Source organism: Ranitomeya variabilis, chromosome 4 (genome assembly GCF_051348905.1).
Source record: "Ranitomeya variabilis isolate aRanVar5 chromosome 4, aRanVar5.hap1, whole genome shotgun sequence".
Classification (NCBI taxonomy): Eukaryota; Metazoa; Chordata; class Amphibia; order Anura; family Dendrobatidae; genus Ranitomeya; species Ranitomeya variabilis.
In genome coordinates, this window is record NC_135235.1 from 653,269,955 (window position 1) to 653,323,034 (window position 53,080).

The window sequence follows — 53,080 nt, forward strand, 5'->3', positions numbered from 1 at the left end:
TATGCTGAGCAGGCACGGTCCCGTTACGTTCTTTCCAATGCCAAGCCTCTGTCAGGATCCCACCCCTGACAGAGACCCTACTGTCTCTTCCTCCACAACACCCTCTGCCACAAGGTGTTGCTTCGTTCAATCCAGTCAGCTTTCTCCTCCAACTTCCTGCCTGACCCCCAGTTTACCCACTATGGTGGGGAGTGGCCTAATGAATAGCACCCTTAGCTCCCCCCGGAGGCCCTGCTGTGAAACATATTGGTGTCTGTGATACCTGGTCAGATGAACTCCTTCAGTGCCATCGAACGCACCATGGCTCCCCATAGTGGCGGATCCACAGTACTGCAACGACCAGAACTCTGGGGCGCTGCATATACTTGAACAGAGCTTCCCTTTATGGGAGGTGAGGACACTTGAACGTTACAAACATGGTTAACATTATAAATTACAGGCTATAAATAACTCCTGTTACCCAACCGGGTATTCTACTAAGTACAAAATTGTTGAACAATAATTTAACATTGCCTTTAAGGATTCACACTCTAAATCCACTAAAGACCTTCCTATAATCACATTATAAGGTATTTTAACTTTCCCATTCGCCTTCTTTAAATCTGCAGGACCGCCTGTCCTATCGGCACCAGACCTACTGCCTCTCCTTTCTGTTACAGGACCGCCCCGTTCAGCCAGGGCCTACTGCCTTTTCAACTACTATACACAGTATAGAACATAACATTACTTTCAGTTTAAGAGCACTAAGTCATCTCTACATGACTCCTATGAGGACTCAGGGTTTACCTTCTATCCTAACTATCCATCAACATTATCTAAACATTTTCTATCGAACATTAAGCCTTCTCATTATCTTTCTTCCTTTCTTGCATGCTGGACACCACATCTATCTCTACGGGCCCACTGCATCCTTCTTCTATCTTTCACCTTTTAATTCTCAGAGCACATCATCAGTATTTCTTCACATTTAACTAATTAAACACATATAACTTTCTCATACAAACATTATCATCACTTTTCTCTTATCAACATTATTGCTATCCATTAATCTTAAAGCAATACGATTTTTCAAATATACACGTGGATGTCCCCTTTAAGAAGGGACCAAGTCTTCAGGAGGTAGCATTTGTTCTCTAGCTACCAGTCCATACTCAGCAAAGGCTCCGGTGCGGTATCTTCGCAAAGAGTCTCTTTCTAAGTAAAACCAGGACGGGTTTTAGCAGCAAAACAGCAAGGAAATAAACAGTTAACTATTTACAATTTCAGGTTTCCGAGGTTTAGTTGGACGGCTTCCAGGGCTGCACCTGGCACTTAACCCTTCTTGGCTTGGGCAAAGTGAGGTCCAGGGTTACACCCAGTGCTGGACAAACGCCGTTAATCCGTCCTTCATGTATGGTTAAATCATGCGCAGCGATGGAGGTCTGCGCAGCTTGAGTATGGGCATTTGCTGCAGCAGAGGTAGCGGCCGCTGCAAGATCAGTCACTGGAACGGAGTCAGCAGCTGTGGCACTAGCAGTCACTGGAGGGGTGTCGGTCGTCAGGGCAGGGTCGTCTTTCATACCTGTTTCAGATGTGGTCCCTCCGGTGCCGGTCTGCTCTGCCTCCGCTGGGGTCTGGAACGCTGGTTGCAGGGCCTTGTGCTGCGACATTGTCATCTCTGCTTGCAGCATACCCCTTTCCGGCAGGGCCTCGCTTTCCAGCTTCGGAGCGCTGGGACTTCTTCCCTGCTCCGGACCAGATGAGGCTGCCGACAGATGTCCGGTGAGGCTCCTGATGATGGCCTTCTTCCACCCGGCCTCAGTGCTCAGCTGCGTCCGCCGGGGTCGGTCGCTGAGCTCGTCCACTCCGGCCTGCAGGAATTCAGCATCAGCGGTGGAGGCCTGGTTGCGGTGCCCCTCCGGGTGGCTGGGGGAGTCCTCTGCTCCGACCCCACGCTCCGGCTCCGGGCGGCTCGCCATGGCGTCCTCCATGTCGCTCGCTCCTTCTTCCTGGTCCTTTTCCCGCTCTCTTCTTCGTGGGCGGTTTCGTTTTCGTTGTCTCTGCCCACCATTAAGGATCAGGAGGCGGATCTCGGCTGCTGACGGACACGTCCTCAAGGGGCCGAGATATTTAGACTGGGCGGCCATTGTCTTTCGCGCTCTTCAGCTTGTTCACGCCCACTTCCACGCCCTTCTTCTTCTCCTGCGCTCTCCTTAGCGCTGTAATGGTGGCGGTTTTGGCGGGAACTTCTGGCGGCAGTGGCAACACACAGTCCTTGTAATAAAGCACAGTCCAAGCACGATAAATCACAGTTCCAAGGCACACATGACCTGATTCTTCAGGCTTAAGTAGATCCTGTTCGTGACGCCAAGTTGTAGCGCCCCCACTGCCGCAGGGCCGAGGGGTACCCGGTACCGGGCCTCTGAGTCTCTGCTTCTGGGGTTGTCACGGCGGCTAGGCCCCGGCCCGTGACCCTGCCGTGGGGCGCACAGTGAATGATAGGTGTGGATGTTGGTGGTGCAGTTGTGGGGTGCAGGTCGCGGTAAATAACGAGGACACCAGGTTGCAGTCTCTTTACCTCTTTACTGGAGATCTCTGAGTCCTCAGTCCAGAATACGGTTCACCAGGCTGCACAAGTCCGGCCGGTCCAATGGCACCTCCAGAGTTCACTTCACAGGTGGAAATCGGTGCCTTCCTTCTTAGCGCTATGTGTTGTAGTCCTTCCCTGCTATGCTTACGGAAAGTACCCCACAACCGTTGTGTCTGTTTCTCGTGTTCCCTCACAACTCGATTAACTGATCTTCTGCTAATCTTCCGTCCCTTCCTGATGTTACAGTTAGAACGGCACCCGTTTGTCGGGTAGGCCTGGAGTTCTTCCGGGACCCTAGAGACGCCCCTCTCCCGCAATTGCCTCCCAAGACTTCATAGGTGATTTAGGTGAGACAGCCCGCCTGAGACTGACTGTCCTGCCGCTGTTTAGAGTATTGCTTGAAGCTGTCTAATGAAATACTCCCTCGGCGTTCCGGCCGCCGGTAGTGCGCCTCAGTAGGATGTTGCTCCGGTCTTACAGCACGACCCCTACTGGTATTCTCCTATTGCTTGATCTCGTTTCTCACTCAGCACAATCTATCTCGCTTCTAGTCCTTTCTTGGGTCCCGCCGCTTCCCGGAGCTGGCGCGGACCCGTTACGTTCTTTTCAATGCCAAGCCTCTGTCAGGATCCCACCCCTGACAGAGACCCTACTGTCTCTTCCTCCACAACACCCTCTGCCACTAGGTGTTGCTTCGTCCAATCCAGTCAGCTTTCTCCTCTAACTTCCTGCCTGACCCCCAGTTTACCCACTATGGTGGGGAGTGGCCTAATGAATAGAACCCTTAGCTCCCCCCGGAGGCCCGGCTGTGAAATCTATTGGTGTCTGTGATACCTGATCAGATGAACTCCTTCAGTGCCATCGGACGCACCATGGCTCCCCATAGTGGCGGAGCCACAGTACTGCAACGACCAGGACTCTGGGGCGCTGCACCTATTGTTTGCTATTTTAGGCCTTTGATAGCCTGTCTGCGGTCCCTACTTTAAATACTCCTCCACTGACAACAATGCTGCCTGTGTATCCATGTAACCTATTTTAAACTGCCTTGAGCCTATGTTTTGTTATTTTAGGCCTTTGATAGCCTGTCTGCGGTCCCTACTTTAAATACTCCTCCACTGACAACCAAGCTGCCTGTGTATCCATGTAACCGATGTAAAACTGCCATGAGCCTATTGTTTGCTATTTTAGGCCTTTGATAGCCTGTCTGCGGTCCCTACTTTAAATACTCCTCCACTGACAACAATGCTGCCTGTGTATCCATGTAACCTATTTTAAACTGCCATGAGCCTATGTTTTGTTATTTTAGGCCTTTGATAGCCTGTCTGCGGTCCCTACTTTAAATACTCCTCCACTGACAACAATGCTGCCTGTGTATCCATGTAACCTATTTTAAACTGCCTTGAGCCTATGTTTTGTTATTTTAGGCCTTTGATAGCCTGTCTGCGGTCCCTACTTTAAATACTCCTCCACTGACAACAATGCTGCCTGTGTATCCATGTAACCTATTTTAAACTGCCTTGAGCCTATGTTTTGTTATTTTAGGCCTTTGATAGCCTGTCTGCGGTCCCTACTTTAAATACTCCTCCACTGACCACCAAGCTGCCTGTGTATCCATGTAACCGATGTAAAACTGCCATGAGCCTATGTAGCGCCCCCACTGCCGCAGGGCCGAGGGGTACCCGGTACCGGGCCTCTGAGTCTCTGCTTCTGGGGTTGTCACGGCGGCTAGGCCCCGGCCCGTGACCCTGCCATGGGGCGCACAGTGAATGATAGGTGTGGATGTTGGTGGTGCAGTTGTGGGGTGCAGGTCGCGGTAAATAACGAGGACACCAGGTTGCAGTCTCTTTACCTCTTTACTGGAGATCTCTGAGTCCTCAGTCCAGAATACGGTTCACCAGGCTGCGCAAGTCCGGCCGGTCCAATGGCACCTCCAGAGTTCACTTCACAGGTGGAAATCGGTGCCTTCCTTCTTAGCGCTATGTGTTGTAGTCCTTCCCTGCTATGCTTACGGAAAGTACCCCACAACCGTTGTGTCTGTTTCTCGTGTTCCCTCACAACTCGATTAACTGATCTATTGCTAATCTTCCGTCCCTTCCTGATGTTACAGTTAGAACGGCACCCGTTTGTCGGGTAGGCCTGGAGTTCTTCCGGGACCCTAGAGACGCCCCTCTCCCGCAATTGCCTCCCAAGACTTCATAGGTGATTTAGGTGAGACAGCCCGCCTGAGACTGACTGTCCTGCCGCTGTTTAGAGTATTGCTTGAAGCTGTCTAATGAAATACTCCCTCGGCGTTCCGGCCGCCGGTAGTGCGCCTCAGTAGGATGTTGCTCCGGTCTTACAGCACGACCCCTACTGGTATTCTCCTATTGCTTGATCTCGTTTCTCACTCAGCACAATCTATCTCGCTTCTAGTCCTTTCTTGGGTCCCGCCGCTTCCCGGAGCTGGCGCGGACCCGTTACGTTCTTTTCAATGCCAAGCCTCTGTCAGGATCCCACCCCTGACAGAGACCCTACTGTCTCTTCCTCCACAACACCCTCTGCCACTAGGTGTTGCTTCGTCCAATCCAGTCAGCTTTCTCCTCTAACTTCCTGCCTGACCCCCAGTTTACCCACTATGGTGGGGAGTGGCCTAATGAATAGAACCCTTAGCTCCCCCCGGAGGCCCGGCTGTGAAATCTATTGGTGTCTGTGATACCTGATCAGATGAACTCCTTCAGTGCCATTGGACGCACCATGGCTCCCCATAGTGGCGGAGCCACAGTACTGCAACGACCAGGACTCTGGGGCGCTGCACTCCCCCCTGGTTAAACACAGCACTCTGGGACTGGGAAGAAAACAACAATACAGGTTAGCAAAAAGACATACAATTTTTGTTGAGTGCAAATAATAATAAGTATACTTGAACAGAGCTTCCCTTTATGGGAGGTGAGGACACTTGAACGTTACAAACATGGTTAACATTATAAATTACAGGCTATAAATAACTCCTGTTACCCAACCGGGTATTCTACTAAGTACAAAATTGTTGAACAATAATTTAACATTGCCTTTAAGGATTCACACTCTAAATCCACTAAAGACCTTCCTATAATCACATTATAAGGTATTTTAACTTTCCCATTCGCCTTCTTTAAATCTGCAGGACCGCCTGTCCTATCGGCACCAGACCTACTGCCTCTCCTTTCTGTTACAGGACCGCCCCGTTCAGCCAGGGCCTACTGCCTTTTCAACTACTATACACAGTATAGAACATAACATTACTTTCAGTTTAAGAGCACTAAGTCATCTCTACATGACTCCTATGAGGACTCAGGGTTTACCTTCTATCATAACTATCCATCAACATTATCTAAACATTTTCTATCGAACATTAAGCCTTCTCATTATCTTTCTTCCTTTCTTGCATGCTGGACACCACATCTATCTCTACGGGCCCACTGCATCCTTCTTCTATCTTTCACCTTTTAATTCTCAGAGCACATCATCAGTATTTCTTCACATTTAACTAATTAAACACATATAACTTTCTCGTACAAACATTATCATCACTTTTCTCTTATCAACATTATTGCTATCCATTAATCTTAAAGCAATACGATTTTTCAAATATACACGTGGATGTCCCCTTTAAGAAGGGACCAAGTCTTCAGGAGGTAGCATTTGTTCTCTAGCTACCAGTCCATACTCAGCAAAGGCTCCGGTGCGGTATCTTCGCAAAGAGTCTCTTTCTAAGTAAAACCAGTAGGAAGCGCCTTTAATAAGGTGCAAACTATTTACAAGAAGTTTGTATCATGCACTGTTCATGATTCAGCAGTTTTTATAACATTGTGAACCAAAAAGCAAAAATGAAAGTGAAAGCAAAAATAAAAAGCAATAGGGATCCCGGGTAAACAAAGGGATCCCTTTAAGAGTTAACCCAGGACGGGTTTTAGCAGCAAAACAGCAAGGAAATAAACAGTTAACTATTTACAATTTCAGGTTTCCGAGGTTTAGTTGGACGGCTTCCAGGGCTGCACCTGGCACTTAACCCTTCTTGGCTTGGGCAAAGTGAGGTCCAGGGTTACACCCAGTGCTGGACAAACGCCGTTAATCCGTCCTTCATGTATGGTTAAATCATGCGCAGCGATGGAGGTCTGCGCAGCTTGAGTATGGGCATTTGCTGCAGCAGAGGTAGCGGCCGCTGCAAGATCAGTCACTGGAACGGAGTCAGCAGCTGTGGCACTAGCAGTCACTGGAGGGGTGTCGGTCGTCAGGGCAGGGTCATCTTTCATACCTGTTTCAGATGCGGTCCCTCCGGTGCCGGTCTGCTCTGCCTCCGCTGGGGTCTGGAACGCTGGTTGCAGGGCCTTGTGCTGCGACATTGTCATCTCTGCTTGCAGCATACCCCTTTCCGGCAGGGCCTCGCTTTCCAGCTTCGGAGCGCTGGGACTTCTTCCCTGCTCCGGACCAGATGAGGCTGCCGACAGATGTCCGGTGAGGCTCCTGATGATGGCCTTCTTCCACCCGGCCTCAGTGCTCAGCTGCGTCCGCCGGGGTCGGTCGCTGAGCTCGTCCACTCCGGCCTGCAGGAATTCAGCATCAGCGGTGGAGGCCTGGTTGCGGTGCCCCTCCGGGTGGCTGGGGGAGTCCTCTGCTCCGACCCCACGCTCCGGCTCCGGGCGGCTCGCCATGGCGTCCTCCATGTCGCTCGCTCCTTCTTCCTGGTCCTTTTCCCGCTCTTCTTCGTGGGCGGTTTCGTTTTCGTTGTCTCTGCCCACCATTAAGGATCAGGAGGCGGATCTCGGCTGCTGACGGACACGTCCTCAAGGGGCCGAGATATTTAGACTGGGCGGCCATTGTCTTTCGCGCTCTTCAGCTTGTTCACGCCCACTTCCACGCCCTTCTTCTTCTCCTGCGCTCTCCTTAGCGCTGTAATGGCGGCGGTTTTGGCGGGAACTTCTGGCGGCAGTGGCAACACACAGTCCTTGTAATAAAGCACAGTCCAAGCACGATAAATCACAGTTCCAAGGCACACATGATCTGATTCTTCAGGCTTAAGTAGATCCTGTTCGTGACGCCAAGTTGTAGCGCCCCCACTGCCGCAGGGCCGAGGGGTACCCGGTACCGGGCCTCTGAGTCTCTGCTTCTGGGGTTGTCACGGCGGCTAGGCCCCGGCCCGTGACCCTGCCGTGGGGCGCACAGTGAATGATAGGTGTGGATGTTGGTGGTGCAGTTGTGGGGTGCAGGTCGCGGTAAATAACGAGGACACCAGGTTGCAGTCTCTTTACCTCTTTACTGGAGATCTCTGAGTCCTCAGTCCAGAATACGGTTCACCAGGCTGCGCAAGTCCGGCCGGTCCAATGGCACCTCCAGAGTTCACTTCACAGGTGGAAATCGGTGCCTTCCTTCTTAGCGCTATGTGTTGTAGTCCTTCCCTGCTATGCTTACGGAAAGTACCCCACAACCGTTGTGTCTGTTTCTCGTGTTCCCTCACAACTCGAATAACTGATCTTCTGCTAATCTTCCGTCCCTTCCTGATGTTACAGTTAGAACGGCACCCGTTTGTCGGGTAGGCCTGGAGTTCTTCCGGGACCCTAGAGACGCCCCTCTCCCGCAATTGCCTCCCAAGACTTCATAGGTGATTTAGGTGAGACAGCCCGCCTGAGACTGACTGTCCTGCCGCTGTTTAGAGTATTGCTTGAAGCTGTCTAATGAAATACTCCCTCGGCGTTCCGGCCGCCGGTAGTGCGCCTCAGTAGGATGTTGCTCCGGTCTTACAGCACGACCCCTACTGGTATTCTCCTATTGCTTGATCTCGTTTCTCACTCAGCACAATCTATCTCGCTTCTAGTCCTTTCTTGGGTCCCGCCGCTTCCCGGAGCTGGCGCGGACCCGTTACGTTCTTTTCAATGCCAAGCCTCTGTCAGGATCCCACCCCTGACAGAGACCCTACTGTCTCTTCCTCCACAACACCCTCTGCCACTAGGTGTTGCTTCGTCCAATCCAGTCAGCTTTCTCCTCTAACTTCCTGCCTGACCCCCAGTTTACCCACTATGGTGGGGAGTGGCCTAATGAATAGAACCCTTAGCTCCCCCCGGAGGCCCGGCTGTGAAATCTATTGGTGTCTGTGATACCTGATCAGATGAACTCCTTCAGTGCCATCGGACGCACCATGGCTCCCCATAGTGGCGGAGCCACAGTACTGCAACGACCAGGACTCTGGGGCGCTGCACCTATTGTTTGCTATTTTAGGCCTTTGATAGCCTGTCTGCGGTCCCTACTTTAAATACTCCTCCACTGACAACAATGCTGCCTGTGTATCCATGTAACCTATTTTAAACTGCCTTGAGCCTATGTTTTGTTATTTTAGGCCTTTGATAGCCTGTCTGCGGTCCCTACTTTAAATACTCCTCCACTGACAACCAAGCTGCCTGTGTATCCATGTAACCGATGTAAAACTGCCATGAGCCTATTGTTTGCTATTTTAGGCCTTTGATAGCCTGTCTGCGGTCCCTACTTTAAATACTCCTCCACTGACAACAATGCTGCCTGTGTATCCATGTAACCTATTTTAAACTGCCATGAGCCTATGTTTTGTTATTTTAGGCCTTTGATAGCCTGTCTGCGGTCCCTACTTTAAATACTCCTCCACTGACAACAATGCTGCCTGTGTATCCATGTAACCTATTTTAAACTGCCTTGAGCCTATGTTTTGTTATTTTAGGCCTTTGATAGCCTGTCTGCGGTCCCTACTTTAAATACTCCTCCACTGACAACAATGCTGCCTGTGTATCCATGTAACCTATTTTAAACTGCCTTGAGCCTATGTTTTGTTATTTTAGGCCTTTGATAGCCTGTCTGCGGTCCCTACTTTAAATACTCCTCCACTGACCACCAAGCTGCCTGTGTATCCATGTAACCGATGTAAAACTGCCATGAGCCTATGTAGCGCCCCCACTGCCGCAGGGCCGAGGGGTACCCGGTACCGGGCCTCTGAGTCTCTGCTTCTGGGGTTGTCACGGCGGCTAGGCCCCGGCCCGTGACCCTGCCATGGGGCGCACAGTGAATGATAGGTGTGGATGTTGGTGGTGCAGTTGTGGGGTGCAGGTCGCGGTAAATAACGAGGACACCAGGTTGCAGTCTCTTTACCTCTTTACTGGAGATCTCTGAGTCCTCAGTCCAGAATACGGTTCACCAGGCTGCGCAAGTCCGGCCGGTCCAATGGCACCTCCAGAGTTCACTTCACAGGTGGAAATCGGTGCCTTCCTTCTTAGCGCTATGTGTTGTAGTCCTTCCCTGCTATGCTTACGGAAAGTACCCCACAACCGTTGTGTCTGTTTCTCGTGTTCCCTCACAACTCGATTAACTGATCTATTGCTAATCTTCCGTCCCTTCCTGATGTTACAGTTAGAACGGCACCCGTTTGTCGGGTAGGCCTGGAGTTCTTCCGGGACCCTAGAGACGCCCCTCTCCCGCAATTGCCTCCCAAGACTTCATAGGTGATTTAGGTGAGACAGCCCGCCTGAGACTGACTGTCCTGCCGCTGTTTAGAGTATTGCTTGAAGCTGTCTAATGAAATACTCCCTCGGCGTTCCGGCCGCCGGTAGTGCGCCTCAGTAGGATGTTGCTCCGGTCTTACAGCACGACCCCTACTGGTATTCTCCTATTGCTTGATCTCGTTTCTCACTCAGCACAATCTATCTCGCTTCTAGTCCTTTCTTGGGTCCCGCCGCTTCCCGGAGCTGGCGCGGACCCGTTACGTTCTTTTCAATGCCAAGCCTCTGTCAGGATCCCACCCCTGACAGAGACCCTACTGTCTCTTCCTCCACAACACCCTCTGCCACTAGGTGTTGCTTCGTCCAATCCAGTCAGCTTTCTCCTCTAACTTCCTGCCTGACCCCCAGTTTACCCACTATGGTGGGGAGTGGCCTAATGAATAGAACCCTTAGCTCCCCCCGGAGGCCCGGCTGTGAAATCTATTGGTGTCTGTGATACCTGATCAGATGAACTCCTTCAGTGCCATTGGACGCACCATGGCTCCCCATAGTGGCGGAGCCACAGTACTGCAACGACCAGGACTCTGGGGCGCTGCACTCCCCCCTGGTTAAACACAGCACTCTGGGACTGGGAAGAAAACAACAATACAGGTTAGCAAAAAGACATACAATTTTTGTTGAGTGCAAATAATAATAAGTATACTTGAACAGAGCTTCCCTTTATGGGAGGTGAGGACACTTGAACGTTACAAACATGGTTAACATTATAAATTACAGGCTATAAATAACTCCTGTTACCCAACCGGGTATTCTACTAAGTACAAAATTGTTGAACAATAATTTAACATTGCCTTTAAGGATTCACACTCTAAATCCACTAAAGACCTTCCTATAATCACATTATAAGGTATTTTAACTTTCCCATTCGCCTTCTTTAAATCTGCAGGACCGCCTGTCCTATCGGCACCAGACCTACTGCCTCTCCTTTCTGTTACAGGACCGCCCCGTTCAGCCAGGGCCTACTGCCTTTTCAACTACTATACACAGTATAGAACATAACATTACTTTCAGTTTAAGAGCACTAAGTCATCTCTACATGACTCCTATGAGGACTCAGGGTTTACCTTCTATCATAACTATCCATCAACATTATCTAAACATTTTCTATCGAACATTAAGCCTTCTCATTATCTTTCTTCCTTTCTTGCATGCTGGACACCACATCTATCTCTACGGGCCCACTGCATCCTTCTTCTATCTTTCACCTTTTAATTCTCAGAGCACATCATCAGTATTTCTTCACATTTAACTAATTAAACACATATAACTTTCTCGTACAAACATTATCATCACTTTTCTCTTATCAACATTATTGCTATCCATTAATCTTAAAGCAATACGATTTTTCAAATATACACGTGGATGTCCCCTTTAAGAAGGGACCAAGTCTTCAGGAGGTAGCATTTGTTCTCTAGCTACCAGTCCATACTCAGCAAAGGCTCCGGTGCGGTATCTTCGCAAAGAGTCTCTTTCTAAGTAAAACCAGTAGGAAGCGCCTTTAATAAGGTGCAAACTATTTACAAGAAGTTTGTATCATGCACTGTTCATGATTCAGCAGTTTTTATAACATTGTGAACCAAAAAGCAAAAATGAAAGTGAAAGCAAAAATAAAAAGCAATAGGGATCCCGGGTAAACAAAGGGATCCCTTTAAGAGTTAACCCAGGACGGGTTTTAGCAGCAAAACAGCAAGGAAATAAACAGTTAACTATTTACAATTTCAGGTTTCCGAGGTTTAGTTGGACGGCTTCCAGGGCTGCACCTGGCACTTAACCCTTCTTGGCTTGGGCAAAGTGAGGTCCAGGGTTACACCCAGTGCTGGACAAACGCCGTTAATCCGTCCTTCATGTATGGTTAAATCATGCGCAGCGATGGAGGTCTGCGCAGCTTGAGTATGGGCATTTGCTGCAGCAGAGGTAGCGGCCGCTGCAAGATCAGTCACTGGAACGGAGTCAGCAGCTGTGGCACTAGCAGTCACTGGAGGGGTGTCGGTCGTCAGGGCAGGGTCATCTTTCATACCTGTTTCAGATGCGGTCCCTCCGGTGCCGGTCTGCTCTGCCTCCGCTGGGGTCTGGAACGCTGGTTGCAGGGCCTTGTGCTGCGACATTGTCATCTCTGCTTGCAGCATACCCCTTTCCGGCAGGGCCTCGCTTTCCAGCTTCGGAGCGCTGGGACTTCTTCCCTGCTCCGGACCAGATGAGGCTGCCGACAGATGTCCGGTGAGGCTCCTGATGATGGCCTTCTTCCACCCGGCCTCAGTGCTCAGCTGCGTCCGCCGGGGTCGGTCGCTGAGCTCGTCCACTCCGGCCTGCAGGAATTCAGCATCAGCGGTGGAGGCCTGGTTGCGGTGCCCCTCCGGGTGGCTGGGGGAGTCCTCTGCTCCGACCCCACGCTCCGGCTCCGGGCGGCTCGCCATGGCGTCCTCCATGTCGCTCGCTCCTTCTTCCTGGTCCTTTTCCCGCTCTTCTTCGTGGGCGGTTTCGTTTTCGTTGTCTCTGCCCACCATTAAGGATCAGGAGGCGGATCTCGGCTGCTGACGGACACGTCCTCAAGGGGCCGAGATATTTAGACTGGGCGGCCATTGTCTTTCGCGCTCTTCAGCTTGTTCACGCCCACTTCCACGCCCTTCTTCTTCTCCTGCGCTCTCCTTAGCGCTGTAATGGCGGCGGTTTTGGCGGGAACTTCTGGCGGCAGTGGCAACACACAGTCCTTGTAATAAAGCACAGTCCAAGCACGATAAATCACAGTTCCAAGGCACACATGATCTGATTCTTCAGGCTTAAGTAGATCCTGTTCGTGACGCCAAGTTGTAGCGCCCCCACTGCCGCAGGGCCGAGGGGTACCCGGTACCGGGCCTCTGAGTCTCTGCTTCTGGGGTTGTCACGGCGGCTAGGCCCCGGCCCGTGACCCTGCCGTGGGGCGCACAGTGAATGATAGGTGTGGATGTTGGTGGTGCAGTTGTGGGGTGCAGGTCGCGGTAAATAACGAGGACACCAGGTTGCAGTCTCTTTACCTCTTTACTGGAGATCTCTGAGTCCTCAGTCCAGAATACGGTTCACCAGGCTGCGCAAGTCCGGCCGGTCCAATGGCACCTCCAGAGTTCACTTCACAGGTGGAAATCGGTGCCTTCCTTCTTAGCGCTATGTGTTGTAGTCCTTCCCTGCTATGCTTACGGAAAGTACCCCACAACCGTTGTGTCTGTTTCTCGTGTTCCCTCACAACTCGAATAACTGATCTTCTGCTAATCTTCCGTCCCTTCCTGATGTTACAGTTAGAACGGCACCCGTTTGTCGGGTAGGCCTGGAGTTCTTCCGGGACCCTAGAGACGCCCCTCTCCCGCAATTGCCTCCCAAGACTTCATAGGTGATTTAGGTGAGACAGCCCGCCTGAGACTGACTGTCCTGCCGCTGTTTAGAGTATTGCTTGAAGCTGTCTAATGAAATACTCCCTCGGCGTTCCGGCCGCCGGTAGTGCGCCTCAGTAGGATGTTGCTCCGGTCTTACAGCACGACCCCTACTGGTATTCTCCTATTGCTTGATCTCGTTTCTCACTCAGCACAATCTATCTCGCTTCTAGTCCTTTCTTGGGTCCCGCCGCTTCCCGGAGCTGGCGCGGACCCGTTACGTTCTTTTCAATGCCAAGCCTCTGTCAGGATCCCACCCCTGACAGAGACCCTACTGTCTCTTCCTCCACAACACCCTCTGCCACTAGGTGTTGCTTCGTCCAATCCAGTCAGCTTTCTCCTCTAACTTCCTGCCTGACCCCCAGTTTACCCACTATGGTGGGGAGTGGCCTAATGAATAGAACCCTTAGCTCCCCCCGGAGGCCCGGCTGTGAAATCTATTGGTGTCTGTGATACCTGATCAGATGAACTCCTTCAGTGCCATCGGACGCACCATGGCTCCCCATAGTGGCGGAGCCACAGTACTGCAACGACCAGGACTCTGGGGCGCTGCACCTATTGTTTGCTATTTTAGGCCTTTGATAGCCTGTCTGCGGTCCCTACTTTAAATACTCCTCCACTGACAACAATGCTGCCTGTGTATCCATGTAACCTATTTTAAACTGCCTTGAGCCTATGTTTTGTTATTTTAGGCCTTTGATAGCCTGTCTGCGGTCCCTACTTTAAATACTCCTCCACTGACAACCAAGCTGCCTGTGTATCCATGTAACCGATGTAAAACTGCCATGAGCCTATTGTTTGCTATTTTAGGCCTTTGATAGCCTGTCTGCGGTCCCTACTTTAAATACTCCTCCACTGACAACAATGCTGCCTGTGTATCCATGTAACCTATTTTAAACTGCCTTGAGCCTATGTTTTGTTATTTTAGGCCTTTGATAGCCTGTCTGCGGTCCTTACTTTAAATACTCCTCCACTGACCACCAAGCTGCCTGTGTATCCATGTAACCGATGTAAAACTGCCATGAGCCTATTGTTTGCTATTTTAGGCCTTTGATAGCCTGTCTGCGGTCCCTACTTTAAATACTCCTCCACTGACAACAATGCTGCCTGTGTATCCATGTAACCTATTTTAAACTGCCATGAGCCTATGTTTTGTTATTTTAGGCCTTTGATAGCCTGTCTGCGGTCCCGACTTTAAATACTCCTCCACTGACAACAATGCTGCCTGTGTATCCATGTAACCTATTTTAAACTGCCTTGAGCCTATGTTTTGTTATTTTAGGCCTTTGATAGCCTGTCTGCGGTCCCTACTTTAAATACTCCTCCACTGACAACAATGCTGCCTGTGTATCCATGTAACCTATTTTAAACTGCCTTGAGCCTATGTTTTGTTATTTTAGGCCTTTGATAGCCTGTCTGCGGTCCCTACTTTAAATACTCCTCCACTGACCACCAAGCTGCCTGTGTATCCATGTAACCGATGTAAAACTGCCATGAGCCTATTGTTTGCTATTTTAGGCCTTTGATAGCCTGTCTGCGGTCCCTACTTTAAATACTCCTCCACTGACAACAATGCTGCCTGTGTATCCATGTAACCTATTTTAAACTGCCTTGAGCCTATGTTTTGTTATTTTAGGCCTTTGATAGCCTGTCTGCGGTCCCTACTTTAAATACTCCTCCACTGACCACCAAGCTGCCTGTGTATCCATTTAACCGATGTAAAACTGCCATGAGCCTATTGTTTGCTATTTTAGGCCTTTGATAGCCTGTCTGCTGTCCCTACTTTAAATACTCCTCCACTGACAACAATGCTGCCTGTGTATCCATGTAACCTATTTTAAACTGCCTTGAGCCTATTGTTTGTTATTTTAGGCCTTTGATAGCCTGTCTGCGGTCCCTACTTTAAATACTCCTCCACTGACCACCAAGCTGCCTGTGTATCCATGTAACCGATGTAAAACTGCCATGAGCCTATTGTTTGCTATTTTAGGCCTTTGATAGCCTGTCTGCTGTCCCTACTTTAAATACTCCTCCACTGACAACAATGCTGCCTGTGTATCCATGTTACCGATGTAAAACTGCCTTGAGCCTATTTTTAGGTATTTTAGGCCTAGGAAGCCTGTCTGCAGTCCCTAATTCAAGTTGTCCTCAAATGAATAAAGCTAAGCTTCTACCTTCTGCCTCTCATTAACTGCTGTTTTTAAAAAAAAAAATGGTGTTTAGGGCCTACTAACGGTTTCTGCCCCTCCCTGGTGTTGTCCTCAACTGAATACAGCTGAGCTTCAACCTTCTGGCTCTCATTAAGTGTTTTTTAAAAAACAAAATGGTGGTTAGGGCCTACTAACGGTTTCTGCCGCTCCCTGGTGTTGTCCTCAACTGTATAAAGCTGAGCTTCAGTCTTTAGGCTTTTGGCCTATAGTAGCAGATATTAAACTGCATTTGGCCTACTAGTGTGGTTGGGCCCTTAAAACAGTGTCTGCTGCTCCTGGGTTTGCTACTCCACTGAACAAAGCAATGCCGCCTGTTTAGTCCTGTTACCAATTTTGAACTGCATTTAGCCCACTTTATTCTTTGGGCCCATATCTGTTTCCCCCTCATCCTGCCCATTGCCCAGCCAGTGATAGATGAGTCTGCTGGTACATTGACCCATAATGCAACATTCCCCGTGCACGCTACACTGCAAGATTGTGACCCTGCTGAAAGTCAGGTCCCCCTTCCCGCATAAAATACCACCTTACACGGGGACAAAGAGGAAGGTGCAGATGAAGGTGCAGGTTCCTTCATCAGGTGGGGGGAGGAATACTCGTTGGCGACGTCACTGCCACAGGGCCCCTCATAGTACGCAAAAGTGTTGCTACCGGTGGGAGGCGCCCCCGCCGTGCAAACACACCGCTGTACTTTGATCGGTGACTACCCAGATAACAGTGCAGCTACGACACTTAAGTAAGCCCACCACGAAGTCCATCCCGACCATCTCCCAGGGCCTGTCTGCCACTGGCAGGGGGTAAAGTAGCCCAGCAGGCCGTTGCCGAGTAGACCGATTCTTGGCGCAGGAGACACATGCCCGAATATTATCACCGACGTCACGAGCCATATGCGGCCACCAGTATGTTCTCGCCAGAAGCTCAAATGTCCTCTTGATCCCGAAATGTGTACCCTCCTTGGACAAAGGAGCCCAACAGAGAAACTCCGGTCGCAAATTTGATGGTACAAAAGGCTTGCCCGGGGGAACAGACTCTAGTGAATCCGGAGCCACGGTTCTCAGGCTCTCAGAAGGGACAATAAGCCAAGGCTCCTCCTCCTCTGATGACACTACGGAGCGGGAGAGAGCGTCGGCATGAATGTTCTTCAACCTGGAGAAAAAAGTTAGGGTGAAATGGAACCGGGAGAAGAACAGGGACCATCTGGCCTGGCGAGAATTTTGCCGCTGGGCTGTCTGTTAGTACACAAAATTTTTTTGGTCTGTAAAAACTTTAGGAGGTGTCTCCACTCTGAGAAAGCCAACTTCATGGCTAGCAACTCCCTGTCCACGATGGAATAATTCCTCTCCGCTGGTGAGAAGGTCTTGGAGAAGAAGCAAGGATGCTTCCGACCTTGAGCATCCTTTTGGAAGAGGACTGCTCCAGCACCAACGGATGAGGCATCCACCTCTATTATAAATGCCTTATCTACATCGGGGCGATGTAGGATGGGAGCGCTAGCGAAGTGTGACTTAATAGTGAGTAGGGGCTTGGAGACCTCCTCCGACCACAACTTGGGATTTGCTCCTTTCTTGGTGAGGGCAACCAAGGGAGCTACCAAAGATGAGAAGTGTGGGATGAACTGGCGATAGTAATTAATGAACCCCATAAAGCGCTGCACTGCTTTAAGAGAATGGGGTTCTTGCCAGTCCATTACAGCCTGTAGCTTGGCAGGATCCATAGCCAATCCCTGGTCAGAGATGATATAGCCAAGGAAAGGCAAAGACTCCTGCTCAAACACACACTTCAGTTTGCCCGTAAGAGGTCAAAAACTTTGCAAACATCTCTCTGATTGGAGTCAATATCTGGAGAGTAGATGAGAATATCATCCAGATAGACTACGACCGAGGTGGTGAGCATCACCCGGAAGATGTCGTTCACAAAGTCTTGGAAAACGGCTGGGGCATTACAGAGTCTATCAAAGAGCTCAGATATCAAGGGCAAAGGATACTTATTCTTAAGTGATGGCGTTAAGACCCCAGTAGTCTATGCATGGACGTAGTTCTCCCCATATTGACAGCAGCATCAGAGGGGCTAAACGCCCACAATCAATGCTAGCAGGGCGTCACCTCTCATATTGAGTTGACACCCACATTTGATCGTGACGGTGCTTTGTGTGAGCTCATATGATCCCACAGCACTGTACATATATGGCGCATGTTGGGAAGGGGTTAAGAAAGAAGTGTGTAAAGACAGAAGACACAACCTTCAAAGAAATCATGCATTTTGGAAATTAAGAAAAGTAAACACTGAATCAGAAGGCAAACATTTTAATAAAATTCACAATACTAATAACAATACCACACACAATACAATACAACCACTCACCGATTCATCAAACCTACATACTAAAGATGACCTGCTAATAGTTGTTATCACATTTTACTGTCTTTATAAGTATAACAGCAGCTCTAGAATGTTGTCTTTATGTTGTTTTTTATCTATTTTGAAACACTACTGCTTTTGACAGAACAAACTTGACATTTCAGTCTGTCTTAAAATATTGTGCACAGGGCAACAAGCTCAGAGTACAAAACCAGCACTAAAACTACATATAAATTATGCAAAAGGAATCAATGAAGAAAGTAATGCAATAAAAGGAACAAATAATGTCATGTCAAATGCATACAGGTTGCTGGGGAGAGGATGTATGCCTACAAAAAAGTGCTGAATGATTGCCCACTGTCCTTAAAAGGTGATGATACCTATGGTGATAATTACAATCAGTTCCTTCTATAAAATCTTGCAATGGCTTTAAAATATAACACATTAAGTAGCAATGAAGAAAGTGTTTAAGTAGGAAAGATGGATATGCTTCTTAGACCAGCTAATTTTCCTTACTGCTCAGTTCACAGATCTGGGGGTATGACCTAGAATAATGGCCCAACAGACGGAACTTGATAACATTTCACCTGAGAAGAGCTGACAAGTGTCCATTCAGTTTTTAGTATATATAACAGTAAAGGCATAACAATCATTTCCAAACCATGAAATCTTTGAGATCTCTTAGAGCCACAATTACAAAAAATATATAATGTGACTCATTAGAAACACATATATAAGACACTTTATAAGCGTGTCCCGAGGAACACTCCGGTATAAAACATCAGAAAATATAAAAAGAAGTATTTTGCTTATAAAAAAGAAAATACTGGAGAGATATCAAATGCAGACATTTTAACATTAAAAACAAAAACACATACAACAAAAAACTGGTACAGTACAAAAATTGGCCACCAGCTACAAAAACTTTCTCCTGCAAGTAGTTAACTGAAAGGTTTTTTTCCGTTGAAAACACAGATATGGCATCCACCGAGTGTTGTCCTGTCGCGTCTTCTTTATATTATTGCCAAGAAGCTGCAACTGAATAAAGCTGTGCTTCAACCTTATGGCTTTCGGCCTATAGTATCAGATATTAACCCTCCATCAGGCGCAATATAGATTCTCGTCAGTTCAGGCGCAATGTGCCTGACAAGCACAGGTCAGAAAACCACCTATAGTAGCTACATATTTCAATTTCAGGACTATAGAAGTAGTCAGTGACCTTCATAGGAATGTATTAAAAGAGATTACACCAAATCAGATGCAAAAAAACCCATTTATTAACCATAAACTTATTAAAACTAAAAGTACCACTTTTCGGTAGTAACGCCAAATAGGCTCCAGTTATCTTTACTTAACTATTGCTTAAATATTAAATTATGGCAAAAAACTTAAAGGATATTGCACTTAGATGTTACTTAATTATTTTCTACTCATCTTCAGTGGTTTCAATTGCAGCAGAAGCAGCACAGGTACACTTAGAAAAGCAAGGCTGGCAGACGAAAGTTGCATGGGAAAGGCAGATTGATTCTTTACATATTTTGCAGTCATATTTAGAAAGCCTTCTGAAACCAGATACAAATGAGCAGGTAGTACAACTGCGTCTTTTAGAAGGTGGTAGAGTCGGTGTTTGTCCTGGAACGTCCGTGGGACGATATCTCTTCAACCGGTGTTGCAGGGCAAGGGGCATTCCAACCGTCTTTGTACTTCTTAGGCTTTGCTCTCCACTCACCAGTTCATTAGCCAATTGTTTTAGTTACATTCTTCTGCGCATTTGTTTAAGTTCATTACCGAGGTAAATTACTTGTGAGTTGATGCCACCCACATTCAGCATTGTAAAGAAGATTACCATCAGCCAGCGTTTGGTATTTCGACTTACATTGAAATTGCCACTCATTTGGTCAGCAGTGTCAACGCCGCTTTTGGTCAAATTATAAAAAGTTATGATTTCTGGTTTCCTTAGCTCCCCAGACTCTGGATCAATGGTGTAATCATTATGTAATGAAGAGACCAAAATCACATTTTTCCTCTCGCGTGGGATGTAAGAAACTAAAATCTTTCCATTACTGAACCCAAACATAGTGCTATACTGTTGTTTGCCTTTTGTATATAGAAAATCTGGCGGCAACTGCCTTTTGTTTTTTCTAACAGTTCCCACATATGACAGCTTTTTCGTTTTTAAAAAATCAATCAGATCAAAGTCAGTAAACCAGTTGTCAGCAGTGATATTTCGACCAGATCCAAACATTGGCTCAGCAATTCTCTTTACCACATCACTAGGCTTGTTGCTCACATTGAAAGGACCTGGTGGCTGTCTTCCACAATAAACTTCCATGTTCATAGTGTACATCATCCTTGCATCAACCATGGCAAAAATTTTAATTCCATATTTGTTTGGCTTCGATGGTATATATTGCCGAAAACCACATCTTCCACGTAAACCTGGAAGCATCTCATCAATAGTGAGGTTTTGCCCTGGGCAATAGCTTTTTTGAAAATTCATAATAAATTGTTGAAATATGTCCCGAATTGGTGCAAGCCGGTCATAACCTTTTTGTTCTGTCCGGGTACTTCGATCATCGAAACGGAGGCAACGGATCAGGACTTTGAATCGTTTCAGATTCATCACAATGCTGAATTTATCGATGCCATCACCGTCTGTCCCCCACAGCTCCTCCACACTTTGCCTATTTGCTCTGAAAGCACCAGCTAGGTATAACAAGCCAATAAATGCCTTGAGTTCAATCACATCAGTGTTTTTGATGTCCCTCTCTCTGGAGAATTGCTCTTTGATTGTGTCAATATACTGGTTAGTGAACCGAACAATAGTTTCCAACATGCTATCTGTAATTAGATTACTCCAACATTCCACTGCAGTTTTAGCTTTTCTAGCACTTCCAATAACTCCAGGAAGGTGTGTAATAATATTGTGGGATTCTCTGCGCTGTTTGTTCTTTTGTGCCTTTTTGTTCCACTTTGTATTTTTATCTTTGCCCAAATAATAAGCTAGATCTGTGTCTGTTTCCTCTGTATCAGTGTCATCACCATCCTGCTCTGTTCCAGAATCAGTGTTACATTCTGCTACCTCATCTTCAGATGAAATGTCACTAGATTCCTCTAAATCCTCAGTTACTGCTGGTTCTTCCTCATCATCTTCTAACAAAAAAATCTTCATTTCTTCTAAATGAAGGGGTTTAGATGAATCATACTGTTTTCTGGCCATTGCAGCAGAAAATCTGAAGCAAGAGAGAAAGAGTATGTGTTAGGGCGCAATGTGCCTTAGAAGCCACCCTCCTTTTGTCTAAGAAAACAGTACTTATGTACACTAACTTAGCATTAATCCTTCATAAAACAAGCTAAATACACAATCGTGAAGAATAAAAAAAGAAAATACTAACCTTTCAATTTGTGTTGAAATCAGGCGCAATGTGCCTGAGAAGCCAAAGTGTTGATATCTGCTCACTAGAAGGTCTGCTGAGTCACTGTGATATCAAGTTTCACAGAGCCTGTAGAGTCAGGAGATAACTAGAATGGGTGGGGTTTTCTGATAAGTGGGCAAGGAGAGAGAAGTGAAACTAATTACTGTGTGCCTGTCAGATGTATTGCGCGTGACGGAGGGTTAAACTGCATTTGGCCTTCAACTTTGGTTACGGCCTACTAACGGTGTCTGCCCCTCCCTGGTGTTGTCCTCAACTGAATAAAGCTGTGCTTCAACCTTCTGTTCCAAATTACGATTTTTAAAAATGAAATTGGCTGTTCCGGCCTACTAAAGGTGTCTGCCCCTGCCTGGTGTTGTCCTCAACTGAATAAAGCTGAGCTTCTACCTTCTGCCTCTTATTAACTGCTGTTTTTTTTAAAAATTGGCTGTTCCGGCCTACTAACGGTGTCTGCCCCTGCCTGGTGTTGTCCTCAACTGAATAAAGCTGAGCTTCTACCTTCTGCCTCTTATTAACTGCTGTTTTTTTTAAAAATTGGCTGTTCCGGCCTACTAAAGGTGTCTGCCCCTGCCTGGTGTTGTCCTCAACTGAATAAAGCTGAGCTTCTACCTTCTGCCTCTTATTAACTGCTGTTTTTTTAAAAAAATTGGCTGTTCCGGCCTACTAACGGTGTCTGCCCCTGCCTGGTGTTGTCCTCAACTGAATAAAGCTGAGCTTCTACCTTCTGCCTCTTATTAACTGCTGTTTTTTAAAAAAATTAGCTGTTCCGGCCTACTAAAAGTGTCTGCCCCTGCCTGGTGTTGTCCTCAACTGAATAAAGCTGAGCTTCTACCTTCTGCCTCTTATTAACTGCTGTTTTTTTAAAAAATTGGCTGTTCCGGCCTACTAAAGGTGTCTGCCCCTGCCTGGTGTTGTCCTCAACTGAATAAAGCTGAGCTTCCACCTTCTGCCTCTTATTAACTGCTGTTTTTTTTAAAAATTGGCTGTTCCGGCCTACTAAAAGTGTCTGCCCCTGCCTGGTGTTGTCCTCAACTGAATAAAGCTGAGCTTCTACCTTCTGCCTCTTATTAACTGCTGTTTTTTTAAAAAATTGGCTGTTCCGGCCTACTAAAGGTGTCTTCCCCTGCCTGGTGTTGTCCTCAACTGAATAAAGCTGAGCTTCTACCTTCTGCCTCTTATTAACTGCTGTTTTTTTAAAAAATTGGCTGTTCCGGCCTACTAAAGGTGTCTGCTCCTGCCTGGTGTTGTCCTCAACTGAATAAAGCTGAGCTTCTACCTTCTGCCTCTTATTAACTGCTGTTTTTTAAAAAAATTGGCTGTTCCGGCCTACTAAAGGTGTCTGCCCCTGCCTGGTGTTGTCCTCAACTGAATAAAGCTGAGCTTCTACTTTCTGCCTCTTATTAACTGCTGTTTTTTTAAAAAATTGGCTGTTCCGGCCTACTAAAGGTGTCTGCCCCTGCCTGGTGTTGTCCTCAACTGAATAAAGCTGAGCTTCTACCTTCTGCCTCTTATTAACTGCTGTTTTTTTTAAAAATTGGCTGTTCCGGCCAACTAAAGGTGTCTGCCCCTGCCTGGTGTTGTCCTCAACTGAATAAAGCTGAGCTTCCACCTTCTGCCTCTTATTAACTGCTGTTTTTTTAAAAAACTGGCTGTTCCGGCCTACTAAAGGTGTCTGCCCCTGCCTGGTGTTGTCCTCAACTGAATAAAGCTGAGCTTCCACCTTCTGCCTCTTATTAACTGCTGTTTTTTTTTTAAATTGGCTGTTCCGGCCTACTAAAAGTGTCTGCCCCTGCCTGGTGTTGTCCTCAACTGAATAAAGCTGAGCTTCCACCTTCTGCCTCTTATTAACTGCTGTTTTTTTAAAAAATTGGCTGTTCCGGCCTACTAAAAGTGTCTGCCCCTGCCTGGTGTTTTCCTCAACTGAATAAAGCTGAGCTTCTACCTTCTGCCTCTTATTAACTGCTGTTTTTTAAAAAATTGGCTGTTCCGGCCTACTAACGGTGTCTGCCCCTCCCTGGTGTTGTCCTCAACTGAACAAAGCTGAGCTTCCACATTCTGGCTTTCGGCCTATACTATCAGATATTAAACTGCATTTGGCCTACTAGTGTGGTTAGGCCCTTGAAACAGTGTCTGCTGCTCTTGGGTTTGCTACTCCACTGAACAAAGCAATGCTGCCTGTTTAGTCCTGTTACCAATTTTGAACTGCATTTAGCCTACTTTATTCTTTGGCCCTATATCTGTTTCCTCCTCATCCTGCCCATTGCCCAGCCACTGCTAGATGAGTCTGCTGGTACATTGACCTAGACCACTACATTCCCCTTGTACTCTACACAGCCAGAATCTGACCCTGCTGAAAGTAAGGTTCCCCTTCCCGCATGTTATACCACCTTACACAGGGACAAAGAGGAAGGTGCAGATGAAAGTGCAGGTTCCTTCATCAGGTGGGGGGGCATACTCGTTGGCGACGTCAATGGCACAGGGCCCCTCAGAGTACGCAAAAGTGTCGCTGCTGGTGGGAGGCGCCCCCGCCATGCAAACACACCGCCGTACTTTGAGGGGCCCTGTGCCAGTGCCAATGCGAACGAGTGGGCCCCCCCTGCTTGCTCAGGATCACAGCACTTGCAACGTTGAAATACTTACCTCTCCCTGCTCCACCACCGTGACGTAGTCCGCATTTCCTGGGCCCACGAAAAACTTGAGCCAGCCCTACTCCCCCCACAACTTTAGCCAAATGACCCCCAATTTCCTATGCCCAACTATTATTATAAAGTTAATTAAGATTGACAAGCTTCAGAAACAAGAATGGATGTTTTTGGCATTAAAATGGGCACTGTAGGTGTTTTCCTGGCCTCCACTCACTGCCGACTATGCTTCCCCATTGACTTGCATTGGGTTTCGTGTTTCGGTCGATCCCCGACTTTTAGCGATAATCGGCCGACTGCACTCGACTCGACTCTGGACAAAGTCGGGTTTCACAAAACCCGACTCGATCTTATAAAAATGAAAGTCGCTCAACCCTAGTTGGGACCAATCGAGCACCATCTTTACATTTGCGGGGTCCATCCAAAACTTCCCCTCACCCAGCACCATGACAACCAGCACAGCAGAGTCCTGCATACACTGAGGCCCCTGATCATGTGACCCCTGACTCCTCCCCTCCTGTGACCTCATCACAGGTCCTGTGCGCATAGAACAGCCATATATGTGGTGAGCGGCTCTGCAGGTGGAGGTAGGTGCTGGAAATTCCCCATTACTGGGCAGGGGCAGGGGGCAGTAACCCCTTCAGAGCTGTGGTCCTCTTTTAGATACGTCTCTCAGCTTTGATAGACCGGACACGCATTTCGCACAGTACGACACCTCTTACATGATCCCACACTTTATGATGCCCCAGTGTTTCCCTCCTCCACAAGATAGCGCCCTGGCATATATATAATATATCCTTCCCCGCCGGGGTCCTGCGCTCAGTGCAGCAGGTCTGGCGCTGCGGTCCAGGCTCCGGTCTGTTCTGTGTGTGGATCAGTGCAGACGTGGTTTCACGACGACTGCTCGAGCCTCAGATGAAGCAGATCCAGATGTAATAAGTAGGGTTGAGTGAATTTTATTGGGTCCCGGCAAGTTATATTGCTTACCAAATAAGCTGCAGCGGGAACCCGGATACCTGGAGTGCTCCGATAATCAGCTGTTCGGCACCGCATCTGCATGTGTGACAGTCATAACACACAGGCTCTCCATGCATCTGTTGTGACAGTGACACAGCAGCGACGCATGCAGTTGCGAAGCCAAACAGCTGATTATCGGGAGCGCTCCAGGTATCCAGGTTCCCTCTGCAGCTTATTCGGTAAGTGCTATAGCTTGCTGAATAAGGAGGGAGCCAATCAAATTCGCTTATCTCTAGTAATAAGGACTGTCGACCTACCCAGGATAGCCTCCTAAATCTGGGAATGTAGGGCTGGGCCCGAGGTATGGTAGGGCTGCACATTGTACTGTTTCTTGAGGTACTAGTGTATTTTGGCTTATTTTTTTGCTTTATATGTCACATTGAATCCATTCTGGGGTGTTTTTGCAAGGCTTCTGGCTTTCATGGCAACCCATTTGAACATATTGGAGGATCCCAGTGGATCAACAGCATCAACCCCTCACTCTATCTGGTCAACAAAGAGATTAAACAGCCAAGATCGGAGTTATCTTTGATTATGGCTGTTAAAGATATCTAAGCAGTCGATCCAAATGTCACGGTGCTCCTCTTTACATTCTGTTGCTCACAGTGATGGCATAGGCTTAGAAGCTGGGCTTGTGTGATCTTTGTGATTAACAGTATGTAAGGAAGTGAAACCTACCTCACTAAGGTACAAGAAATGGTGGTCTCTTCATTGGATTTATCAGAACCAAAGCTCTGCTTCCATTACACCTATGTAGCCAAGTTTACCTTAAAGAAGACCTGTCACCTGCTCAAAAATAAGTGAAGTTTTCCCACCTATAAAGAATGGAGAGGTCCTTAATTTTTATCATAGGTACACTTCAACTGTGAGAGACAGAATCTAAAAATAAAAGCCAGAAAATTATATTGTATTATTTTTACATACCGTAATTAATTTGCACTTTATTGCATGAAATAAGTATTTGATCACCTACCAACCAGCAAGAATTCTAGCTCTCACTGATCTGTTAGTTTTTCTTTAAAAAGCCCTCCTACTCTGCACTCATTACTTGTATTAATTGCACCTGTTTGAACTCGTCACTTGTATAAAAGACACCTGTCCACACACTCAATCAATCACACTCCAACCTCTCCACCATGGCCAAGACCAAAATGCTGTCTAAGGACACAAAGGGACAAAATTGTAGACCTGCACAAGGCTATGATGGGCTACAGGACAATAGGCAAGCAGCTTGTAAAATCCCTAATTTCCCGTTTTTTGCTACGTCATTCTTTTACAGTGACATTCATATTTGTTTCTTTCAGAGCATAGTATTTGAAATCTTTGTAGATCAACTGGGCATTTCTTGAGTCTTCTTTGCGGGGGGGGGGGGGGGGTGTCACGATCATTTCTGGATTTGTGGCAGATCTGGTTTCTTTAACTTAAAACTTTTTTCCTTTCAGGCCATCGGGAGTTAATGTCACTTTTTCCCCGCTGGCCTGCAGCTGTAATTGCATTGCTGCTGGGTCAGCTGATGTGGGCGGTGACCACTCCCACCTTCCTTTAAAAGGTTACCTGATGCATCAGCTGACTGTCGGTGTTAGAGCAATCTGCAGTGACCAAGATGGAATAAGGAGCTCTCTGGGAGCAGTGGTGCTTCAGCTAAATACGTTTGTCTGATGTCTTTGTCCTGCTGTGCAGTGCTTTGCAGCAGAATGCTGAGTGTTATATTTTTGAAACCTTGTCCCTTCGGTGTCTGTCCCTAAACTGTCTGTCTTACCTGCAGTAGGTGCAGATAGTGACCGTCACTAGCTAGGGACCGTAAGTAGGTGCGGCTAGTGACCTTCACTAGCTAGGGCAGTTATAGGTGACATTTAGTGATGAAGTATCCTGACGTCAGCAGGGGGAAGGACCCGCATAGGGTGTTAGGTGAGATCAGGGACAGGCTCAGGTCAGAGCTAAGGAGGTGACCATCCCTGATTCCCTAGTGTCAGGGCCTTTCTCGCCCCATTCCATCGGCGTTGTGCTGTTGTGCCATTTGGTGACCGGTGAACCATTGGGTCATGTCACACTGGGTCAGTCACTCCGTAACACTGAACCTATCAAAAACCAAACTCCTTGTGTTTCCTCCCTCTACTAACCTACCTATGCACTACATTGCTATTTCCGTGTGTGGTTCTACCATTACTCCCCAGCAACATGCCCGCTGTCTTGGGGTCATACATGATTCAGATCTTTCATTCACCTCCCACATCCAATCACTGGCTCGCTCTTGTTATCTTCACCTCAAAAACATTTCTAGAATTCGACCTTTTCTTACTTTCGACTCTGCAAAATCTCTTACGGTTTTTGCCCTTATTCACATGATGGTTTTTAAGCTATTTTCGATCAAAGAGAGTGTTACTAAGAACTTTGTGTTATTTGAATGCACTTTTGCTTTTTACTTGTTTAGTTACAGCAGGGGTTTTTGCTCATTTTTTTCTTGTAGGTTTTGTATGCTTATTACTGTTTGTGGCCTAAAATATACAGGTTTTATTAGTAGATATAAAGAAAAAAAATGCAGAATGTTGTAAAATAATAATAATACTAGTAATACTCAGATAATTGCCTCCCAGTCCAAGTCTCTATGAGTTTCTCATTTGTATCTGTATTTCATGTTTTGTCTGGATGAACATGGAATCTCTACAGCCAATTAATGGCCTGTGGCCGAAAGGAGAGAATATGACATCTACATTTTCTGTCTCCTCATATGTTTCCCATTACTATCTCTAGTTATATTATTACATGTGATCTTTATGATGTTACATCATCATCTTCTTCCCATTCGGGTCCCTACATTATCGGATCCTCTCAGTGAATTTTCCTGATCGACCCATCAAGGATGGAGAGAGACCGGGACAAGATGTCGGAGAGGATATTACACTTCACCCTAGAGATCCTTTTCCGGCTTACTGGAGAGGTGAGAGATTCTGATGACGTCATATTACATCATTCTTATCTATGGAAATGATGTCAGGACCAGCTACCTGATGGGCACTCACCGGCAACAGCGCAGGAGGCTAGCCTGGACGTCTTGTGCCAGGGACAGCCTGTGACACCGAGGAGCTGTCAATGAGAGCAGTAGCAGCGGTGCTGCAGGGGCTAGCCGTTCTCCAGAGCAGACAGACAGGACCTGCAGTCACATGACCGGGTGTCAGAGGGGGAAGACGGAGCTTAGCGTCACTGTTTGAGCCTGCAGCGTGGGGCTGCAGCGGCTCTGGGAGAAAGTGTAAGAAGGGGAGGAACCCCCAAGGGTGTTAAAAGGGATGAAAGGAAAAAATGTAGTCACACAAGTCAAGGTCATACACAGAGAAGTCGGCGCAGTACTCAGGGGCAATCAGAACAATAGTCAGGACGTAGCAAGAGATCAGAAAACCAGAACGGGCAATAGACAGTACAGAAATGTCAGGCAGGAATCACAACAGGGACGGAACCAGATCAGAAACTAAACAGACAAACAATAGTACATGCACAAAGCAGAGACATACCAGGGTCATACACACTCAGCCAAGGGTCAGAGTATAAACGACAAGGATTGACCTCACAGTGAGACTATAAAAAGCCTCCCAGGACCCAGAAAGAGGCCATCCGAGTTAACCCTGCAACTATCTGTCCCGAGGGCCCAGTAAACCATGACAAATAACAGATGGACAGAACTGGACAGGTGAAGACTCTGGAAATGTCTGTAGTGAGATTTATGAATGTGTCTCTCCATAACCAGGATTACACAGTAGTGAAGAAGACCTCTAGTGATCGCTGTCAGGACCCCGTGTCTGAGGGATGGAGAAGACCCCTGAGCCCAGTCACTAGACCTCCACCTCACACTCTGATACATGATGACATTGATGACCAGAAGATCCTAGAACTCACCTACAAGATGATTGAGCTGCTGACTGGACAGGTGACTGCTGGGAATATTGGTACATTATACAGTAACGCTGATACAGTAACGCTGTAACGGGATCAGGGTGGTAATGATATCATTGTACGTGTCAGGTTCCTTTACGGTGTCAGGATGTCACCATCTTTTTCACCTTGGAGGAGTGGGAGTATTTAGAAGGACACAAAGATCTGTACAAGGACGTCCTGATGGAGATTCCCCATCCCCTCACGTCACAAGGTAATAGACAGGACTACATACACACAGCTTATAATTATCTGTATGTAAAGAATGAATTCAGTTCCTGTATGTTTCCTCCAGTTGTATCCAGTAAGAGGACAACACCAGAGAGATGTCCCTGTCCTCTTCTTCCTGAGAACTTTAAACAAGAGAATTCCGATGTTCCTGAGGATCATCAGGTAGATGGAGAGAAGATGCCATGATGTGTAGATGGCTGTGAAGGTCTTGTGTTCAGTCTTGTTTTATCCACCAGTATTACACACTAAATAGAAAATTTATTAGATACACCAGCACTTTTATGATTGGAGCTTTACTGTATGGAATTAGACACGTGATGCCGGAGTGCAGCATAAAATCAATTGAAGTACCTCTCTATCAAACCATAAAATTTTACTTTAATTGTGTCTAGTTTAAAATACTAAGGGTAAAAAAGTTGTCCCTAATTTGCCTCAAATTAAATCATTCCTAACTGATTTGAATGTATATATTCATTGGACGATACTCCTCTGTGTCCACATATAAAGGGCAGAATAGGACAATCCGTATTGAAGCACTCATCCCTCCCAACATGTTTCACCACTGGTGCGGCGTCATCAGGGGATGGGACACTGGTATGAATGATCCCGCATGAGATCCAACGTAGCTTCCCCATATCCAGCATGAGATCCCACATAGCCTGCCCATGTCAAGCAAGAGACCCCACATAACCTGCCCATGTCAAGCAAGAGACCCCTCATAGCCTCCCCATGTTCAGCCAAACATCCCATATGCATGAAAAAAAGCACCACATACTCGCCTCGTTCCCATTCTAACCAGCGCTCTATTAGTGCGTGTGCTATCTCTTATGCACTAACTCTCCACAGTGCACTGCTGGCACAATAAAATGATGTAATTGTGTCATCTGCCTCACACGCTGATTGGTGGAAGAAGGGGTCGGTGGCTCCTCCTCCACCAATGCACTCACCGCTGCCAGCATCCCAAGGGTGCAGAAGGCGTTGACAGTGGGTGGCGGTGGACAGGCTGGGGAGGGAAAGGTGCGGTCCATAGGCCACGGTTTTTAGGCCCTCGGCTGTCTCGGTCCACAAGCAGCTCTTTGCCCGCGGTCCGCACCTTGCCCAGGTCTGCTACAGAGGGATATTTGGGCACTAGAATTTACCCAAGCTTTGTGGCTGACCAAGTTTATCCCGTGATGGCGGCAGTTTACCCTATGGCTGAAGGACAATGCACCATGAAATAAATGTTGTGCAGCCATGGATAGGTTTCAGGAACATGATAGCAGCATGATCTCCGGTATCTCTGGGAGGAAGTACGTCAGTACATCCATCTAATTTGCGGCAACTGCATGAAGCTGTCCTCTCAGCACAGGAGAATATTCCTGATCTCAACACTTGATGGAATCTACGCAATGATAAATAGATTGAAGGCTAGAGGCAAAGTGAGGGCCAATGTGCTACTAGATGGGTGTCTCAATAATGTGACCATTCAGTGTACATTATACTTGGTGGAATTGACGGATAAAGCTGATCAGAGACATTAGATGTCTCAATCGTCTCACAATTTTCCGGTTATGGAGACTGCTGGTCAGAATAAGAGACCAACAGGTTGGATTTATACCGGAGACTTACAGCTGTGTCAGTAGCGTAGCTACCGGGAGGGTGCGGGTGCCCCGGGCCCTGCGCTCTGAGGGGACCCACCCGGAGGTACGCTATGTAACTATATCAGTGTGCACAGCCCGCCAATACAGTTACATTCTGCAGCAGAGCAGGGAGACACGATCTCCCTGTTCTGCCGCCCGGCCGCTATAGGGCCCATGAGCAGGCGGGGGGGCGGTGCCAGCAGTGGGCCCCCCGCCTGTCATTGCAGGGTCAACTGTATCAGCACCTAGCCGATACAGCTGACCGCATTGATGGGATGAGTGTTACGCTCCCTCTCCCATCATCCCCCTCTCAGCGACTGATGCAGACACTGACAGCGGGCACGCTGACGTCACTACCCGGCGCCTGCTGTCAGGAGATGAGCGGGTTGGAGCTCGGAGCAGCGGAGAAAGCAGGAGGAAGAGAGGTGAGTATTTTTTTATTATTTTTTTAATTGGGCTGCATTATAATAGAGAGGTCGCCTATGGGTGCTGCATTATAACAGAGAGGCTGCCTATGGGGGTGCATTACAATAGAGAGGCTGCCTATGGGGGGCTGCATTATAATAGGCTGCACATGTGAAAAATAGGGAATCCAGCTCCAAGAGATAAAATCACTTAGCTTTAATAGTATTCATTTAAAATAAAAATAGGCTATAAGACATAAAAAAAAAACAGATATACCTGAAGGCGAGTGCCTGTATAAACTGTACGCATTTCGAACACACAAGTGCTCTTAGTCTCACCCTATGGGGGGCTGCATTATAATAGAGAGGCTGCCTATGGGGGGCTGTATTATAATAGAGAGGCTGCCTATGAGGGGCTGCATTATAATAGGCTGCCTATGATAGGGTCAGCATTATTATAGGCTGCCTATGATAGGGGGGGCTGCCTGCATTATAATAGAGAGGATGCCTATGAGAGGGGGGCTGCATTATAATGCAGAGGCTGCCTATGACAGGGGGTTGCATTATAATACAGAGGCTGCCTATGAGAGGAGGGCTGCATTATAATACAGAGGCTGCCTATGAGAGGGGGGCTGCATTATAATATGTAGACTGCCTATTAGAAGGTGGCTACATTATATATCTGCCTATGGGTGGTGTATTATACTATAGACTGTTCCTATGGGGAGTGCATTATACTATAGACTGACTATGGGGAGTGCATTATCCTATATGGAGGCCTATGGGGAGTGCATTATACTATAAATTCTGCCTATGGGGAGTGCATTATACTATAAATTCTGCCTAGCCTATGGAGCTGAATTATACTGTTTTGATGACTATCTGGTGTATTATGCTATATGGAGGCTATCTAGGGGGCCATCATACAGTGTGGGGATTATAGTGATGGGGCCATCATACAGTGTTGGAGCCATTAAATAGTTTGGGGGATATTAAGGGGTCAGTATATATATACAGTTAGGGGGCATTATACTGTGTATAAGAGAGCATCATACTGTGTATAGGGGAGCTGTACAGGGGGAGACTCGGGACATTATTAAATGTAAAGTGGGCACTTATTGTTATAGGGGAACTCGGGTTACTGTGACTATCAAAGAGGCACACAGGGAATTATTACTTTCTAGGGGCAAAATATGGGCACTGTTTTCTAGGGCACTTGCACCCTGCATTACTATATTACAGAGGGTTGCTTTAGAATTTAGAAGGCACATAGTAACACACAGCAGGTGCAGTAATAGGGACACATATCGCAGCAGCGGCTCAGTATTGGAATATCGGCAGGATGAGGAGTTTGTGCAGGTTGGGAATAGATGGTGATGGCTGGAATGTGAGAAGTGAAACGTGTCTTTGTTGTATTCTCTGCAGCCGAGTACTGACTGGAAGAAGTGGTCATGTCGGTCTGGGCCAGATGGAAAAGACGGGAAAAATGGACGATTCCATCAGAAAGAACGTCAGCAGTAAGTCATTATCTGTAACTGTGCTGTGATCTCTTATATGTTCTGTAGGATTGGTATTAACCACTGACCATATGGCGGTAATATCTATGTTGGTCTTTATATAGAGATTATCTTCAGTAACAGCGTGGTCATCTGCTGAGGTTCTCCTCCACTATTAGGGAGCGTCACCCAGTTGTAATCAAGGTTACATGGCTAGGGGCCCACTCAGAAGCTTCACTCGCCCCGACCAAAGCCCTAGCTACGCCTCTGAGCTGTGTGATAAGCACTGCTGTCATGTTAAATTGGTCATTGTGAAAATGTATGATGTTTTCTGATCTTCTAAATCATTTCACAAAACTTCTCCATCTGTCTGTGACTTGTACAATATTTCTTTCAGGGTGAAGATCTGACCCATATTAATACTACAGAGACATATGTGAGGGGTGAGGAGCGGTGTAAAGAGGAGAGTCCTACAAATGACTACCCAGGTGAGTAGGAACCACTAAATGCACAGAGAAGTCACAGATTCTTTTCAGTCGCTGGTTGGGAAAAATCATGTGTGGAATCTTTTAAAGCTTGTTACACTTTTTTTCTTTTTTAACTGGGAGTTTGTTGGCACAATAATCTGTAAAGGAATACGGATAAGAAACACGTTTTTTTGGAAACTCTGGTACTGTTTTAATGGGCAAACACGTAGAATGGTGGAAAAAAAAAATTAGCTGTCATATTTCCGTACATTCTGTTCTGGCCTAAAAATGTGTCTGCTTCAGCCAATCCCTGACTGTAGTGGAGACTTGTTAGTTTCTATTCAGATCAGTGGTCAGTTGTGGCTGTCACATATCCATCAAGCCAGAAGGAAGGAATATAAGATAATTCCACCATTGTATTTTTGGTTTAGTCTATAGTAGAGATGGGCGAACCCGAACAGTAAAGTTCGGGGTCCGTATCCAAGACCTACTGTTCGGGCACAGACACCAAACATGACTTCACCAGTAAGTCAGTTTTACTGTTCAGGTTCGGCCTCCTGAACACCGGGTGACACCGGTGGCTCTGATCAACGGTAAGATTAATATCACCTGCCAGATTGCTGCGGTTCTCGTGCTGTCAGATGACAGCGTGAGCCCGCAACTGTGACCGGAGGTAAAAAAGTCAACAATGCTATTGGTTTTACCATATCAAGTACTAGAAAATGGGGAAAAAATTCAAAATGCAGGGAAATTGCCAAAAAAGTGGAATTCCACAACTGTTTTTTTTTTCTTTACCATGTTCACTAAATGCTAAAACTGACCTGCCATTATAATTCTCCAAGTCATTACGAGTCCGCAGATACTAAACATGTATAGGTTATTTTTTATATAAGTGGTGGAAAAAAAAAAGTTAGCAAAAAATAATTTGCGATATTAGGAGACCCATAGCGTCTCCATTTTCCTGGATCTGGGACTGGGTGAGGACCTATTTTTGCGCGGCAACCTGATGTTTTTATTGATACCATTTTGGGGTAGATAGGATTGTTTGATCGCCCATTATTGCTTATTATTACAATGTTGTGATGAACAAAAAAATGTAATTCTGGGGCTTTGATTTTTTTCTCTTTACGCCGTTTACCAATCGGATTAATTGTTGTTATATATTGGTAGATCAGGAGTTTCTGAACTCAGCGATACCAAATATGTGTATTTTTTATTTTTTTTATTGTTTTATTTTGAATGGGGAATGATTTGAACGTTTATATTTTTTACATTTTTTTTTAAACTTTTTTTTTTTTTTACTTTACACATGCTTCAATAGTCTCCATGGGAGATTAGAACCTGTGACCATCCGATTGCCTGTGCTACATACAGCAGAGCTGCAGCCCTGTTGTGGGTAGCTAAAATAATCACCTGCTATGAACGCCGGCCGTATTGATATGTTTTGAGTAGAGCTTTTGTCTCCAGAGCGAAATTGAGAAACTCATTAGGATTCAGGGTTAATGTCTGAAAAGAATTGTAATTTGTCCTGCAATAATCCATAGAGCGCAAATCAAAACCTTTATGCTAATTGTACACCTATGTTATTATTGTTATTATATTATTGGTCACATGCAAAGCGCACTGGCACTCAAATTTCCTTAAAATTCATAGTAGCAAAGTGCATAGGAGCACAGTTTACTTTTTATCAATTAACAAAATCTAAAGTGAATGAACAAAAAATGGAATCTAAATCATCTCAATATTTGGTGTGACTGCATTTTGCCTTCAAAACGGCATCAAACACTGCATGCAAAATTATTAGGCAATTTGTATTTTTGATGATTAGTTTTATTATTGAACAACTACAGTGCTGCCAGTCAATTTAAAAGGTTAATAAACCTGAATATTCAAGAAAACAAAAGTGAGGTTTTGTCTTTCTTTGCATATCGATGTGTGCAGAATTATTGGACAGCTAAATGAAAAATTTAAGTTTTCCACCTCAATTGTTTATTTTCATCCATTAAAGTGAGAATAATAACCTAACAGCTTAAAATGTAAAAAATAAATTTCTGACATTTCAAAAAAAATATCAGTGACCAACATAGCCACGCTTCTTTTTAATAACAGAAGCCTTCCATCCATGCAGTCTATCTGTTTCTTCACAATCAACTTTTTGTGCAGCACTAAGCACAGCCTCCCAGACACTGATCAGAGAGGTGACTGTTTCCCTTCAGCATAAATTTATTATTGAAGAAGGGTCCACACGTTATCAATAGGATTTATAGGAAGGGGCCAAGTCCTTATTCTTTCATTTTTAAGACCTGTATGCTTGAAGAAAGTATCCTAAAAACTGGCAGTGGGTTTGAGTTTTGATTTTGAATCCATCTTCAATCAGTTCAATTATATTAAATAATACTAGCCCACAGCAGTAACCCACCTCAACCTTGCTGGCGTATGCAGGGCTGCCACTAGAAATTTCGGGGCCCCATACTGGCAAAATTTTCGGGGCCCCCTTGAGACTCCACCCAGGCTCCACACCAGCCACGCCTCCACGCTCCACCCCTCAAACTGTCCACAGTCCCACCGTTCTCTCTTGGAAAATCTCCACTTCTCACCTATCACACACTGACTGTTCCCATCACCAGATCACACATATAGCCGTCAGCTTTTGTTTTGGCCAAAAGATTTTTTAAGCCACCAAAATGACAAGGTAGACACTTTTGGCCAGGCCCTACTCTACTGTAACCTATTAAATATTTGTTAAAATATGCAATACAATATAGGTATATTTTTATTTTTCAATTTTTTAAATGACCTATAATACCACATACAAGGAACAAATACCACAGCACCATGACCAGATGACATATTACCACGCCAGTGATTGAATAATATCAAATACAAGAAACAAATACCACAACATCATGACCAGACCACATATTACCACCACATAGTGACTGAATACTACAATACTGATCAATAATAAAAAAAAACAAACCACAATACTATCACCATCAGTGCCATTATACACAGGAGATCTGTACTTAGTATGCAGTGTCTGTGTACAGGTAATACAGTGATCACCAGTGACGTTATACACAGGAGCTCTGTATATAGTGTATAGGTAATCCAGTGATCACTGGTGACATTATACACAGGACCGGTGTATATAGTATACAGTGTATAGTGTCAGTGTATAGGTAACACACTGATTCACCAGTGATGTCTCTAGGTGAAGTCCTTCATCTTTCATCCAGCACAGACCCCCATCACTTCATCCAGACAGGGCTCGTCTCTGCAGGAAATAACACCGTTATCTCGAGTTCCACTTGCAGAACACATTACTTAATTTTCCCAACTTCTACATTACACCACATGAAGAAAAAAAGGTGATATAGTGTCACTCTACACAGTAACAGGACCGCCCCCCCATTTAAAACAGTATACTCAAAAAATAAAATAAATACATCACTGCAGTAATAATATCCCTTAATTAGCCCCTATGATAATAATATTCGCCATCCTAGCCCCGTTTATCTCATTCCTGGCTCCAGCCATATGTTCTCCCATCCTGCCCTAATGAGTATCCATTCTGCCCCATATGATCTCCCCATCCTGCCCCATCTGTCTCCATCGTATCCATCCTGCCCCATGATCCTGCACGATCTCTCCAACCCTGCCCCATCTGTCTCCAATCCTGCCTCCAGTGTCTCCAATCATGCCCGTATCACCATTCTGCCCCGTCTCCAATCATGCCCCCATGTTTCCAATCCTGTCCCATCTGTCTCCAGTCATGCCCCAGTGTCTCCAATCATGCCCCGTTTCTCCATTGTGCCCCTGTGTCCAGCCCTTGTGCCCCTGTGTCCAGCCCTTGTGCCCGTGTCCAGCTTTGTGCCCCTGTGTCCAGCTTTGTGCCCCTGTGTCCAGCTTTGTGCCCGTGTCCTGCCTGTGAAGGCAGCAAAAAAAAAACACCAGGCCCCGGGCCCTGTTTGAATCCGTGCAGGTGCCGGTGCGTGCAGCCAGCAAACAAAGCCCCCCACCCCCGGGCCCTGTTTGAATCCGGACGCCGGGACGGTACTCACCCTGCTGGCCCGCCGCCTCCACCTGCTCGTCCGGTCTGCAGCGCACGTTCTGCCAGTGTCCCCCGTCGCCTCGTCCGGTCCCTCATCGTCCGGTGGTCCCCCGCTGCCGACTTCCTCTGCTGCTCCGCCGTCCGCAGCCACCCACGTGGCACACCGCACGCTGCTCTGCTCCGGAATGAGGAAGTGGAGCAGGGCAGCGTGTGACGTCACTAGCCCATGATGCACTGGGCTGCCTTAAAGCTACAGCGCTCATTTAGGCTGCTGCGCTGCATAACAGGGTAACATTACACGGTGACGCCACAGTGTTGTTGATGGCGTAAATTAATCGGCGGATTCGGCGCAGTGGCGCACGCGCAGCCTGAATAAAATGTCAGCGGGGCCCGAGCGGAGCGCGGACCGGGCTGCCAGCGTGCTCGGGCCCCCCTTTTTGCTCCTCATCACCGGGCCCCATACTGCAGTAATGCCTGTCATGCCCTGATGGCGGCCCTGGGCGTATGCGTCGAAGTGGAGGTCTATGTTTATTGCTGATCCAGCCGCGGCCCATCCATCAAGACTGTTAAGAGTTAGTCTCATGTCATCAGTCCATAAAACCTTTGAAAAATTTGTCTTTAGATATTTCTTAACCTTGTCTTGACTTGACTTTCAACTTATCTGTCTTGTTCATTGATGGTCCAGTTTGTCTTCTTTACCTTGGCCATGTATCCAAGCACTGAACACCTTGTACGTCTGTGTCTTGTTTAGTGGTGGTTGGGTTTCAGCCTACTCACATCGGCCATGTCTCTGAGCACTGAAAACCTTGTACTTCTAAGCCTCCAAAGAGGTTGCAGTTCCAGAATATGACAGCCCTGGACGATAATGGCTTCCTAGTCGCCTCACGCTTGATTCTTTTCAAATCTTTGGCAGTTAATGTGTGTCCTGTTTTCCCAACATGTTTTTTGCAATCCTGGTGACTATTTGGACAAACTTTTTGATGGTTGTTGGATCACGCCCCAATATCTTTCCAATTTCAAGAGTGCTGCATCCCTTTACAACTTTTAACAATTTCTTTACTTTTCAGAGTCATATAAATCTCTTTTTTGGCCTTTTAGTCTGAGGGAAATTAGCGTACTAATAATTCTGCACACCTTGGTAAAGGGTATTAATATGTTTAGGCCACACTTCCTCATTACACAAATACACATCACCTGATATGTTTCATCCAATAAGCATTCACATTTAAAAAGCTTTAAGTTGGAAAATCTGCATAAAAATAATATGGTCAAAATATTACTTGCCTAATAATTGTGCACACTGTGTTTGCACAAAGTCAGGGATTTTGTAGGATTATAGTAAGGTGTAGGAATAACCAATTATATCAAACAGGTTATAATAATCAATACTTTTATATGAAGTCATAAATGGAAACAGCTGTGCAGGAGACTTAAAACTGGGCGAGGAACAGATAAACTATGCAACAATGGTGAGGATGTGGAAAACAGTTACATGTCACAAGTCAAACACTGAAGCAAGACTGAATACAACAACAAGAGGTGGTTATAGGTCTCTCCCAAGCAAAGAGTTCCAACAAAGTGAGGTTCCAAGATATTTTGTTCATGCTCAGTAGAAAAACTAAGAAGTGGGCAATGGTGAGAACCAAAGAAGAGGGGTCATCTTAGGAAACTTAGTATAACAGATGTAAGTCACATCATGCTTACTTTCCTTTGAAATTGAAAGATGTCCAGTAGTTCTGTCAATTCGGAACTGGCCGCAACTAGAGAGATTTGACTACCCCCAGCTACTGTTCAAAGAGGTCTGGCCACAAGTGGCCTACATGGCAGAATTGCCTAAAATTATACATTTTACATTGAAACAAGGCCAAGTAACTCAATTATGCAGAAAAACATAAGACCTGGTGTGCAGAAAAATAGCAGCAAGTGCTGTGGACCGATACGTCAGAATGTGAAATATTTGGCTGTAGCAAAAGACAAGTTGCTCAAGGGCTGGAGAGTGGTACAATAATGAGGAACTGCAGGCAACAATGAAGGATGTTTGTGGTTCCTTGCAAATGTCAGGCTGCATTCCTTAAAATGGAATCGAGGATTTGGCAAGGTATTATCAATGCTGCGAAATACAGCCAGATATTTTTCCATAATTTAAAATCATTATGGAGGTGTGTCATTGGATCCAAATTTATTCTCCAGCCGAACAGTGACTCCAAACATACAGGCAATTTCAATAAGATCTAACTTCAAAGTAACAAAGAACAAGAACAAGGGCCTCAATTCATTACTGCTGTTTCTCCAGTTTTCTGGAGTAATTTGCTCTTCTTTGTAGCTTTAGCATTTGTACCTTATTATCCATAGATTTGCACCATTTTTGTAAGTTCTCTTTCTTTTTAAGTCTTTTTTTTTTATTTTTCCTCAACAATTTTGCTTATACAGATGTTTTAGACAGGTCCATGAAATGTGACTTTTACCAAATATTTCACTTTTTTGTTGCTCTCATTACAGTCCCTGCAAGGAGTAAGGTTTTTTGGTGCATTTTTTAATTTGACTAATTTTTCGACAAACTTGTGACTTTTTAAAAGGTTTGCAACTTTTGGTCATGAAAAGTCCTAAAAAAATGTTTAAAAAAACCCAGCATGTTTTTTTAATTTGCTCTAAAATTCATGAAACAAATGTGCTATTTTGAAGAATTTACTGCAACAAAGTGTCAAAAAATACCAAGCGACAAAAAAGACAAGTGACTTCAATAAATCGCAAATGCTGAATCGGGGGCATAGAGTCCTGGAAGAGATTTTCGAGTCTGTCTAGAATTACATAGAGAAAGAGAAGGAATTTTTCTAGCCTACTTCCAAAGAAGTTCTATGGTTAGTTCTCCAAGATGTTTATAATAACATCTCTGTCGAGTTTGTTCAAAAACTGTGTTCAAGTGACTAGAAGACCTGATGAACGCAAAGAGCGGTTACACCAAATATTGATTTCTATTTTGTTTTTATTCATTCACTTTGCATTTTGTTAATTGATAAAAAAAATTAATTATGAGCTCTTCCGTTTTTGAAAGTTTTTTTTACTTTGAAGCAATTTTTCCACAGCTGCCTAAAACTTTTGTACAGTATTGTACATTTTCTGTAGCTTAAGCTAAGTGATCTACCATAGAACCAGGGACTAGCAACCATGGCTTGCAAAGGACACTGTAGCAAATTCTTTTTCCTTTCTATATGTTCATGATGGAAGACAATGCATCCATGAACTTTTATTACGTATGAAAGAGCATGCGTGGTCTACATTTTTGCATTCACTTCTACTAAATAAAAATATAAAACTATGTAAGATAATGTGCCCCTACACTTGCTTTAAAGCCATAACCATATTGTGTTTTGTCTTTGCCTTGCTCAATGCTAGAGTTCAATTGGCTGTGAAGGAAGGTATGAGCTGGGCACCACCTAATAGCACAGACTTTATGGCCCTTTAGGATTCTTCACTGAACATTTTACTAAAAAACATTAACATTCAAAGAGCACAACCTCTTGATCTAACATCTAACATCATCATCAATTAGTTGTTTTGAAGTCTACAGTACTGCTGCCATCACTGTCTTTGCCGATGATTGAATTTTACAGCAATTTGGATAGAAACTTTATAAATGTATAACAATATAATAGTAATATTTTAAAAGAAAGATATTGAAAATAAAATGTTTCATTCTTGGCAGATGACTATACCAGGAATTCAGAAAGGCATCAGATATTTTCAGATATTCAAGCAGATGATCACGCTATCACACCAGATTCATATGAAGGACATGCCTTTATATCTGATATACTTCCAACCTTTAACAGCAAACCTCCATCATCAAATCCTTTTGAACAAGTCCTCCCTCCTAATTTCTCACACACAATTATGCAAAAGAAAAATAACAGAAGAAGTGTTGAACATCTAAAAGCTCACACAGTGAAGAAGCGATATTCATGTTCTGAATGTGGCAAATGTTTTACAAGGAAGTACTATCTTAATGCTCATCAGAGAATTCACTCAAAGAAGAATCTATTTTCTTGTTCAGAATGTGGAAAATGTTTTAGCTGTAAATCAGGATTACTTAGACATCACAAAATTCACACAGGGGAAAAGCCATTTTTATGTTCAGATTGTGGGAAATGTTTTACAGAGAAATCTCATCTTGTTAAACATGAGAAAACTCACACAGAGGAGAAGATATTTTCATGTTCAGAATGTGGGGAATGTTATCAGAGATCTGATTTTGCTAAACATCGGAGAATTCACATGGGTGAGAAGCCATTTTCATGTTCAGAATGTGGGAAATGTTTTTCAAAGAATTCACATTTTGTTAACCATCAGAGAATTCACACAGGGGAGAAGCCATTTTCATGTTCAGAATGTGGAAAATATTTTACAGAGAAATCAAATCTTGTTGCACATAAGAGAATTCACACAGGGGAGAAGCGATTTTCATGCTCACAATGTGGAAAATGTTGTTCTCAGAAATCTGATCTTGCTAAACACCAGAGAACTCACACAGGGGAGAAGCCATTTTCATGTTTAGAATGTGGCAAATGTTTTACAGAGAAATCACATCTTGCTAAACATAAAAGAATTCACACTGGGGAGAAGCCATTTTCATGTTCAGAATGTGGTAAATGTTTTATAGAGAAATCAAATCTTCTTGCACATCATAGAATTCACACGGGGGAGAAGCCATATTCATGTTCAGAATGTGGGAAAAGTTATTCTACGAAATCTAATCTTGCTCAGCATCAGAAAAATCACACAAGGTAGAAGCAATTTTCATGTTCAGAATGTATGTGGAAAATGTTTTATCCAGGGATTAAAACTTAATAACTCACATATGAGAGAAGCAATATTAAGGTTCACTATGTAGGAAATGTCCACAAATTCACTAAAGGGAAAAGGCATTTAATGCTTATAATGTAGAAAATATATTTACAAGTAAAAGCTTTGGTTAGACATCATGGATAGAGACTAGGAGAAAAAATGTTTTCATGTACTGAGTGTCGAAAATGTTTGTCCATAATCCATCTCTGGTTAGTAATCAAAAAGCTTGCAAAGAAAAAATATTTTTGGGTTCACAATGTAAAACATTTTTACCTACAAGTGTCATCATCTTAAACATCAGAGAAAGCACGCAGGGAATTAGATATTTTTAAACTCCCAAATGATAAAAAAAAAATTAACAGTTACAGCCAGAGTAAAGTCACAACTTATACAAGAAAGATGGAGAGCAGAGCATTTAGCGCACTAAATTTAAGAAATGTATGTAATTACCAATAAACATTTGTCACTGAACACCAATTAATACCTAATATAGCCACACAAGAGGAACGTGCGCCGGACCCCTCTGGCTTTCAAAACTGCAGCTGTTTGTAGCTACATGAAATTTACCGTATATACTCGAGTATAAGCCGACCCCCCTAATTTTGCCACAAAAAGCTGGGAAAACTTAATGACTCGAGTATAAGCCTAGGGTGGAAAATGCAGCAGCTACTGGTAAATTTAAAAAATAAAACCAGATACCAATAAATGTAAAATTAATTGAGACATCAGTATTTTAAGTGTTTTTGAATATCCATATTGAATCTGGAGCCCCATATAATGCTCCATACAGTTCATGATGGCCCCATAAGATGCTCCATATTAAAATATGCCCCATATAATGCTGCACAAATGTTGACTATGACCCCATAAGATACTCTATAGACACATTTGCCCAGTATAATGCTCCACAAATGTGGATTTTGGCCCCATAAGATGCTCCATACAGATATTTGCCCCATATAATGCTGCACATGGCCCCATACAGATATTTGCCCCATATCATGCTGCACATGGCCCGATACAGATATTTGCCCCATATAATGCTTCACATAGCCCCAAAAGACACTCCATACAGATATTTGCCCCATATAATGATGCACATGGCCCCATACAGATATTTGCCCCATATAATGATGCACATAGCCCCATAAGATGCTCCATACAGATATTTGCCCCATATAATGCTGCACATGGCCCCATACAGATATTTGCCCCATATAATGCTGCACATGGCCCCATACAGATATTTGCCCCATATAATGATGCAGATGGCCCCATAAGATGCTCCATACAGATAATTTCCCTATATAATGCTGCACATGGCCCCATAAGATGCTCCATAGTTATTTGCCCCATATAATGCTGCACATGGCCCCATACAGATATTTGCCCCATATAATGCTGCACATGGCCCCATAAGATGCTCCATACAGATAATTTACCCATATAATGCTGCACATGGCCTCATAAGATGCTCCATACAGACATTTGCCCCATATGCTGTTGCTGCGATTAAAAAAATAAAAAATTACATACTCACCTCTCGGGCCCACGGCACTTGCTATATTCACCTGCTCCTCATTCCACGGCTGTGTCTTCCCTGTCCTCTGCACTGACATTCAGGCAGAGAGTGGTGCGCACTAATCGTGTCATCGTGCCCTCTGACCTGAGCGTCACTGCAGAGGATGCGGAAGACGCAGCGGCGCCGACGGTGGAACGGGGAGCAGGTGAATATCGCGCACTGAGTTATACTCACCTGCTCCTGGTGTGGTCCCTGCACATCTATTCCCCGGCGCTGGCAGCTTCTTCCTGTAGTGAGCGGTCACATGGTACTGCTCATTACAGTAAGGAATATGCTGCTCCACCTCTATGGGAGTGGAGTCGGGTCCATATTCATTACTGTAATGAGCGGTACCATGTGACCGCTCACTACAGGAAGAAGCTGCCGGCGCCGGGGAACCAGGGACGTGCAGGGACCGCGCCAGGAGCAGGTGAGTATTATTACACAGCTCCTGTCCCCCTCCCCTGCCGACCCCTGGGTATGACTCGAGTATAAGCCGAGAGAAGAGAAATGGAAATTCCCAGCAGGTCCATCCAGTTTGAGTAAAATAGCCAAAATTTATTAGAACATATTAAAAAACAATTTAAAAAAAAAGAGAGAAGACCCTCTTTGTCTGACGCGTTTCTGGCGCACCACAGCGCCCTTAGTCATAGGGCGCTGTGGTGCGCCAGAAACGCGTCAGGCAAAGAGGGTCTTCTCTCTTTTTTTTTAAATTGTTTTTTAATATGTTCTAATAAATTTTGGCTATTTTACTCAAACTGGATGGACGTGCTGGGAATTTCCATTTCTCTTCTCTTCTACATCAGCTGTTAATCACCAGCAGGTACGGCACCCACCAGTTATATCCATTTGCAACAGCTCCCAGATGTATGTCTCGGCGTGTCAAGCTCCAACCCTTTCCCCTCCCCCCCCTCCTGTTTCTGAATTGTATAAGCCGAGAGGGTTACTTTCAGCCCAAAAAAGTGGGCTGAAAATCTCGGCTTATACTCGAGTATATACCGTACTAGTTGTTGAAATCATTCTGCAGCAATATTGTTCTACACTATGTTCCAAATTATTATGCAAATGACATTTTTCTCGGATTTTCCTAAATGGTCAGTGCAAATGACAGTCAGTCTAATAAAAGTCATCACCCGTTAGAGTATACATCGAATTTTATTGAAGAAACCTCCCAATGATAACAGTATAATCTCCAAAATGAATAAAAACTCAAAATGCACTGTTCCAAATTATTAGGAACAGTAGTATTTCTAAACATTTGATATGTTTTAAAGACCTGAAAATGCTCATTTGTGGAATTTGCAGCATTAGGAGGTCACATTCACTGAACAAAAAAGCTATTTAACTCCAAAACATCCTGTCAGGCCAAGTTACATGTTAACATAGGAGCCCTTCATTGATATCACCTTCACAATTCTTGCATCCATTGAACTTGTGAGTTTATGGAGAGTTTCTGCTTGTATTTCTTTGCATGAAGTCAGAATAGCCTCCCAGAGCTGCTGTTTTGATGTGAACGGCCTCCCACCCTCATAGATCTTTTGTTTGATGATACTCCAAAGGTTCTTTATAGGGTTGAGGTCAGGGGAAGATGGTGGCCACACCATGAGTTTATCTCCTTTTATGCCCATAGCAGCCAATTACTCAGAGGTATTCATTGTCATGCATGAAGATGATTTTGTTCCTGAAGGCACGTTTCTGCTTTTTAGACCATGGAAGAAAGTTGTCAGTCAGAAACTCTATTTACTTTGCTGAGGTCATTTTCACACCTTCAGAACCTTAAATGGCCCTACCAGCTGTTTCTCCATGATTCCAGCCCAAAACATGACTCCTCCACCTCCTTGCTGACGTCGCAGCCTTGTTGGGACATGGTGGCCATCCACCAACCATCCACTACTCCATCCATCTGGACCGTCCAGAGTTGCTCGACACTCATCAGTAAACAAGACTGTTTGAAAATTAGTCTTCATGTATATCTGGGCCCACTGCAACCATTTCTGCTTGTGAACACTGTTTAGGAGTGGCCGAATAGTAGGTTTATGCACCACAGCAAGCCTTTGAAGGATCCTACACCTTGAGGTTCGAGGGACTCCAGAGGCACCAGCAGCTTCAAATAACTGTTTGCTGCTTTGTAATGGTATTTTGACAGCTGCTCTCTTAATCCAATGAATTTGTCTGGCAGAAAACTTCCTCATTATGCCTTTATTTGCATGAACTCTGTCTGTGCTCTGTTTCAGTCACAAATCTCATCAGAGTATGATGATCACTCTTAAGTTTTCGTGAAATATCTAATTTTTTCATACCTTGTCCAAGGCATTGCACTATTTAACGCTTTTCAGCAGCAGAGAGATCCTTTTTTATTTCCCATATTGCTTGAAACCTGTGACCTGCATAATAATGTGGAACATCATTTTTGAGTAGTTTCCCTTTAATTAGAATCACCTGGAAAACTAATTATCACATGTGTTTAAGATTGATTTCAGTGATTCATTGAGCCCTGAGACACAATACCATCCACAAGTTTATTTGAAAAACAAAACAATTAAATCTTTAAGACACTTAAATCCAATTTGCATAATAATTTGGAACACAGTGTATGTGAACAGGATAGATTCTCACAGTTGCTAAAAAACTTATTAGGCTACGTGTGCACATTGCGGATTTGCTTGTGTAAAACTCTGCACGGTTTCTGCCTCTCTTGGCAGAAAACCCAGTTGAAAATCCACACGATTACTATGTGGAGTTGATGCAGATTTTCATGCGGATTTTCTTGCGTTTTTATAAATCCATAGTTAAATAAAGATATATTATAAAAAAATAATAATTGTGATGTCACACCAGCCTATGTAGGAGCATTAAGGGTATATTCCCACAGTCAGTAATCGGCAGCGTTTTGGACGCAGCACATGTCCGCTCCGTCGAAAGGGCTTCTTCCTTTTGAATGCAGGTGATTCCGCATGTATTCATTGAACCGTGCGGAATCACCGCATTCAATACATTGGACTGGTGTTATTTATCTAGCATAGACTGAGCGTTTCCGCAAGATAAATAGACATGCTGAGGTCTGGAGAGACACACCGCATGTCCGCCTCTGCAGAGATGCTGGAGGCGTCCGTGCACGCATTGTGGAGATGGGATTTCTTGAAATCCCATCCACTACGCTGTAAAATGTGCCTGCTGCTGGTTGGATGCTGCGGATGTATGCAGCGTCCAACCCGCAGAGTTTACTGACTGTGGGAACATACCCCCACATAATTAGGCTACATATGCTGTAACAAAAAAAGCAACTGTCAGAAATCTGCGTGAAATGCAATATCTGTTTATTTTTCAAAAAATTTTAAAAAAATTGTCTGGGATCTTGCATAATTTTAATAACGAGCAGAGGGAAAGCAGATGGCTGAGGGCAGATGTTAATATTCTGGTAAGGAGCCAATAGCCATAAAGATACCAGTCTATTAATATTAACTCACAGCTGTTTGCTTAGCCTTTACTGGCTAGTTTAAAGGGGAACCTCAGAAAAAAATTGACATGGGTTGCCCCTATAAAATCGAACCAGCACAGGCTAGGCAGACAGCTGCGAACTGATATTAATAGCCTGGGTAGGGGCCATGGATATTGGCACCCCAAGGCTAAAAACGTCAGCTTTCTGCCGTCCCAGAAATGGTGCATCTTATAGAATTTATTGAATCTTAATTTACCATACTTACTGAACGCTTAAAGGGAACCTGTCACCTGAATTTGGCGGGACCAGTTTTGGGTCATATGGGCGGGGTTTTTGGGTGTTTGATTCACCCTTTCCTTACCCGCTGGCTGCACACTGGTCGCAATATTGGATTGAAGTTCATTCTCTGTCCTCCGGAGTACACGCCAGCGCAAGGCAATATTGCCTTGCGCAGGCGTGTACTCCGGAGGACAGAGAATGAACTTCAATCCAATATTGCGGCCAGCATGCAGACAGCAGGTAAGGAAAGGGTGAATCAAACACCCGAAAACCCCGCCCATATGACCCAAAACTGGTCCCGCCAAATTCAGGTGACAGGTTCCCTTTAATCCCCAACACCCTTGACTGTTGTGAACTCTGTTTCCGGGCTCCCTCCTGTGGTCATGAGTGGTACTGTGTGAGTTCTCTCTTTGGGCTCCTCCTGGTGGCTCTTTTTGTTATTTTGCAGGTTTCTGGCAGGATCAGCTGTCTCATCATCTGCTAGTTAGGTTTCCTATTTAATCCACCTGGTCCTTCATTCCTTGCCTGTTGCCGTTGTATTCAGTGCTATTCTGATTGCTCCTGTCTACATCCGTTATCAGTCTCTCCAAGAGAAGCTAAGTTCTGTTTGCTTATTTTTGCTCATCTGTGTTCAAGATGTTTCCTAGTATATGATGAGTTTTTGTCCAGCTTGCTAATATGTGATTTCCCTGCTTGCTGGTGCTCTGGGGTGCTGAGTTGCTCCCCCCACATCATTAGTTGGTGTGGGGGTTCTCGCATTCTCTGCGTGGATATTTTTGCATAGGGTTTTTTACTGACCACACAGATCCCTTGCTATTTTCTGCTATCTAGCGTTAGCGGGCCTCATTTGCTTAACCTGTTTCATCTCTGCGTTTGTCTTTTCCTCTTAACTCACCGTTATTATTTGTGGGGGGCTTCTATATCTCTGGGGGATTTCTCTGAGGCAAGTGAGGTCTTTACTTTCTCTTTAGGGGTAGTCAGTTTCTCAGGCCGTGAAGAGACGTCTAGGATTTCAGGAAACGTTCCACGGCTGCCTATAGTGTGTGCGGTGTTATCACCCCAGTGGACAGGGTCTCAGAGGAACGTGTAAGTCTGCGAGATTCAAAAATCCAGCTCATAGGGCTGTGGTAACTGGGTTGACCAAATAGCTACTCCTAACGCCAACACTAGAAGTAGCCGGGGATCATGCCTACGGATAGCTAGATGACTCGCGCCAGCCGGAGAATCTAACTACCCCTAGGAGAAGAAAACAAAGACCTCTCTTGCCTCCAGAGAAAGGGACCCCAAAGCAAGATACAAGCCCCCCACAAATAATAACGGTGAGGTAAGAGGAAATGACAAACACAGAAATGAACCAGGTTCAGCAAAGAGAGGCCAGCTTACTAATAGCAGAATATAGCAAGATAACTTATCTGGTCAACAAAAACCCTATAAAAATCCACGCTGGAGATTCAAGAACCCCCGAACCGTCTAACGGTCCGGGGGGAGAACACCAGCCCCCTAGAGCTTCCAGCAAAGGTCAGGATACAGATTGGAACAAGCTGGACAAAAATACCAAACAAAACAAAAGCAAAAAGCAAGGAAAAAGACTTAGCTTGAAATACAGGAACCAGGATCATAGGACAAGAGCACAACAGATTAGCTCTGATTTCAACGATGCCAGGCATTGAACTGAAGGTCCAGGGAGCTTATATAGCAACGCCCCTGAACTAACGGCCCAGGTGAGGATATAGGAAAAGACAGAAGCTCCAGAGTCAAATCACTAATGACCACTAGAGGGAGCAAAAAGCAAAATCACAACAGTACCCCCCCCTTAGTGAGGGGTCACCGAACCCTCACCACGACCACCAGGGCGATCAGGACGAGTGGCGTGAAAGGCACGAACTAAATCGGCCGCATGAACATCAGAGGCGACCACCCAGGAATTATCTTCCTGACCATAGCCCTTCCACTTGACCAGGTACTGAAGCCTCCGCCTGGAGAGACGAGAATCCAAGATCTTCTCCACCACGTACTCCAACTTGCCCTCAACCAACACCGGAGCAGGAGGCTCAGCAGAAGGAACCACAGGCACAACGTACCGCCGCAACAAGGACCTATGAAACACGTTGTGGATAGCAAACGACACAGGAAGATCCAGGCGAAAGGATACAGGATTAAGGATTTCCAATATCTTGTTAGGACCAATAAAACGAGGTTTAAATTTGAGAGAGGAAACCTTCATAGGAACAAAGCGGGAAGAAAGCCACACCAAATCCCCAACACGTAGTCGGGGACCCACACCGCGGCGGCGGTTGGCAAAGCGCTGAGCCCTCTCCTGTGACAACTTCAAGTTGTCCACCACAAGATTCCAGATCCGCTGCAACCTATCCACCACAGAATCCACCCCAGGGCAGTCAGAAGGTTCCACATGACCCAAAGAAAAACGAGGGTGGAAACCAGAGTTGCAGAAAAACGGCGAAACCAAGGTGGCGGAACTAGCCCGATTATTAAGGGCAAACTCAGCCAACGGCAAGAAGGTCACCCAATCGTCCTGATCAGTAGAGACAAAACACCTCAAATAAGCCTCCAAAGTCTGATTAGTTCGCTCCGTCTGTCCATTAGTCTGAGGATGGAAAGCAGACGAAAACGACAAGTCAATGCCCATCCTACTACAAAAGGATCGCCAGAATCTGGAAACGAACTGGGATCCTCTGTCTGACACAATATTCTCAGGGATGCCGTGCAAACGAACCACGTTCTGGAAAAACACAGGAACCAGATCGGAAGAGGAAGGCAGCTTAGGCAAAGGAACCAAATGGACCATCTTGGAGAAGCGATCACATATCACCCAGATAACAGACATGCCTTGAGACACCGGAAGATCAGAAATGAAATCCATGGAGATATGTGTCCAAGGTCTCTTAGGGACAGGCAAGGGCAAGAGCAACCCGCTGGCACGAGAACAGCAAGGCTTAGCTCGAGCACAAGTCCCACAGGACTGTACAAATGACCGCACATCCCTAGACAAGGAAGGCCACCAAAAGGATCTGGCCACCAGATCTCTGGTGCCAAAAATTCCTGGGTGACCTGCCAACACCGAGGAATGAACCTCGGAAATGACTCTGCTGGTCCACTTATCAGGCACAAACAGTCTGTCAGGTGGACAAGAATCAGGCCTATCAGCCTGAAATCTCTGCAACACACGTCGCAGATCTGGAGAAATAGCTGACAAGATAATACCATCCTTAAGAATACCAACAGGTTCAGCGACTCCAGGAGCATCAGGCACAAAGCTCCTGGAAAGAGCATCGGCCTTCACATTTTTTGAACCTGGTAAATACGAGACAACAAAGTCAAAACGGGAGAAAAACAATGACCAGCGGGCCTGTCTAGGATTCAGGCGTTTAGCAGACTCGAGATACATCAGATTTTTGTGATCAGTCAAGACCACCACACGATGCTTAGCACCCTCGAGCCAATGACGCCACTCCTCAAATGCCCATTTCATGGCCAACAACTCCCGATTGCCCACATCATAATTTCGCTCCGCAGGCGAAAACTTCCTAGAGAAAAAGGCGCAAGGTCTCATAACAGAGCAACCAGGGCCTCTCTGCGACAAAACGGCCCCTGCTCCAATCTCTGAAGCATCCACCTCAACCTGAAAGGGAAGCGAGACATCAGGCTGGCACAAAACAGGCGCCGAAGTAAACCGACGTTTCAACTCCTGGAAAGCCTCCACGGCAGCAGGAGCCCAATTAACCACATCGGAGCCCTTCTTGGTCATATCCGTCAAAGGTTTCACAATGCTAGAAAAGTTAGCGATAAAACGACGGTAGAAGTTAGCGAAACCCAAGAACTTCTGAAGACTCTTAACTGACGAGGGCTGAGTCCAATCAAGAATAGCTCGGACCTTGACTGGGTCCATCTCCACAGCAGAAGGGGAAAAAATGAACCCCAAAAAGGGAACCGTCTGTACACCAAAAAGACACTTTGAGCCCTTGACAAACAAAGAATTTTCACGCAAAATTTTAAAGACCATCCTGACCTGCTCCACATGCGAGTCCCAATTATCAGAAAAAAACAGAATATCATCCAGATAAACGATCAAAAATTTATCCAGATAGTTCCGGAAAATGTCATGCATAAAGGACTGAAAAACTGAAGGGGCATTAGAGAGCCCAAAAGGCATCACCAAGTACTCAAAATGACCTTCGGGCGTATTGAATGCGGTTTTCCATTCATCCCCTTGCTTAATGCGCACAAGGTTGTACGCACCACGAAGGTCTATCTTGGTAAACCACTTGGCACCTTTAATCCGGGCAAACAAGTCAGACAACAGCGGCAAAGGATACTGAAATTTGACAGTGATCTTATTTAAAAGCCGATAGTCAATACAAGGCCTCAAAGATCCGTCCTTTTTAGCCACAAAAAAGAATCCCGCACCAAGAGGGGAAGAAGACGGACGGATGTGTCCTTTCTCCAGAGACTCCTTGATATATGAACGCATAGCGGTATGTTCAGGTATCGACAGATTAAACAGTCTTCCCTTAGGAAATTTACTGCCTGGAATCAAATCTATTGCACAGTCACATTCCCTATGAGGAGGCAATGCACTGGACCTGGACTCGCTAAAGACATCCTGATAATCAGACAAATACTCCGGAACTTCCGAAGGCGTAGAAGAAGCAATAGACACAGGCAGGGAATCCTCATGGATACCACGACAGCCCCAACTAGACACTGACATAGCCTTCCAGTCAAGGACTGGATTATGGGTCTGTAACCATGGCAGCCCCAAAACAACCAAATCATGCATTTTATGTAGAACGAGAAAACGTATCACCTCGCGGTGTTCAGGAGTCATGCACATGGTAACCTGTGTCCAATACTGCGGTTTATTTTCTGCTAATGGCGTAGCATCAATACCCCTAAGAGGGATAGGATTTTCTAATGGTTCAAGAATAAAACCACAGCGCTTAGCAAATGAGAGATCCATAAGACTCAGGGCAGCACCTGAATCTACAAACGCCATGACAGGATAAGATGACAGTGAGCAAATCAAAGTTACAGACAGAATAAACTTAGGATGCAAATTACCAACGGTGACAGGACTAACAACCTTAGATATACGTTTAGAGCATGCTGAGATAACATGTGTAGAATCACCACAGTAGTAGCACAAGCCATTCCGGCGTCTATGAATTTTCATCTCATTTCTAGTCAGGATTCTATCACATTGCATCAAATCAGGTGTCCGTTCAGACAACAACATGAGGGAATTTGCGGTTTTGCGCTCCCGCAACCGCCGGTCAATTTGAATAGCCAGGGACATGGTATCATTCAGACCTGTGGGAATGGGAAAACCCACCATAACATTCTTAATGGCCTCAGAAAGGCCATTTCTAAAATTAGCGGCCAGTGCACACTCGTTCCAATGTGTCAGCACGGACCATTTCCGAAATTTTTGGCAATACACCTCAGCCTCGTCCTGGCCCTGAGACATAGCCAGCAAGGCTTTCTCTGCCTGAATCTCAAGATTGGGTTCCTCATAAAGTAAACCGAGCGCCAGAAAAAACGCATCAATATCAGCCAATGCCGGATCTCCTGGCGCCAACGAAA

The 53,080-nt window shown here is 45.5% G+C and overlaps 1 protein-coding gene across 2 annotated transcripts; it reads left to right on the forward strand.

Annotated features, from left to right (window-relative positions):
- Nucleotides 1–24,691: 24,691 nt before the first annotated feature.
- LOC143767434 (uncharacterized) lies at nt 24,692–43,772 on the forward strand. 2 transcript variants are annotated; one of them, XM_077255771.1, is made up of 7 exons: nt 24,692–24,733; nt 27,997–28,101; nt 28,903–29,082; nt 29,178–29,301; nt 29,383–29,480; nt 33,235–33,325; nt 41,062–43,772. In XM_077255771.1, the coding sequence occupies exons 2-7, from the start codon at nt 28,024–28,026 to the stop codon at nt 42,141–42,143; spliced, it is 1,653 nt and encodes a 550-aa protein (XP_077111886.1). In that variant the 5' UTR covers nt 24,692–24,733; nt 27,997–28,023; the 3' UTR covers nt 42,144–43,772. The 2 variants fall into 2 exon arrangements, with proteins under 2 accessions (XP_077111886.1, XP_077111885.1); XM_077255770.1 differs by lacking the exon at nt 24,692–24,733 and having other exon boundaries at nt 27,976–28,101.
- Nucleotides 43,773–53,080: the final 9,308 nt, after the last annotated feature.

Bases quoted from the DNA above. Each gene is read 5' to 3' on its own strand.
- LOC143767434 (XM_077255771.1), top strand. From the start codon at position 28,024: ATGGAGAGAGACCGGGACAAGATGTCGGAGAGGATATTACACTTCACC. The intron at 28,102-28,902 runs GTGAGAGATTCT...CTCCATAACCAG, and splicing joins TTTTCCGGCTTACTGGAGAG to GATTACACAGTAGTGAAGAA. The intron at 33,326-41,061 runs GTGAGTAGGAAC...CATTCTTGGCAG, and splicing joins TCCTACAAATGACTACCCAG to ATGACTATACCAGGAATTCA.